The 69,995-nt window shown below is 55.8% G+C and overlaps 1 protein-coding gene across 1 annotated transcript; it reads left to right on the forward strand.

The window, feature by feature from the left end:
- Positions 1-4,337: 4,337 nt before the first annotated feature.
- Positions 4,338-60,124, forward strand: SPSB1 (splA/ryanodine receptor domain and SOCS box containing 1). The gene is made up of 3 exons (XM_075550697.1): positions 4,338-4,497; positions 50,409-51,250; positions 58,232-60,124. The coding sequence occupies exons 2-3, from the start codon at positions 50,557-50,559 to the stop codon at positions 58,357-58,359; spliced, it is 822 nt and encodes a 273-aa protein (XP_075406812.1). The 5' UTR covers positions 4,338-4,497; positions 50,409-50,556; the 3' UTR covers positions 58,360-60,124.
- The last annotated feature ends 9,871 nt before the right edge of the window (positions 60,125-69,995 follow it).

The raw sequence follows: 69,995 nt of genomic DNA on the forward strand, positions 1-69,995 counted from the left end.
AGTTCTTGTTAGGTGCCGTCCTGTCAGTTCCAATTGATAAGGACCCAGTGTGCAACGGGACGAAACATTGCCCTGGCCTGTGTCATTGCAGTAGGGTTGTCTAATCCCCAAACCCTTGCCCAGTCACTCCACTCAGCAGAAAGGACTCAGAAGAGATTGTCCTTCTTCTTTCTCATTGCCTTCAAGTCAATGCCAACTCATAGGGCCCCTCTAGGACAGGGTAGAGCTGCCCCTGTGATGGCAACTCTTCACCGGAGCAGTAAATCCTGTCTTTCTCCCGCAGAGCTGCTGGTGGTTTTGAACTGCTGACCTTGTGGTTCGCAGCCACCAAGGGTGCTCAAGACATCTCTAGACAGGCTCATCAGAAAAAGCTGTGGGTGTGAATTTGCTATCTAGCAATTTCTCGTCACTCTTTTCCTGAGAAAGATAAGAAGTGAACAAGTTGTGCCAACACAAGTGATAAAATGTGTGTGGGAGGAGGGGCTGGAAGATGTCCCCACCAGGACCCCAGAACCACGCCCCTCCTTACTCATTCTGTGGTACACAAGCACTTGGTTAGGGTCTTGACTCCATGCTCAGATTCCTGGACTAGTGTTTATCAGCTGATGTCACAATCTTGCAAGATACTGTAGTTTTTTAAACAAACAATAGTATCAGCGCTGATATGATGTGCATACACCCCTTTTACATACACAGTCTGGCCTCAAGATTGCTCAAGCCACTCCACATAGCCACAGGGGTCCTTGTTGACAAAGCTGTTAGCCTTCTCTATCCCATCAGCCCAGGTCCCCGAGGACGGGGAAGGTTCACTCCCAGGGAATCTAGTAGGAACGTTGGATCGGCAGGATGTGATCACCGTAACTCCCTGGGTTAGAGCTGAGAGGTTCAGATGAACGATACTGGTGGTGGCTAAAGGAGCTTCATTATGAGGCCCTTTTTATTACGCCTGCAAACCAGTACTGTCTCAGAAACTCACAGGAAGTCCTACCCGGTCCTGTAGGGTCGCAATGAGTTGGCATCAACTGATGGCAGTGAGTTTGGCTTGGTTTGGTTTTCCTAGGTCCTCACATCAAAGATAAGGCCAGCCACCCTAATTAAATAGGCCCAGATGCCTGAATGACAGTCAGGCTCACCAGGACTCCCCCAGGAGAAGAGGGGAGGCCTAGGGGAGTTGCTGTCAGGAGAGCAGACAGCCTCGTGGCTCGGTTCTGTGGCTGCCTTGCCAGGCCCACGCAGACGGCAGCACCTGGCCAGGGATGCGCACGTATGCATAACTCATCAATCACTGGAGAAGCAATCCTAACAGAGGCCTAGCCCCTCTGCTGTTCAGCAATTAGACTTCTCTGTAATACACCAGTAAGGAGCCCTGGGGGTGCTGTGGAGTAAGCGGGAGAAAGAGGAGGGTCTTTTCCTGGTAAATATTTACAGTCTCAGAAACCTCTGCATAAAGTTTACTATGAGTCAGAAGGGACACACCAGTCATTCAGAAACCTCTCTGCTGTCCCTGTCGGTCTCCCCAACTCCAGGACATCAGACTACTAATAGTTCTCGAATCGCAAGGGCCTTGGAAATGTGAAAGATCCACGAGGTCCTTGACTAACTAGCTTGGGGCTTGGCAGGTGTAGACAACCGTGCCATAAAAGCCAACCAAGAGGCTAGACCAGTGGTTCTCAACCTTCCTCATGCCACGGCCCTTCCATACAGTCCCTCATGTGGTGGTGACCCCCCCAACCATAAAATTATTCTCATTACTACTTCATCACTGTCATTTTGCTACTGCTATGAATCGGTGAGCGACCCCTGTGAAAGGGTCATTTGATCACCAAAGGGGTTGAGACCGACAGGTTGAGAACTGCTGGGCTAGACTCTCCCCTCGGGCCCACCTAGCCCACGGTGGTCAATTGAGTGGGTTTCTGGATCACAGCAGATTATTGTCACCATAGTACTCAGAAAGGAGATCCTTGGGTTCAAAGACACTTGAAGTGCACAGTGGTCACAGCCATGGACTTGAGCGCACCACAGAACCATGAAGATGTGCAGGGTCCCAGCGCTGCTAGTGTGCATAGGGTGGGGGTGAGGGGGGAGAACGGACGGGTGCTTGTTTTCTTCTCTTTACAATGATCTAACCGTCCCCAGCATCCTCACAGGGTTATGTAGCTGCCGCTGTCGGCTGCTACTGAGTTGGTTCGGAAGCATAGCGACCTAGGAAGAACGGGATGAAACACTGCCTGGTCCTGCACCATCCTCACAATTGCTAGGTTTGAACCCATTGTTGCAGCCACTGTGTCCATCCATCTCGCGGAGGGCCTTCCTCTGTCGCTGCCCCTCCACTTTACCAAGTGTGAAGTCTTGCTCCAGGGTCTGGTCTCTCCTGACAACATGTTCCACATACGCTGAGATGATGTCTCACCATCCTACCTCCTCCTAAGGAGCATTCGAAGTCAGATTTGTTTGTCCGTCTGGCAGCCCACGGCAGTCTTCTGTCAATACCCTTTCGCCGGCAGCACCGTAATTCAATTGCTTTGATTCTGCTTCAGTCTCCCTTAGTCAGTGTCCAACTTTCACACGCATATGAAGCGATGGAAAATGCCACGGGTTGGGCCAGGCACATTCACCCTCAAAGTGACAGCCTGGTTCCTGAACACGTTAAAGAGATCTGGTGCAGCCAAGTTGCCCAGTGACATGTTGTTGTTGTGATTCTTTGACGGCTGCTTCTGTAAACCTCAGTTGTAGACCCATGGGGAGTTTTGTGGTAAAGATTAAAGGATGAAAGACATATTCTTTATAACAGCTTCTCCACTGGTGCTTCCCTTCCCCTTCAATGGCACCGATGGTGTAGTGGGGAAAGTGCTTGTTTGCTAATCAAAAGTCCGTGGTTCCAATCCACCAGTTTCTCCACGAGAGAATGACGTGGCTGTCTGCTTGCACAGAAAGATTTATAGTCTCTGAAGCTCACAGGGCAGTTCTCTTTTGCCCTACAGGGTCACTAGGAGCCAGAATAGACTCTATGATTGTGGGTTTTTGGGGGGAGGAGGGTAGGGGATTGTTCAATGGGCACTAGAGAGTTGTTGGGTGTCTTAGAGCTGATTTCAGTTCACGGTGACTCCGTATGCTCCAGATGGTTTTCTACATGCAATCTCTGTGGGAGCTGAGCACTAGGGAGCTGCTGAGTGGGTTAGAACCACCAACCTTGTGGTTAGCAACTGAGTGCTTAATTGTTGAGCCACCAGGGCTATCTATACACGGTGACTCAAAAACCACACTGCCCTTGAGTCAGTTCTGATCCACGGCGGCCCTGTGGGACAGAGTAGAACTGCCCCATAGCCTTCCGTGGCTGTGCATCTTTATGGAAGTAGACAGTAGAATCTCTGTTTCCTGGTGGAGTGGCTGGGAGAAGAGGGGGCCGGGTAAGGATGGCCTTGCAGTTAGCAAACCCAACTGTAACCAGCACAGGCCACCAAGGGCTCCTTTCCGAAAGTGAGGGTGGGGAATTTAAGAGTTGGCTCTCACAACAATTTCTTTAAAATCTTCTCATCTCCTTAGTGCAGATGACTGCTCTGCTGGGGGCCCCGCCCAGGGCCACCCAGTGGACTCAGGCAGGCTCTTGGGACCCAGTGGTGGTGGTGGTGGTGGTGTGAATTCTTTTGATTAGCTAGATTCACTGGACATTCTGCCAAGAACTGATCATTCAATAAAAATTCAGGATGAATCTATGAGTGCTTGGAGCCTGCTAGGGGTGCCAGGTGCCCTGAGGCCCAGTCCCTGTGGAGACTGACAGGGGAGTGTCTGAAACATTAGCTGACCGAGTACCTCTCCCCAGCGCTCCATAATCCCTGCGATTTAAATTGGGAATTTCAGATGAAGCCCGCATGGCCTTGCTTAGGAGGTGATCAGACCACCTCCTACCCCAATAAACTTTTCTTTTTTTTTTTTTTTAGCAAGACTTCTTTCCAACCCACTCTCCTGGTGGCGCAAACTAGGCCTTTCGTTTGCAGAGGTTGCCGGCCAATTCCCGAAGAGCTATCTGCGGGGACTGGTGGCTTCCTTCGGGCGGTGCCAAGACCGCTGCCCGAAAACTCCCAGGCCCGGGAAGGCCGAGCCGGGCGCTCGCGCTCCACTGCGACTAGGGAAAGGCGGCAAGGTGGCCGAGCGGGCGACGCAAGCCCGGCTCCCTCCAGGCCCCAGGGCGCTGGGCTCCTGGCCACCCAAGCCGCGACGCGCCCGAGCCAGGGGGCGGAGCCGAGAGGGAAGGGCGTGGCGGTCGGAGGGGCGTGGCGGGTGGCCCCGCCCCCAGCCCTGGGCTCCTTTTTTTTTTTTCACTTTAAAGCCGCGGTGGCTTTGGCGTCTCCGCACTGAAGTCGCGCTCGGGCAGCCAGCGCGCTCGCTGCAGGAACCCGGCTCCACGCGCCAGCGCCGGGGCGACCGGAGGTGGGGACTCGGTCGCCGTGGCGGGCGCGGCCGGGCCAAGGAGCGGCGGCGGCGGCGGCCTCGGGCGCGGTAGGCAGGCCGGGCTGGGCGCGGGCAGCGGGGGCGCGGGAGGGCACCGGGCGGGGCGGGAGCGCGCGGGGCGCTTTCCCTCCCGCGGTGGCGCCGGGGCGCCCTTGGTCGCGCGGGCCCTGGGGACCGGGCCGGGGAGCCGCCCAGCGCTGCTGTCGCTGCCACCGCTGCGGGTGGAGGAGGGTCGAGGGTCGCGGTGGGCCCGGATGGCGGGGGTCGCGGGGCCGTCGCGCCAGGGGTCGTGGCTCGGCAGCTGCAGTCGTGGGGATGGGGGCCGCCACGCGCCTCCCTGTGCGCGGGGGGCCTCTCCAGGGCTCCGTTCCCGCTGCTGCCCCCGCGGCCGGGCGAGCCCGGCGACCCGCCCCCTCCCGCCAGGGGCTGCGGCGACCCCGCGCCGTACTTAGTTTCGTTTTTCCCGCCAGTCCCAGCCCTTCTCCGCTGCGCGGCCCCACTGGCCCCTCCGAGTCCCCGCTGCCTGCAGCCGCCTCTCGGGGGCGCCGGCGACTCCCCGGGTGGCGCCGCCTCCCTGCCCGGCTCAGCCGCCGCGGCTTCTCCGGCGGCCCGAGTCGGGACGCCCCATCAGTGCCCAGCTAGGGAAGCGTCAAACAGTCGCTTAGCTGCACCCGAGGTTCAAAACCCCCGCCCCGGGGGTAGGGTGGTCTCTGTGTGTGTGTGTGTTTTGAAGGGGGGGGGGGGACTTGGTGGTTGTCCTACTAAAGTTCAAGTGATGGAGACTCAAGGTTTCTCCGCAGCAGATCTGTGTCCCAGCGTGGTATGCTTGATTTTCGGTTGTGCTTGATTTTTGGGTGAGACTACAGGTCCCCAGGAAGTGTGTGCGTGTGTGTGTGTGTGTCAGTGTGTTTGTTTGAGGGTCTGAATGTGTGTGAGATGTAAGCCTACCTGTGTTTGTGTCCTCCTGAGTTATATGTCTGATGCCCATGGGTGTGTCTGTGTGTCTCTGAGTGCATCTTTGTGCTTGGCTGTGTGTCTCTGAGAGTGCGTCCGAGTGACCGTGTGTGTGTGTGTGTGTGTGTGCGCGCGCGCGCCATCCAAAGATCCTGCTGTGAGCCCCCTGTTAGCCCTGACCCCCTGCCACTGGCTTTTCCAGTGCGAAAACCCAGGTGCAGCCAGTCGCCACTGGTGCCAGTGAAGGGGTGCAGCCCCTCGCCCTCTCTCTCTTTCTCTGAAAATGAACTGTACCGTTTGGGTTGAGTTGGCAGGGACTGCTTCCTGAGTGAGTAATATTTAATTAAACACTCCAGCTGGTAGCATCAGAAATTGGTCATGGGTTGAGTTTTAGCAGGTGTTCATGGTAAGAGCGCCATCTTCGGTGACTAAGGTTTGAGGTTTGGAAGAAAGAATTGGCTCCCAGGCTCGGACGGTGGGCTAGTAGGAGTAACCATGGGGGAAAGCAGGGACTGAGCCTATGATTCCGTCCTTGCTTGGGCAGCTGCAGGGAGGAGGAGAGGGGCAGGCCGGTCTCCCTGTGTTTCTGAGTCCCTTCCTGTACTTTCCTCTCTGGGTGGTGGAAAGATCCAGACTCAGCATTAGCAGGATTCGTCACCTGGAGGAATTCAGAGTCAGAGGCGCTCTGAGCATACCCCTAATCCATCTTCCTTTCCCAGCAGAGGCCCAGAGAGGGTGTCGGGGTTGTCCACTATGCACAGTCAGGCCAAGAGACCAAATCACCACAGTCCTGGCTGTGGCTGCCCGTGGCTGTTTCTCCAGCTCTGAGGTCATGGTCAAGGTTCCTGTCTCCCCAGCTGTAAAGTGATGGCTGGATTAGATCATTTGAACACCCCTTCGGCTTCTCGGTTCTGCAGGGAGCACTTTACCCAGTAGATGGAGAGAGAGAGAGAATGTGTATGTATGTGTGTTGCGTTGCATTGGCTGAATACAATAGCTTGACAAGGTTTGTCTGCCCAAGCCTGGCTAGCACCAGAGAGGCTGAAAAAAATAGTAGCATGTTGACCCCGAGGCTCAACCTCTGAGAGTGGGGACCTTCCGAGCGTGAGGGCCCTGCAGGATATCCATGACTTCAGGATTCTAGGAGGGAGTGGTCCTGCCTGGGCCCTGGTGAGGTCACTTTGGAGTTGGATGAAGTTGCTTGCTCCAGCCTGAACCCACCCTTCAGTGGGCTCTGCTGCCCCCACCCCCTCGTAAAACCTGCCCCCTGTGGAGTCAGCACAGATGTTTCATTTTTCCTTCTGAGCAGAGATGGGAGTGGGGTAAGGGTGGGGAGTGGGTGGGGGCAGAGGGATGTTTCCTAGCTCTTGTGACTGCTCCCTTCTTGCACCTACTCCTTCCTCCTGGGGGAGTGAAGACTTGATGGAAGATACATTTTTGCATTTAGCAAAACTTCTGCTTCTTTCTGACCATACATGGGTTTGGTCTAAGAGCTTCTCACCCGTTCTTCTCCAGAGAGAGGCTGTGGCTGGTGTGTGCGCATTGATTCATCTTTGCATTTTGGTACAGTTGATAATTAGCCTCTCGTGAGGTCAGGGATGGGCGTACATGGTAGGTGCTGCGGTGCCTTGATCTAACGAGGTGTGGACCCTCCTTCCTTTCATCTACTGGCGTGATTGTCAGCCTCCAGACTTAAAGGGACTGGAACTTTAGGTTATGTGTTGGGCTGCTAACATAAGGCCAGCAGTTCGAAACCACCTGCCAGTCCAAGGGAGAAAGATGAGGCTTTGTACTGTGGTAAAGATTTATTGGTTGGAACTAGGCCAGGACAGTTCTACACTGCCCTATAGGGTCTCTGTGAGTTGGAATCGACTCAATGGCAGTGAATGATCTTCCTTAGAGCCCCGGCAATCCAGATTCACCAGCCATCCACGTTCTGCTGAAGCTTAAGGTGGGGAGGTGACTTGGCCAACGTCTCAATGCTACTGCCTCTACCTTTCCTTCAGGAAGCACATGCTCCTTGGTTTATTGTGGTAACAATAGCTATGATGTACATACATACCTCTGATAGTACGTTTACCCATTGGATACTTTCTGCAGGTGCCGCTCAGTGAGGTGATGGTAATGTTCACGTGGTACAAAAATAATTTCCCGATTAGTCTATCACCATCAGTGGAAACTCAGTGCCCATCCCCCCATCCCCACCTGAGACTCTCTGTTTGGCCCCTTTCCTCCACCCTGCTGGCCCTGATAACCACAAACAAGCGTTAATTTTTGAATATTTACTTATTTCATGCAAATCGAGCCATGTATTATTTTTGCCTCAGTGACTGACTGAAGCATAAGTTGTTCACACAGATGTAGGAGTTGATGCATGGTTTAAAATCAGGAAAAGTATGTGTCAGGGCTGTATCTGCTCTCATTCCCTCTGTATCCTGAGCAAGTAATCCGAGAATCTGGACTGCATTTGGAAGAATGTGGCTTCTGGATTGGAGGAAGGTCCCTTCAGGACCTGCAACATCCAGATGATACAACCTCGCTTGCCGATGAGATGGAAGACTACAATGTTCAGGCGGGTTTGCACTTCAACATAAAGAAAAGACTTCTCTCAACGGGACCGCTTATCAACACGATGATCAATGGAGGAAATACTGAAGTTGTCCAGGACTGGATTTTACTTGAATCCTCAACCGACGCCAATGGAAGCAGCAGTTAAGAAATCAAATGTCGGCTTTTTAAACTAGCTTAGGTCCCAGTTGGAGCTCTGGTGGTGGTAGTGGTTGGTTACCTGCTGGGGCTGCTCTCCACAAGGCCAGCCGCTCCGCGAGGGAGCCAGGCGAGGCTGTCCACTCCCATCCACAGTCCAGTCTCAGAAAGTCACGGGGGCAGTTCTCCCCTGTCCTAGAGGGTTCCCTTGAGTCAATATTGACCGACCCAATGGCAGTGAGTTAAGGGACCTTTGGATTTCTTAACCAAACTGTCCCCTTCAGTAAACTCACTCTGTTAAAAAAAAAAAAAAGAAGAAGAAGAAAGAAAGAAACCAAATGATGTATTAGGGAAATCTGCTGATTTCTTTCAAGTGTTAAGAGCAAAGAGATCACTTTGGGGACTAAGATGTGCCTGACCCCAGCCATGGTATCTTCAGCTGCCTCACACGTTTTTGAAAGCTGGATGAAGCAATGAATAAGAAGACCGAAGAATTGATGCAGGTGAACTATGCTGTGAGGGAAGAAGTCGGAATATACAGTGGGTTGCCAGAAGAACCAACCAGTTTATCTGGGAAGAAGTAGAGAGCCAGAATGCTCCTGGAAGGGAGGATGGCATCTTTGGACATGCTACTGGGAGGGGCCAGTCCCTGGAGAGAGCATCATTCTGGGTAATGTGGAGGTCAGAGTAAAAGGACAGCCTTGGTCCAAGGTCGCAACAGCGATTGTCGTGTTGGTGGAGGATTGGGACAGCGTTTCATTCAGTTGGGTGGGAACTGATGCCACAGCCTGGGAGCTCTATGTCTGGCTTTTTTAAGGGACTGCCAACCTGTTCTCCACGATGGCTGCACCCTTTGGCATGCCTGCCAGAAATGGGTGAAGCTTTCAAACTCTGCACAGGCCGCCGGCACTGGTTATTTCCCTTCTTTTTCAAGCATAGTCATTCTAGTGGGGGCTGAGGTGGTTTCTCTTTGTGGTTTTGATTTGCATCCCCCTGCATGCTCATTCGGTTGCATCATTGCATTGACCTAGTGCTTGCAACAGTGGACTCAAACCGGAGATCAACCGTGAGGACGGTCTGCAGGACCAAGCGGTGTTTCGTTCGGTTGCATGTCAGGTCGCTGTGAGTCGGAACAGACTCGACAGCACCTAACAGAAACAACGGTGGCTAATGGGTGGGCGCTCTGGTAGCATAACGGTTATGCATTGGCTTGTGATCCGCAAGGTCATCTGTTCAAAACCACCAGTTGCTCCACAGGAGAAAGATGGGGCTTTCTATTCCTGCAACCAGTTACAGCCCTGGAAACTCATGGGGGGCAGTTCTACCCTGTCCTGGAGGCTTGCTTTGAGTCAGCGATACTCAGGCTGCTCCGAGGGAGAAAGACGAGACTTACTGCTCCTGTAAAGATTGACAGTCTCATCAGCCCTACATGGGGTGTTCAGGAGTCAAAGTCAATTTGATGGTCACTGGTGGTGCTGTGCACCACAGCAGGAGACCCTGCCCGTTCCTGTGCCATCTACACAATTGTTCCCCTGCCCAAGCCTCTTGTTGCAGCCAGGCTGTCACTCTGTCTCCTTGAGGGCCTGTCTTTTCTCTGCCCCTTCACCAAACATGATGCCCTTCTCCAGGGACTGGTCTCTCCAGACATAACCCAAGGATGTAAGATGAATTCTCGCCATCCTTGCTTATATCTAAGGAGCACTCTTGCCGTGTCCTTTAGCTGCCATCCGTGGTACTTTCAAGAGTCTCCAGCACCACAATGCAAATGCACCCATTCTTCTTTATTCAGTGTCCACCTTTCACATGCAAGGTGAAAGTCCCATGGCTTGGGATGGATGCACCTTAGTCTTCAAAGAAACATCCTTGCTTTTCTTGGGCAGCAAATTTACCTAATGCAACATGTCTTTTGACCTCTTGACTACTGCTTCCACGAGCCTTGAGCATGGATCCACGCTAGACGAAATCCTCGGTTTTCTTCACATTGAGTTGTAATTCCTACTGAAGGCTGTCTTGATCTCCATCAGCAAGTGTTTCAAGTCCTCCTCACTTTAGCAAGCAAGATTTGTCACTAACATATCTCAGCTTGTTAAAAAGCCTTCCTCCAATCTTGATGCCACATTCTTCCTCATCTAATCCAGCTTCTCTGATGATTCGCTCCGCATACAGATTCAATAAGTATGGTGAGAGGATACAACCCCGTCACACACCTTTCCCGACTTTAAATCATACATCATTCCTCTGTTGCGCTCCCACAACTGCCTCTTGATCCAAGCACAAGGAAGCATTCTGGAATTCCCATTCTTATCAAGGTTACACATCATTTGTTATGATCCACACAGTCAAATGCCATGGCATTGTCAATAAAACGCAGATAAACATCTTCCTGGTATTCTCTGCTTTAGGTCCAGATGGTGCAGTGACTATGCACGGAGCTGCTGAGAGGTTGGGGGTTCGAACCTAATAGCTGCTCTGCAGGAGTAAGTCAGGGCTGTCTGCTCCCATAAAGATTAAGGTTTAGGAACCCTGGGGGGTGGGGGTGGGGGTGGGGTAGCTTCTGTTCCGTCTTCCAGGCTTTCTATGAGTCGAGTCAACTGCATGGCACGGGATTTTTGGGTTAGAGGACTTTGAGCATCTTTTCAGGTGTGCGTTGACCCTTTGTATGTCCTCTTTGGTGAAAGATCAAGTCCCTAGCTCATTTTTTGGATGGGGTTGTTTGTCATTTTTACAAAACTGAATCACTTCTATGATAAATTCAAAACATCGAAAAGTAGAGAAAGCCACAGCCATTAAGTTGATTCTGATTCAGCAATGTCCTGGAGGGTTCCTGAGACTATAGGTCTTCACAGGAGCACAGTCTCATCTTTCTCCTCTCAAGTGGCTGTTGGGCTTAAACTGCCAACCTTGTGGTTAGCAGCTCAAACCTAGCCCAAGTTCAGCACCTCATTTAAGCACCACCTCTTAGAAAAGTAGAGGGAAGAATTTAATACCTACTGTTTGTATCCCCAGAAACCATCACCAACTGTCATTTTTCTCTCTCTCTCGCTCTCTCTCTCTCTCACTCTCACACACACACACACACACACACACACACACACACACACACACCACCACCACCACCACCACCACCACCACTATCACCCAGCTTAAGAGTACACACACACACACACACACACACACACACACACCATTTTAGGTGTTAGCATGTACACACACACACACACACACACAATGCCAGATTATCTTTACTTCCTAGGAAAAAGGTCCATTCTTAGCCTCTCTTGGGGAGAGGCACTGGGGAGCATTTTTGTCCTACATGCAGTCTATGATTCTTCCCTTCTGCCCTGGGAGGAGGTCAGCGCCCACAGGCACTGCAGGCACTGCGGGAGATGCTCTCTCTGTCTTCTGGCCAGCCTCCCCTCCCCCGACCCTGGTGCCTTTGGGAAGCTTCTTGCTTGTTTTGTGCTTTCAAAGTTCTGTTCGTTGCTCAACATTAAAAATAAATGAGTCCGAGGATCGTAAGACAAACCACATCAGCAACGATTCCGGGCTCTCTGGGCCTCCCTTGGAGACGGCAAGGGCTGAGAGTCCACCGGGCAAACCCAGCCGATGCAGAGGCCAGTGAAGCGAGGTCGGGGGTCTTGTGCAATGCAGGCAAGGGGGCTGGGCACTCAGGGACATGGAAATGGTTTGTCACAATTATCAGCCCCAAGTCCAGCCCCTGTGAATTTGCCACCCGGGCGATGGCATAGGAGGCGAGGGAGTGTCCGCAGATGGGGGTGTCTCGGGAAAGGAGGGAGCCAAGTGAGTGGCCTGGCCTGAGGTGGGCCCAAGATGAGAGGCATGTTGACTGACTCGACTCATGACCTCTGTGTCCAACAGCACGAAAGAGCCTGGTCCTGCACCATCTTCATGATTGTATTTGAGATATGGTGTCAGTCCATCTTGTTGAAGGTCTCCTTTTTCATAGACTCTCCTCTTTACCAAGCATGCTATCCTTCTCCGGGGACTGGCCACTCCTGACAGCACAGCCAGAGTCCAGGAGATGAAGTCTTGCGCCCTCACTCCTTCGGAGCATTCTGGCTGTCCTTCTGGATCACTCTTCTGGTAGGCCACGGTACTTCAGTAGCCATGGCCAACACCGTCGCTCAAAGGGTTCCGTGCATCTCCAGACTTCCCTGTGTCTTGTCCAGCTTTCTAGTACATGTGAGGTGATTGAGGCGACCATGGCTTGAGTCAGCCCCTCCATGGTCCTCAGTGTGACCACATGCCGCAGCCAGGTGAGATTGTTGTGCTCAGTAAGACTAGCCAGTTGTCACCCCTTTAAGCTGAATGTCTTCCCTGAAGCCAGCATTGAGATACATTCGTTCCCACAAACCAAAAGGTTGGTGGTTGGCGCCATGGGAGAAATGCCTGCCGATCCCACTCCCATCAAGATTTCAGCACAGCAAACCCCACTGGGGCAGTGCCGGCCTGTTCACAGGGGTCACGATGAGTCAAAGTGGATCGGCTGTAGCTAACAACAGTCTCAGAGATGACTTTGCTTTCACTGTACTGTAACTGTTGCCCTTGCTTGTGTCTTCCTGAATTTTTCATAAGACAAATGAGGCAGTAAGAAAGAAGCTTCCTGACTGTCGTGGGCAGAGGTGCGCTGCTCGGCAAGCCTTGGGGTGCTCATGGTAGGAGCTCATGCAGACTCCCTGGTGGAGAGGTTTGTGTGTAGACAATGGCTGAGTTTTCATAGCTGTATGTAGTTGGGTAACTGACCATTCTCAAGTTCATGCTCCTTTCGCTGTTCCCGCATGCTCTCTCTGCCAATGCGATGGGGCAGTGCTGTGGGTTTCCCCCTAGCTCTGTTGTGGTGCCCTGGGGAGGGCCAGGGGTTGATACGTCCAGCTGCCAACCTGAAGGACGGAGATTTGAGCCCACTCAGAAGTGGCTTGGAAGAGAGGCCCGGTGATTTGCATGGGTCCAAAGAACCAGCCACTTAACCCTCTCTGGAGCACAAGGCACGAGTCAGAGTTGACGCCTCCCCACAACTGGTTGACATTGATCATGCCAATAGCAGTGCAGGAAAGTGCTGTCGCGGAGGTTTCTGGAGCGGGCAGCTCGGGTTGGGAAAGTACCTGTTAAAGCTTGGGGTATGGAGGGCAGTGGGGAGTCCTCTAGTGAAGCAGCACCTGCTGAGCCCGGGCCACCTCTTCTGGTGTTAGAGCGGAGACGAGTGCACTCTGTCCTGGAAGTGAGGACACTCACACTCCAGTGTGACTGAGGGAGAGCCAGGGACAAGGCCATCCCTTTCTGAAACTCCTCAAGGGATTGAACGGACCAAGATCAGAGGCTGGTATCCCAGTTCCTGCCCACCACTTCCCCCGCCTCCCTCCCTCCGCTCCTTGACCCTCCCCTTCATGATGCCCACCTATTTGGGACCTGGCTGCTCTGGGCAGCCAATTTCAGTTATAACACCCTGGGCAGTGGGGGTTACACTCAACTATCCAGGTAGGAAAACCAAAGCACAGAAAGGTGAAATAAACTCCGGGGTCACCCAGCGAGGAAGTGGACAGCCACCGTCACTGTAGACCTAGGCCGTCTAAAAAAAAAGGAAAAAGTTTTGTTTTTAACATGGTATTGTGATTTGGGTGAAAGTTCACAGGGCTCATGGGTTTCACATTCGGCAGTCGGTACATATTTCGTTCTACGACATTGGTCCCAGTCCCTCCCCACCCCCCGGGGGTGTCACAGCATAATTCCCGCTTCCTCCCCGGGCTTCCCGTTTTCATTCGTCCTGCTCGGCTGCAGTCCCTGCGCTCCACCCCTGCCCACGCTGCATGTGCCACCAGGGATTGGCTCAGGAGCTGGGGCACCGAGGGGGCAGTGCTGCATACTGCAAGTTCTCCGATAGGCAGGTGCTGGGGGTGCCAGGGTGCTGGGGCACCAGTGTGGTTGAGGGTGTGGGAAGTGTCCCCAGATGGGGAAGTGAAAGAGCAGAGCAGCGAGGTGGGACTGGGAGCCCAGAGGCGTGGCCAGCTTGCTCACTGTCCGCTCAGGGATGGAGAACGGATGAGGGGTGTGTCTGTGAGAGAAAGCCACCCAAACACCTGAGCACTGTGCCGCCTGCTGACGAGGCAGCTTGCAAAGGCCCCGTGCCCCTTTGCAGCATCTGGACTGGACTGAGTCCCAGCCGGTCCTCCCGAATCCTTCCTCCCTCCCTCCTGGAAAATAAAGCAGTCGCTGGCTGGTTGGCAAGCTGGAGGGCTCTCTGGCCGGCCTGCAGACTGGGTACCAGGATCTTCCCGACATCGGATCGGCCCTGGGCTGCTGGCTCCTCCACTCTCTGTGCGCCCAGCGGAAGCCTCTTTGGGGTCCTAATGAGAAGGGGAGGGGGAGAGGCAGGAGCTGGGAAGACGGTCTCTGATCTTTATCTGGTCAGTTACTTGGAGTGTTCAGGACAGATGGCAGGGCGGCCTCGTCCTTGGCTCTCCCTCCACCCCTGGTGTGTAGGGTTTGACCTTATTTTTCTCCAAGAGGAATCCGTCTCGAGTGTCAGATGGTTAAATGTCCTTCCCCAGGGACCTTTCCTGTGGATATTTCTAGTGGCAAGTGGCTGAGGTCGTGCTCCTAAATAAAATGAGGATTTTAAACTGGGCCATAGGCCTGCGTGCCCAGGAGCCTGGGAAGGAGGTGAGGGCAAGGGCAGCAGCCAGTGAAAGGTTATAGGGAGCAGGAGGACTGGGGCTGCCGGAAGCGGCCCCTCTGTGGGGAAACCTCTTGTCTGATGGAGCTTGGTGTGACTATACCATCTTTTCGGTCCCCAGAAGTCCAACATTTTAAAACATTGGCAAATAAGTTACTGTTTGCCTTTTAAAAAAAAGGCAAGAGAAGACATTGGCAAATAAGTTACTGTTTGCCTTTAAAAAAAAAAAAAAAGCGTGTCTGTGGAGTGAGCCCGCCCTTTAGCGGCGAGGCGTGGCTGAGGCAAGGAGTCTTGGGCTCAGTGATCTGAGCCTGCCCCCCATCCCACCTCACCCCCCAGCCCCATAGAGTTGTGGGTTAAGTAGCAAGCCAACTCAGCAAATTCCACTGTGACAAGAGACCCCATGCTGGATCTGAGGGACTGAAGCTCAAGCTGAACACATCTGCCTGGCCTGTCTCGGCACCGACCAGGAGCTGACGTGTGTGTGTGTGTGTGTGTGTGTGTGTGTGTGTGTCTGCTCCCATAAACATTCAGGCTCAGAAACCCAATGGGACAGTTCTACCCTTTAGGGCCAACATGAGTTGGAAGCTGCTCTGGCAGTGGGTTTGGTTAGGGCATTAGGGGGAGTGCCCTTCACACCCATCGTCTCTTGTGATCCCAACGCCATTCCTGGTGGGTTCTCTGCTCCCCTTGTACAGATGAGGAAACTGAGATTCCGATTCCATGAACTCCTCGGTGAGGATGGGATTAGAACCCGAGTCTAGTTCCCCAGCCAGGGCTGTGACAACCCATGTCACACTCCCACCCTGAGTAAGCAAGTGTGGCAGTGGGTGCCATCTGACCCTCTCGCGGGGTGTCCCTGGCTGCCCCTGCTTCCCAGGGCGGGGGAATCTGGGGCCCTTGAACCACCCGCGAGGAGCCTCGGGCTCTGGCGGCAGAGCTGTTTGCTCCCGGGGACCGCTCTCGGCTCTCGAGGTTGCTGACTAACCCCCTCTGCAAACGGTTCAGTTTCACATGTTTGAGTTTCCAGTAAGTGCGTGGGCGGATCTGTCTCACTGAAGGGAAAACAGAATACAACACAGCACGGAGGGAGTTTCTCTCAAGAGGAGGACACAGCCAATTACACGGGCTTAATGCGAGCGGCTGCGGGCATCCCGAGGCTCCCTGGCACCGGGCTCAGCAGAAACCACTTAGTCACTGACAGGCACGGGAGGTGAGGGGGTGTGGACTGCAGGGGTCTCCCGGGGACTCTGTCTGGTGGGGGCCACTTGCTTTGGTGAGTTGGAGATGGGAGCGTGTCGGATTTTTCTAGGCAAGGGGGTGAGAGGCAGTTCTTGGAGACAAGGGAGGGTGTGTGTGTGTGTACTGAGGACAGACTTCAGTATTGGCACTGGAGTGGGGTCTTAGAGACCTCCCCCAACCCTTTTCATTGAAGGGTGGGAGGGGGTGGAATGCAGGGCCAGATTGGTGGGGGTGGCACCCAAAGGCACCGGGCAGGAGCTATGGGGCTGCAACAGTGGAAGCTCCTGGCTTGTTCTCTGAAAGTTGGTGGCTCACTCACACCCAGGGGCGATGCGGAAGGCAGGCCCGGCAGTTCACTCTGCGGTGCTCGGCCCTGCTCTGCACACAGTGGGGGACTGGTCCTGGTATAGGATGAGGATGCAAGTACATCAGAGGCTCAGAGCCCGGCGGCCTCCTGGGGATATCGCCACTGAACCACACCGCCCCAGAAAACTGGGCTTGGGCCGGGGGCGGGGGGGGGGGGCACAGCTGCGAATAACCTGGCTTTAGGGGAAGGGGGACAGGACTGGAGTCGTCTGCCTCTGATATTTCTGCCAACATGTTTTAAAAAGAGAATGTTTCCTCCTGAGCCTGTCCTGAGCCTGAGCCCAAGCCCAAGCTTGAGCAGGAAGAGGACCCATTCAGATGCTACCCACCACGACTCGATCCGTAGCCATCTCGCCACGAGCCAGTGTTCGAGACTTGGGCCTCTACATATTTGCCCGTTGGATCTTTTTAAAGATGGATATTTATAAAAGAAGATTTTAAAGACATTCTTAGAAAATGGAGCAAAAGGATGTAAATGAATTTGTAAGTAAGGTCTCACCAACTCACTGCCAGCAATTTGAAGCCAGTGCGTACCTATCCTGCAGGACCAGCAGAACTGCCCCTCTGGGTTTCTAAGACTAACGCTTTGTGGGAGTAGGAAGCCTTAACTTTCTCCCGAGGAGCAGCTGGTGGCTTTGAACTGCTGACCTTGCTGTTGGTAGCCCAACTTGTAACCCCTTATTCTACCAGGGCTCCTGAAACTAAGGTTGACAAGGCAATTGGATCCATGTGAGAAACTAATGTCTTCATCCTAAACAGACTCTTATTGTTAAAATGGAAAGCAATTGGTGACTCTGGCCTGCCATTTGACGCCTCTGGGCACAGCAGCTGGTCCACTGGGCCCCAGCCTGTCACTCTGCCAGCACCAGCTCCTCGTCGATCGTGTCCACTCTGTCCCTGCAGCAGCTGACCATGCCACCTGTGCCCTCCTGGCCTGGGGCCCTGTGGTGACATTGACACATGGGCAGTAGTTCCCTGCAGTCAACATGTGCTCATTATCACCGTATGTTGAAGGTGTTGGAGCCTTGGTGGCTCAGTGGTTTCCCATTGGGCTGCTGAACTCCAAGGTCAGTAGTTTGAAACCACTCATCACTCCTCAAGAGAAAGACAAGGCTTTCTACTCCTGTACAGAGTCAGTCTTGGAAATTCACAGGGACAGTTCTACCCTATAGGGTCGCTGTAAGTCGTACAACTCGATGGCAGTGAGTTGGGTTTTGCAGTGATATCTGGAAGTGTGTCTTGGGTGCTTTTAAGGGTGCGCAAGGTGCTCTACGGGAGAAAGACTGGCCTTTCTGTGCCTGTAAAGAGTTCGTCTTGGAAACACACAGGGGCAGGTCTACTCTGTCCTGTAGGGTTGCCGCGAGTCAGAATCGACTCTGGTAGTGCGCTTGGGTCACACATCTGACTCATTGACCCAGTGGCCCAGATGCACGTACAGATTCAATGTGGAGGGAAGTACAGATTAGCTGTCCAGACTGATTTAGACAAGGGACTTGTATGTAACCCAGGGACCACCTATGTAGCTAGGGTGGTGCAGGCGGCTAAGGGGCTCAGCTGCCCGTGGGACGTTTGGAGGTTTGAGTCACCAGGAGGTGCCCTAGAAGAAATGCGTGGTGATTTCCTTCCCCCAAACATGAGCCCTTGAGAACACGCTGTGGAGCCCAGCCCGCTCTGACACACATTCAGAGCCGCTAGGAGTCTGAATTGGCTTGGCAGCCATCCAACCCCCAACGGACCCAGATCTAGCCCCCCATAGGCATCAGCTTCCATAGAGCAAGCTCTGCTCTTCACAGACAGACAAACATCCTCAGACAACCCTGGGTCATAAGCTAGTAAGATCAACGTGACTGCCATCAGTGGAGCGGTTGACTAGCTGGATTGTTCATTCATTCAACAAATTGAATTCCATCTGAGCGGGGCAGTCCTTTGAGTGGGTGGCTTCTGCTCTCTTTCGACTCATCTTGCCCCTAGAACTAGGCTCTGTCGTGGGGGCACACAGTAGGAATGGAGGGCACAGGCGCAGGCCATCTAAAATGCCCAGCCCAGGGATTGAAGCCCGTTTGATTCTGGAAGCTCCATAGGCCTGGCCTGCCCGGCAGTGGCTAGGCCGGCTGCAGGGAGCGCCTGCCTGAAGCAGGTGGACATCTCAGAGGCTGCTGACCCCCGGCTCACTCACTTCCTCTCCTCGGCCAGGGTGGGAAAGTGCAGTGTTGTTATGGGAAGGAAGTTCAGCTCCGGGCGGGAGGTGTTTCCAGGGCCAGGGAGGGAAAGATGCCTTCCAGGGCACCTCCCCAGGCCCATACACAACTTGCTTTTCCCACCTCCTTCAGGCCTCTCCCTGCTTAGTACTTTTTGCTGTTTATTCTCTTGCCTGCTGCCTCTTTTCTTGCGCTACCTCCGTTGCAGGGGGAGCTCTGGGGTCCAGCATCCCTTGACTGCCCTGGGGACAGTGCCCCAGGCCGGCAGCCCACCAGGTCTGCACCAGGTCACGGGGGCGTGGAGGGCAAGACAGGCTGAAACATCCCAGGGGACAAACCCTGGGCTGGATGCTGTTGTGTTCCTGGCGCCTGCCCAGCACGGTGGCGAGGAGGCATGGCTGCTGGGGTAAATTTAATTTGTTGAATGAATGAATGATCCAGCTAGCTCTACTGACGGCAGCCACGTTGATCTTACTAGTTTATAACCCAGGGTTGTCTGAGGATGTTTGTCTGTCCGTGGAGAGCAGAGCTGGTTCTGTGGAGGCTGATTGATGCCTACGGTGGGGCTAGATCAGAACCATTTAGGGGTTGGCTGGCTGCCTCAACTGGTGCTTAGATTTTAGCCCAGGCTGTGTGTCTGCCTTAGGAATCGGCACTGACTCGATGGCAGTGAGTTTGGTCTTTTGGTTGTGTACTGCCTTGAGTTCATGGCCCCGGTCCCACACCTAGTGACCATGACTTCTTTCAGGAAGGTGCCAGCGTCGTGGGATGGAGTGCTAGTTAGCTCTGTTCTTCAAGGGTTGGTGTGAGAGAGAGAGAGAGGCCGGCCCACCCATGTCTGTCTCCTCTGCTCCATCATCGCCTCCTTCCCCGAAGCCCAGGCTGTGGGGAGGAGCCCTGCTTGGGACTCTGGCTTGAAAAGGCAGCAGGGTAATGACAGGTATTGAAAATAGCCTTATTTCCCCTTCTCCTCCCTCCCTGCTCCAAAACAAAACAAAAAGCCCCTATGCTGGAGAAGAGAAGGGGAAAAAAAAGCTCCGCAAACCCCTTAGTTTAGTCTGCAGAAGCGTCTGCTCGGGTGGGGGCCTTTGGGGCTAGATTCTTTGGGTTCACACAGTGGCTTCGAGTGTCAAGTTTCTGGGTGAGTGGTCCATTTAGGGTGAAGCAAGAAACGCTTTATAAAGAAAGCATGTGTGTTTTGTGGAATTCCAAATATCCCCCCTGGCACCAGACTGCCGCTGCGCTCCAGGGCCTCTCTGGGGCAGAGCGACCCCCTATGACTTTCATCTCAACGCTCGCTCTGACCTTGGTGCCTGCCCCAGAGCCATTTCAGCCTGTTGCTTCTTCCTCAGACCTTTCTGGGGAACCTACTATGTGCCAGTGCCCCAGAGGGGTCCCAGGGTGTCCAGTGGCGAGCACCCGTATGGTTGTGAGGAAGCCTGCCCCAGGTGGGGCTTATAGGATGGACCCTCACCCCCTCACAGGTCAAGAAGCTGAAAGTCTAAATCCAGATCTGGCCATGTCGGTTCCTGCCCTGGACCTCTTGCCCTGTTCTGGGGTCTGCTGAGACCCTTGGTGTTTTGTTGCTTGGCTGTTCCTCCCAAGAGCTTGCCTTCCCCTGGGTGTGTGTCTCTGCATCTGCGCTGCTCTTTGTGTACAATGGCACTCAGAAGTGATTGGATTTAGGACCCACCCTTGTGGACTTCACCAATGAGACCTTAATTGGAAACACAGTCATAGTACAGGGGTTAGAACTTCCACGTTGCTTTCAGTGAGAGAGAGAGAGAGAGAGAGAGAGAGAGAGAGAGAGAGAGAGAATAATTCAAGCCATAAGGAGCCCAGTGGGCACAAGGGTTGTGTATTTGGCTGCCAACTGCAAGAGTAGTGGCTCGAACCTGCCCAGGAACTCTGCAGGAGAGAGATCGAAAGATGGGGCGATAACAGGTAGGGAACCCGAGGGACCACTTCTGCTCTGCCATGCGGGGTTGCCATGAGATGAAGGGACCCAGTGGTACAGCAGTAACAGCTGCCCAGTCCCTAATGAGGACCGTTTGAGAGGCCGATGAACCGTGAGGCTGGGAGACCCGCTGAAGACCCCACTGAGGGTGCAAGCCCATTGCCGGTGTGACCGAGTGTGATCGACTAGCCCCCTTACCCAGTTTTCTTGTCGGTAATCTTTACAGAAGCAGATCACCAGACTTTGCTTCGGTGGCACCACTGAGTGAGTTGGCACCAACACCAACGGTTGGGGTACCACCCAGGTGCTGGATCAGAGGGAAAGTGAGCCAGGGTTTCGTCTGACTGGTGGTGACTGGGACACGTCCCCGACCATGGGACCAGCCGTTTTCAGAGACGTAGAAATGTGAAGCACTTGAAGGAACAAGTGAGACTGAAGAAGGTGGACTGGTAGAGGAGGGGTTCCTCCAGCTTCGTGGGGGCCTTGGTGACCTTTGAACCAAGCCATGGAGTCTCTGACAGATGGGGGTCCATGGACAGAAGGAGGCCTGGCAGCACAGCAGCAAGATCAGTACTAATGGTCAGTGGCTGTATGGATCACTGGAAGAGCCGTAAGAGTCCCCAATAAAATGATCTCTAAAAAAGTAAAATACTAATCGGTGTCAGTGAGGATGGCGTCCTAGGGCCCCATTCTGGGTCCCCCACAGGGAGCTGTCACCTGTGTCTGCATTACAGGGAGACATCCGGCAGGTGATGTAAATGTCTGTCCTCCTAGAGCCCCCATCCGCTAAGGACTTAAGGCCCAGGTCCTCGGGACTTAGTTCCTGGTGCTCACATCGTGCCTCTGTCTAGCACTCAACTCTGGGGTTTCCTGGGGTGAGCATTTGGTATGCACCCCTAGTTGCTAGTTGTCATTGAGTCAGTCCTGGCTCACAGCACCCCACACCCAACATCACAACATCCTGCCTGGTCCTGAGCCCCTCGCTTGCAGATTTGAGCATTGTGACCCCCAGGGTATTTTCTGTCCCACTGGCTCATTCGTAGATCGCTAGGCATTGCTTCTCGGTCTAACTTAGTCTGGAAAATCTGCTGAAATGTGTTCAGTAGACAGGTGGTGGCAGTGCATGAAGTGAGTGGGCTGGGATTCGAACCTGGGTCGTTTACATGAACGATAAGTATTTGACCACTGAACCACCACTGGGCCACAGCGTGTACCAGCACTGAGCTAAAATGTGCACCAAGGTCATCTTGCTTCATCCTCAAAGGCAGATCCTGATGCGCTCCTTGATTTGCAGATGGGGAAACTGAGGCTCTGAACATCTCAGGTCCCAGAAGGGCAAAGGGTGGAGCTGGGACATGGACAAGGGCGTTTGAATTCCAAAGCCTGTCTGGCTCTCAGGTTTACAAGTTTTAAGCAGCTCCTCCCCATCACTCCTGTCTAGAAAGGCCCCCATTCACTGCATCGGTTTACAGTATGCAACATGCCTCATGACTAGTTGGTAAAAGGGATTTCAGAATCCTAACTTTTAGTGGTGTTGGCTACGCAGCGAGTGTAGTTAATGTCACTGAGCTGTACGCATAAGAAATGTTGAAAGGACACATGTGTTATATGCATGTTTACCACCACCCCACCCACATACAAAACTACTCATAACCGAACCCATCAGCAACGCATCACGGTGACCCGAGCAAAGGTAGGGAATTTCGTTCTCCTTGGCTCGACAGCCAACGCTCATGGAAGCAGCAGGCAGGAGATCAAGTGGTCTCTTTCACTGGGAAATTCCACTGCCCAAACTCCTTTCACCATGTTGGTCAGCCAAGAAGCAAACTGAGGTGTGCCTGACCCGGGCCTGGCATTGCCACCTCCCACCTCCGCATGGGGAAGCTGGGCCACGAATGAGGAAGAGCAAAGCAGAACGGAGGCCCTTGAGCCATGGGGCCGGCCGAGCACTGTCTGCCGGAGGAGAGCCTGAGTCTGTCTTGGAAGAGGCTCGGCCGGCCACGGGCTCTCTTCTTGGGGGTGAGGATGACGAGACTTTGCTTCACCTGCTTCGGGTTCTGTCTTCGGGAGGGACTGGTCCCTGGAGAAGGACGCCATGCTGGATCCAGTGCCGGGGTCGGTGAAGAAGACGACGCTCAATGAGCAGGATTGACACAGGGGCTGCAGCCATTGGCTCAACAATGGCAACTCTTGTGAAGGTGACATGGGACCAGGCGGTATTCAGCTCTCTTGTCTGTGAGGTCATTGTGAGGAAGGACCAACCCAACGGCACTGCACGTTACCATCCCCGCCCCAGAGTCCTCACCTATGCTTGGTGGGGAGGTTAATGGAGCAAGCCTAGGGGTCCTGTCGGAGGCGTTGATGAGTTTCCCCAAAGGATTCTGAGAAACAGAGTACTTGCCAGGTGGAGGATGGAGAGAAGGAACATCATGTCTAAGGGATCTTGGGCCTCCAAGACCGCTGGGGGTGTCCCCCCAAGACTGCACAGTGGCAGAACCTTCCAGAGAAGCCGGCAGAAAGCAGCCCAGAGAGGCAGGAGCATGTCATTTGGCCTCGCTTTGGCTACACTGATGGTCAGTACGTGGTGGAGGCTGAGATTCAAGGTGGGATCCCTGTGGGTGGAGGGGAGCTGCCTGCCCGCCCGCAGTGTTAGCTCATCAGACACCTCCAGCACCCCCACCCGGCGTTCTTCCTGATACTCCTCTCCCGCCCGCCACCCCAACAGTCTCCCCTTCCTTTGTTGTCTGGCTGCGTCAGCTGTCTGGGCTTGCAGGAGGTTCCTGAATGGGGCTTGGAAGTAGGTCACTCCCTTCCCGTGCCGCCAGTCCTGACCCAGGGGTGACCTTCCCCATGGCAGCGGTGTCTGGCCATCACCACTTTGATTCTGGCTGAAGCGGGACAGCGCTGTCTCAGGCGCAGGTGGCCGTCCCTTCTCGGACCTGGTCTCCGGAACGTTGCTGCCCAAGCACTGCCAGCCAGGGACCCTCCGGCAACACCTCCTCCCATCTGCCATGGAGCTGGGGAAATCCAACCCGGAGACCTCCTGGCTGTGTCTTTGACCTTGCCTCCAACCCCACCCCCACCCCCACCCACACCCCCCGCCTTGAGGAGTGGCCTAGCCTGACCAGCAGCTTTGAGGGTCTGGGTGCAGCAGCCCAGTTTCCGCCCATGGGAGCCAAGGAGAGAGGGGCAGCTTGGCCCATCTGGCCCCATCCCCTGTGTGGGCACTCAGCCAGACTGTTCATTCCAAGGAATTGCTGGGGGTTTCCATCCCTCACCCCCACCACTTTGATGAGCTGTCCCTGGGGCCTGTTGGATGTCAGGAGATGGTTGCTGTGTGTGTAGTGGATGTGCCGGGGATGGAGTGACAGCCTGACCCCAGAGGTCTGCTCTATAGCATGGTTGGGGGCTTTGAAGTCCATGGTGGGCTTCGTTGTCCCTCCCTGGGCCCAGAGCCCCGTCTGCAGTAAGTGGTGTCATAGGGACTTGAGTCTGAGACTGCCCCACATGTAGAGATGAACAGCATGTGGCTGCCCTAGTGTCTTACAGCCCTGGAAGTCCAGGGGCGGCCAGCTCAGGAACATGGCCTCTTCACGGCCTCACAGGGGTGCCCAGGCCTCACCATCAAGTGGACACCCCATGCCAGGGCTTCAGGTTGGTGAGGAGTGAATGTCCTTGTCTTCGTTGATGGGCAGCCCTAGATGGGAGCCCTAGAGTCCCTCAGAGCGCCCCCCAGCTGTGTGGGGCTGGGAAGTTTGGGTGGTGGTGGAGGGGAGGGGGTGCTTTGTCTGTAGGAAGGAGGCAAAGCACAGGATACAGACCACAAAGACGTGGGTGGCACACAGAGGAGGCCTGCCAACTGCCACAGGCCACTAGAGAGCCAGCCCCGAAGCCCCTCCTCGGGGCCTCGCCTGTCTTGGTCCCAGCTCCTTTGGGCCATGTTTCTTGTGTGTCCAGAGGCCTGGCTGCGCAGTGGTTAGGGCAGACTGGCCATTCCGAGTCACCAGCCTCTCCGAAGCACAAAGATGGTACCGTCTGCTCCTGTAGAGATTGAGCTTCTGAGACCCACTCTGTCCTTAGGGTCACTGGGAGTCAGGATTGACAGCATGGGCCAGGGAAGGAGTGGTGTTGGGGATGGTTGTGTGTGTGTGTTGTGCCAAAGCAGCGAACCATGCTCCTGGTTGGTAACCCTGTGCTCCTGGCAACCCCAGGCATGTCAGGAGTCAAAGTGGGATCCCTTGTGTTGTTGGGGCTGATTTTTAAAGTAGAATATACCTGGCTTGTCTTCCAAGTGCCTGTGGCTGGTCTTGAACCTGCAAGTTTTCAGCTTGCAGTGGAGTGTGGTAACTGTTAGCACCCTCGGGGGGAGTCGATGTCATGGCAACAAAGGATATGGCTTGGTTCATACCCTAATCCCGCCCATTGACATAGCAGAGAAGCCAGAACCAAACTCCTAGCCATCTGTGCTGACTGACAGCAACCCTGTAGGACAGGGTGGAACTGCCTGCCCCTGTGAGTGTCTGAAACTGTCACTCTTCACAGGAGGAGAACGGCCTGGCTTTCTCCCTTGGAGCTGCTAGTGGTTTTGAACTGCTGACTTGCGGATCTCAGCCCAACACGTAACCACTGCACCACCAGGGCTCACTATGGTAACTAGAACTGGAAAATTCCATGCTCACACTTGGCTTACCCAGAAGGCTGTGGGGCCGTGCAGCTGGAAGGCTTGCCTGGAGGGTAGGGTCTTGGCGTCTCCGGGGACCGGTCCCCAGGCTCAGGATTGCTGGCTGCATCAGGGAAACAGATCTTAAGTAGCCCCAGGGGTTTCTGAGACCTGTGCTCAGCACAGAGTGAGGACGTGGGCGCACTGAGTGGCCCGGCACATGCCCCTCCTGTTCTCTGTGCCCAGACCAAAGCTGGCTGGGGAGGGCATTGGCCCTTGACTATGTGCCCAAGGAGCGGGCAGCCTGCCTGGGACAGGGCAGCGTGGAGACAGAGGCCCAGTTGTGCCTCGGAGAAAGTCTACACCTGGGTTTCCCTGCGGCCGCACGGCCAGCGCCGGCCTGTCTTCTGCCCATCAAGGGAACTTTGTGTGTGGCTCTGGCGGGAGGAGATGACCGGCAGCAGCCCCAACACCTCCTTGAAGCCACATGTACTGCCATCTGTCACTGGTGGACAGCCCAGTTTGGGAAAACCAGTCCAGTCACCGGGTCATGGGGCCATGCTGTCCAGACGAAACACATTCTTTCTTGGAAGACGAGTCTGTGGGGCAGCAGGGACAGTCTGGTCTGGGCAACTGGCTGACTAGTGGCACTGGAGTGACCTGGGCTGTGTGGGCCGGGACCCCAGCAGCCACCCCCACCTGCGTGCAGGGCTTGGCTGGATGTGGTTGGGCAGCAGCCTGCTCGGAGCTCGGGGTTGGGGAGGCAATGGCTGGGACCCATCTCTGCTCACTGCTGACTTGAATGGCCTGGTGGGGTCGAAGGGTGCCCCAAAGGGCCTGGGTCCGTTAGGTGGTGTCTCCTGCTCTGGGAAAAAGTCCCAGGACAAGCAGAGGACCCCGGCCACAGCTGCTCCCCACTTTGTGGGTCCTGGCTGACCTGGGGTGACTTAAGGCCTGCAGAGTCGCCCTGTGCCGTGACCTGCTACTGTGAGGATGGCAGACAGGACGGGCGGCACGTCCTCCTGTTGTCGACGGGCCAGGACTCACTAGACAGAGTCAGACAGCGCAAAGCTCCCGTCTGTCTCCCAGGGAGCCGCAGGGGAGCTCTGAACCACCCACCTTTCCACCAGCAGCTGAGCACCCTTAGGCTACCAGGCCCCTCCCCCTCCCCTGGGAATCAAAAGCCCCCCTTGGGGTTCACAGTCGAGGGGTGGGGTGCCCAGGGCTGCTGGGTTTCTCGGCTGCACTCTCTCCTCAGCTGTAGTGACCCCACAGAGCCTCATACCCAGCAGGGGCCAGGTAAGTGTCCTCCTCCCAGTGAGTGCTCAGGAATTCACCTGTACTTGGGGAGGGCAGGGGTGCAGTGCTGGGACAGAAATTCAAGCCAGCCCAGGGACCAATCTTGTCAGCTCCATGTTGGACCTCACCCAGCCGGGTCAGTGCTCCACCCATCCCTTCTACCCAGGTTTTCCAGGGGTCCCATCCATGGCTTTGCTTTTAAAAAGAAAAAAAAATTGTTGGAAATATGTGTACATTGTTGAATGAAAAACTGATGATCTCTATAAACCTTCCCCTAAATCACAACGGAGTTTTTTTTAAAGTAGGCACACCATTTCAGCCATTTTCAACATGTACACTTGAAGCATGGAACGGGGTGTGAAGACACCAGCCTGCTGGCTCCCCCCGCAGCAGGCTCCCAGTGACGGCCTTGGGGATGAATCATTCCCTGTACGCCCAGCATCCTCTTGCCCTTATCTGACAGAGAGGAGCTGTTTTCGCTCCCAGGGAAAACTGGTGGACACGCAGGGCAGCTGCCGGGGGAGGTTACCCTGCACATGGGTGGCCCTGCTGGCCGGGCAGGCTCAGGGCGGTCTGTGGGCCTGTGGTTTCTCCAGAGGGAAGATGGGCATCCAGGTTCCCTTGTCCACCTTGCCTCCTCCGAAGCAGAGAAGGTACCTGTTCCTTCCACCCTGGGGGACGCAGCCCTGCGTCTGAACCCCAATTTCATATCCCACCAGGATCCCGGTTCATCTGTGCTCTGAGGCGGGGAGAGCTCTCCTGGGCCTTTCCATGAAGATCCAGCTCTCCTCAGCCAACAGGGAGCGCGTCATGAGTACACAGAAGAAGAGCATGTCTAAGATAGATTGTAGCGATGACCGCACAAGTCTTTTTAATATGCCTAAACTGTTGACGGGTAAGATATGCAAATTATGTCAATGAAACTGTTAAAAGGGTTTGTTTTTTCACCCCAACCCCTTGTTTTCAATGGCTGGATTTTGAAGGTAGATGGCCAGGCCTTTCTTCCTCATCTCTTTGTCAGAAGGCACGATAGGCAGATGGGCAGTGGCTGTGCTTGAGGTGGTTAGAGCCCACCAGCCTCTCTGTGGGTGACAGAGGAGGCAGTCTTGGGAACCCTGTGGGACAGTTCTGCTCCGTCTTACAGGGTGCTGTGAGTCAGACCCGACTTGATGGCTATGGGTTTGGTATTTGGCTGTGCTTTGCCTCTGGCTGGTGGGGCCTTTGGAGGAGACTTCTTGGGAAGTGGAGGGTTCCCCAGTGAATTGTTGGAGAAGATGTGTTAGTCCTAGCACTGCCCCACGAGCTAGTTCTACCACCTTTCTGAGCCTCAGTCTACCTGCTGTGGCATGGGGGCAGGGATCCTAAGGCTGCATGGACCAGACCCCATGGAGGTACATGGACCCACCTGATGTATCCACAGAAAGCCCCTGGGTGGTCTCCGAGCAGTCATCCCACCATGGCTGTAAAGCGAAACCCGAGTGAAAGTGAAGATGGGCGCCTAGGCCCCGGCTCTCGGGGCCCCCTGAGCACTTGATCAGCTGTCTTCCCTGGTGGGTGGGTGGGCTGGCTGGCTGGGCAGCCACCAGTGTAGGAGCTGGAGAACTCGGCATGGACACTGGGGCTGGTGAGGGTCTGGGCCCCCAGGTGGAGCTGCTGCACCTGTAGGCTAGGCTGTTGCCCCCACCCCCATGCTCACTTCTAGAAAGCCCCCCATCTCTGCCCTTACCCCCCAGATTCCCCTGCTTTCCCAGAACCAGCTCGACCCTGGAGCCGCGTCGGAGCTGGCAGAGCTGGAGTCAGTAAGCCGAGCAGGCTGTGTGCACAAGGGGCTTTCCTCATGACTGGGTTTAGTCTGTGTCGGTTCAGTTCAAAAGACTCACTGCGTCTGAGTCAAAGCAGAAATCCCCCTGGATCCGGGGTTTTGCTGCCACGGGAACAGCTGGCGCCACCTCTGGGGTGAGGGGGGTCCCTAATCCTCCTTTCCCACCTGCCGCTTAGGCCCAGCTCTCCAGGTGGGGGGCACCTGGGTCCCAAGGTCCTGGACTCTCCCTCCCCTTTGGAGCTTCTACTCCAGCGCCTCAGGGCATTAGGACGAGTCCTTTGATAAACTTCAGGGCCACAAGGACGTGCCCATGCCCACACCCTGCGTCCCTGCGGGTGCCGGGGAGTCCTGTTCGCCACAGCTCATCGAGGGTCCATCCAGGGACAGGCAGCTGTTAGCAGCATAGTTTTTATCCCACACATTTTGATCTCAGCTTTTGTTGAGCTTATTGTAATGTAGTCCGTTGACACAGAGGCCTGAGTATAATTTATAAATCAAGGACACGTGTTCTGGAGTCCCTGGGCATAGTGTAAAGGGGCCCTGGTGGCGCAGTGGTCACACACTGGGTTGTAACCAGCAAGGTCGGCAGTTCGAAACCACCAGTACTCCAAGGCCAAATGATGGGCTTCTTACTTCGTAAAGAGTTACTGTCCTGGGGGGTAGGGATGGGGAGCCAACAAACTCAGGGATGAGGGAACAAGAGATCTGAAAAATGTTGGCGAGGAGGCCTGGTGGGGTTTGATCAAGTGCAATGTATCCAAGAGGAATTATTGAGAGTTGAGTTGAGGGTGAGCATGATAGTGGGAGGACAGGAGGAAGGTGAAAGGAAATAGAGGAAAGAAGTAGGAGGCAAAAGCTATGTATAGAGGCATAGCTATAGGCATGTATATATGTAAATATATTAATTTATAGTGAAAGGCATAGAGGCCAATGTGTACATATATGTATATGTTAAGTATTAAGGTAGTAAACGGACTTTGGGCCTCTACTCAAGGCCTCCCTGAACACAAAAATGCATTGTTCTAATAACCCTGGCACTCTTTGATACTCCCCTTCCTGACACTATCACTGAAGACAAATGTGTGCATAAGCAAATGTGGTAAAGGAAGTGAATGGTGTCCGGCTACCAAAAGGTATAGCATCTGGGTCTTAAAGGCTTGAAGTTTAACAAGCAGCCATCTAGCAGGGAAGCAACAAAGCCCACATGGAAGAAGCACACACCAGCTTGTGTGATCATGAGGAGTCGATGGGATCAGGGATCAAAAGATCTAAAACAAACAATTACATCGGTGCGAATGATGGGTTGGAGTGGAAACCCAAAGCCCGTCTGTAGACAATTGGACATTGCACACAGAAGGGTTACAAGGAAGGGACGATTCAACCAGGGTGCAGTATAGCATCGTCAAAACACAAATCAATTCCTCTAGTTCCTGAATGCTTCTTCCCAACTACCACCATGACCCAGTTCTACCTTACAAATCCAGCTCGACCAGAGTACACACATTGCTACAGATAAGAGCTCTTGACACATGAAATTCAGGACAGATAAACCCCTCAGGAACAGTAGTGTGAATAACAATATCATGAGGGTAGGGGAATGGTGGGGGAAGGGGGAGCCCATCATAGGGTTGGATATATAGCCCACCCCCAGGGGGACAAATAACAGAAATGTGGGTGAAGGGAGACAATGGACGGTGTTAAGATGTGAAATAACAATATATAATTGATCAAGGATTCACGAGGGTGGGAGGGAGGGTATAAAAGAGCTGATACTAAGGGCTCAAGTTGAAAGAGAAAGTTTTGGGAATGTTGATGGCAACATATGTACAAGTGTGCTTAATACTATTGAATGATGGATGGTTATAAGATTTGTAAGAGCCCCCTAATAAAATGGTTAATTTAAAAAAAAAGAGTTACGGTCCTGGAAACTCACAGGAGCAGTTCTATCCTGTTTTACGAGTGGGCTTTGACTCAATGGCAGTGAATTTGGTTTGGTTTGGGTGTTGGCAACTGTTACCAGAAGATTGTCCGTTGTCTGAAAGGTTGGCAGTTCGTCTACTCAGGTGCCTTGGAAGAAAGGCCTGGTGATCTCCGGACAAGCCAGCCAGTAAACACCTTCTGGAGCCCAGTTCTCCCCCGAGCCAGCAGTTAGTGCTGTAGGAGCAATGGCAGGATGGACGCTGCTGCCAGGGGGCTTCTGAAGGGAAGGCTATGCAGGGCCCCAGCAAGCCTGTGCAGAAGTGTCCCCAGAGGACATGGGGTTGACAGCCTGCAGGACCCACCCTCCTGTCTTGATCCAATGCAGCTGCTGATCATCCCAGTGGGCTCAGACGAGGGCTTCCCAGACCTCTTGGCCAGCCCCCTTTCTGTGGAATAAGAACCCAGCTGGACTTAAATATTCCCCCAGCCGCTGCCTGGTCAAGTCTGCGTTGATTGAGAACATCCCATGCCGCAGGCAAGGTGTCGTGTTTGCAGGTGCTTCACACACTTGACGTGCAAACAGAATCGGCAGGAAACAGTACAACTTGAACTTGAAAAGGGCCCAGTGGTAACGTCCTACCGCTTCTTTGGTGGAGGTTCTCCGTTATAGTCACGGGACATGCAGGGGGATCGCGGACTACCTAGGCTGCTGGGCCGTCTTACATGCCCTGGAAGATGGCCCGGGGTGCTCATCAGTCACGTGTCTTAGCCATTTCCACTGGTTCCCGTGGCACTGGACTCGTGGACCGCCTCTTTCAGCCCTTAACTTCCCTAGGCCTCAGGGTTTCCCTTGCCTTTTGGTTTTCCACATCAAATGTTTCCGATGAGAAGCTCTTTAAGGCACCTTTGTGTGTAAGAGAACGTGGTAGTTCTCTGGTTTCTTGCTCAGGGGCTGGAAGGTGATCTTTGATGTCTTGAAGGGACCTCCCCAAGTACCGTGGGAACGCTGGTCATTATAGCCCACACGAAACTGCAGGCAGGTGTGTTTAATGCTAAGAGCTCACCAGTGCCCTGCACGTAGTGGGAGTCGTACCAGCATGTTATGGCTTGAGGACCTACTGTGTGCCGGGACTCATTCACCTCTTTGTGCATATTCTTTGCCGTCTTTGATCTGCTCAGCCGCCTTCTGAAGTTGGGAATTTGGCGGGGGTGGCGGGGAGAGACTGGGAGGGCGGAAAACCAGCAGTGCTTGAGGTCTTTCTCTGAGGTGGTCAGCACACATCAAGTCTCCTATTTACCTGAAAGGACCTTTCTTGTTCTTCCTCCCTGGAAACCTCCAAGGAGAGGTGGATTATCAGCCAGGTCTGCTGACAGTGTGTTGAGGAAGTGGTTCCCACATCCCAGGTGGCCGCTTGCGTGCTGTCGCGCCTCGGCCACAGCTGGGTTTGGCAGGTCACTCACCTTAAGGGCAGTAACCTTGAGTCAGGTGCTGTGTGGAGGGAAGCAGTGTCCTTTCAGTGAAGCTGGGACAGTTCGGTGGAAGGAGCGGCCCATTAGCTCTCCATTTATAGTTCTTTCTGCTTCCTAGCCGGAAACCCTGGGTGGGATGAGCGTGCAGAGGAGCCTCTGAGCTGTCGCCGGCCCATCTGATTCCTGCGGTTCCAGTGAGAGCGCAGGGGGGAGGCGGCGGGAGATGCTAGCCTCCCCAGAGCCTGGGCCCTGCTCCCCGGCTTGGCGTGGAAGGTCCTTGCCGCTGTTTCTCACCCCCTCTCTCGAATCACTGCCCTAAGTGTCCCTGGCATTTCAATGGAATCAAGCTTGACCAAAGTCACCTCCTCGTCTGTCAGCGGTTTCCGGGGCTGATTCCTCCCAAGTGCACAGCATCCCCCTCCTCATAGTCTGGAAGCTCTGCTGACACCTGTTCACCTTGGGTGACCTTGCTGGTATTTGAAATACCCATGACACAGCCTCCAGCATCACAGCCACCCACAAGCCAGCACAGGACGACAAACTCGCAGACACATGGGCTCAGAGAGTAATTGTGAGCATGACCTAGGCCCGGGTGGCGTTTCGTTCTGTTGTGCATACCGTCGCTGTGAGTTGGAACTAACTCGACAGCACCTAACAGCAATAACTACAAGGTCACTGCTAGGGAGCCCAGGGTGGGACAGTTAACATGGGGATCTACTTCAGAGGGCCCTCTGGGCCAACTCAAACCTCCAGCCTCCGGTCAGCGGCTGAGCCCAGTACCCGTTTGCACCTCCCAGGAACCCCGTGTCACTGTGAGTTAGGCGCTGGGCTAAACACAAGGTCTGAAGTTCAAACCCACCACCCACTTCTCAGCAGAAAGATGAGGCTGTCTGCTGTGAAGAGTCCTAACGTCTTGGAAACCCTGAAACAGGGCCACTATGAGTCATAATCGTCATGATGGTAGTGGGTTTGGGACTCAAGAGCGTTTATTTTACCCTAATGGTTCAAATTGGTTCGTCACCTGTGGGAGGTTATACCTGGTGCCAAAACAGGTGTAAAGATTTTTAAACAGAGAAAGCATTGCTAAATGATGTCTCTCCTCTCTGGGCACCTGCTGCAGAAGCACAGCCTTCTGGGAAAGTCAGAGATGATTGCCTTGACCAGGTGGAAGACCTCAAGGTGGAGAAAGGATTGGGGGCTCCTAGGAGGCCAAGGTGTGGTGTGGATCTGGGGGCTTGGTCTTGTGATGCTTGACTCCTCTCCTTGACTTTTGCCCCCCAAATCAAAGACTAAAACCTGAGAGTGTGGAGGAAACTTCTTCATCAACTCGCCTGGCTCCCCACCCTGGGAAGAGGCGGGAGGAGGATGCGACAGAAATGGGGAAAGGGTTTTCTGGAAGAGTTGGGGTCCGAGGCTCTCATGCCCTGCCATTGCAACTCCACCCTCGCAGTGCTGCCTAAGAAACTGTGACCCCGGACAGAGTACGGGACAGGAATTGGACCCTGGCCCCTCTCACACAAGCACAGCCTCAGCTCGGCCCAACAAGGACTGGAAAGTTGTGTTCAGACACTCAGGTGGGGCCGGGCTTTCTCCTGAGGAGCCGCTGAGCAAGGTTGGGGGATTAGAACCCCCAGTCTTTGGTTAGCAGCTGTAGGTGTGTTGTGCAGCCCCTCCTGTTTGTAGGGAGCTGCCGATGGATCCCCCCTTCAAGTTTAGGAGCCAGACCCCACAAAAGGCAGGGGGAGAGCGACACTTTGAACTCACACCATCCCAAAAGGACCCCGTGAAGTCATCTTTCAGCCCCCCAGCAGTATAGCTCCGCTCAGAGAATGTCGGCCATGACTACTTATAGGTGCGATCAAATTGACAATGAAAACCCAAGGTCACTGGGTCCTTTCAGCTTTAGAGTGACCCTCAGCTGGGTTTCTAAGACTCACTCTTCACGTGAACAGTCAGCCAGCCCCATCTTTCTCCCTCAAAGCGGTTCGAACCTCCAACATTGAGGGTAGCAGCCCAACACTTTACCCAAAGTCACTCCAAACTCATGGCCATTGAGTCGATGTCAACTCCCAGTGATCCTATAGGACCGGGTAGAACTGCCCCGGTGGGTGTCTGAGACTCACCCTCCACAAGAGTAGAAAGCCTCATCTTTCTCCTGTGGTGCGCCTGGTGGTTTCGAACTGCTGACATCTGCATAACCATTACGCCACCAGGGCTCCCAAGAGTCACCGGGTCCCTCAGATAGACAATGTTAAGTCGAAGGACGTGAAAAAGCGGGGCAGACAGAGTGAGAGTTGGTGATGCTGCATGATGAACGGGGCCAGTGGTGCTAAGTCAGGATGCAGCCGGCGGGAGGACATCGAGCCTCCTGTGCCAATCCACGGCTGGGACCAGAAAAGGGGAGGTCACCACCCATTTTCATTCAGCCTCACCCCAGCCCCTTCCCATGGGGAGCTGGCATGCTGAGACCTTGGCCCTGGGCTCCCCAGGGGCCTTTTGTGTGTGTGTCCCTGCCGGGGGAGGGGGAGGGGAGAGACCCAGCTTCTGAGGAGGAACTGTGTGACTCTCTGAGTTCCAAGTCTGCTGTGATGGAAAATAGTTGGGAACCAGTTTCCAGGGCCTGCCCCAGCCCAAGAGCCCCCGTCAGGATGGCAGGTGGCACCAGCGAGGGAGGAGCAGGGCTGGACCCACAACTCTCATAGCGGCTCACTCACCACCCACCTCCGATGGTGTCTGGTCACGTGTCCGTGTCTCAGGGTCAAGGTAATGCATGAGTTTCTGCTCATTTCACGACAGCCTTCTTAGGGACAAAAGAGTGCGTGCAGTGCTCGGGGTGGTCTGGGCGAAGACTGAGCAAGCCTCGCCACTGTCATTGAGACTGCCTGCCGGCTAGCTTTGAAGAAGGCCTGAGGCCTACTGTTGGGGGTGGGTCTGGATGGGGGGCATCCCCTCCTCGCCTGCCAAGCTGGGCCCACTTGGGGTTTTGGAAAGCTGATCCAGTGGCCGGGCAAATGTGCCCAGAATCAGCTGAGGATTCTGCCCCGTTCTGGCTGTGCTGTCCCCAGCGGGGCAGGGAAGGTCCCCGAGGCGCGGGCAGAAGTGGCAGCTGGAGAACGGGTTATAAACTGGCTTCCCCTTGGGCCTGTGGCCTCCGTGCTGGAGGCCTGGAAAAGAAAGCTAGGACCGAGTACCTTGTAATTGTTCCCAGCCGTGAGGAGCGCGTCCAGCGCGCCGGCCTCTAGTGTTTGTTTTGCCTTCTGTGTTCTGGGGCCAGTGGTAACCAAGGGCCGCTTCCCCTTGGTGACGGAGGAGCTCGCTCCGGCCAGGGCTGAGCCAGCCCAGGAAGGGAGGCCTTCGGGGATCCGCAGGCCAGGCTCTGGGGTGCTGCTCCCCTTCTTCCCCGCCACCCCCGTGCCACTTGCGAGGCACCCAGCGGCTTTGTCTCCGGGCACTTGCCTGCGACATTCCAGAACTCCGGATCGTCCGGTAGGTGTCCGGGGAGACGGCCAGGACGGCTCGGTGGTCGCGGGCGTAAGTGTGTTTCTGGCAGGGCTGTGGGGCTCCACGAGGATGTGGGAGTGGCCTGTGGGTGGCCTTCGCCCCGGGTTCTGGCAGGACCCTTGGAGCTGCGCAGGTCCGGAAGTCTTTCCGGGGAAAGTTGGGAGGCGATTCGAGATGGGCTGTGAGTCTGTGGGGGTGGAGGGCCGACCTGGGAGGGCTCCCCGAGGAGGGGGCCAGGATTCCGGCCGTGTCTGTGGTTGGAAAGACAGGACCTGCACGCTGGCAGGGGTGACCTCGGGAAAGCGCGGGGCTGCCTGGCACAGCCAGGTCAGCTAGGGTAGCTAGTGTGGGGTGTGGATAGGGGTGGGGTGGGGTGGCAGGCAGAAGAGGCACGGGAGAGTGAGTGGCAGGTGGGGTCTCCCAGGGGCGTTGCCATCACCTTGATCTGCCCCGCCTCTGACTGATGGCGGCAGAAGCGTCTTTTCCGCGTGCCCGTCCGGCGCCGCAGGTGTGTGAAGTTGGCCAGTCTCGAGCTTCCGTTCGCTCGAGGTCGCAGCAGCTCAGGCCCGGCTGCCTGGCCGAAGATGGACATGGGATCTGCTCCGTCTCTTTTCTGATGCCTGACTGACATGACAGCCTCCAGCCAGCCGCCCACTCACCCACCCACCCAGTGGGCCCAGGGGTCTGGTGAAAGTGCAGCCTGTAGGCCGCCCGACCGGGTGGAGCCCGAGACTGCACCCCTGATGCCCTCCCACGGGGTGCGCCTGTGCTGCCGGTGACCCAGGGCTGCTGAACCAAGGCGAGGATGCTGCCTCCGGAGGAAGTTGAGCGACCCAGGGGCTGATGCTGTCTGGTTTTCTGTTGGAGGGTGGGGAGGCGGCTTGGCGAGAGGGGCTGCCCAACGGGGAGGTAGGAAGTGTGGGGAGGGGGGTGCAGTGGTAGCGAGTGAGGCTCCCACCGCCCGCTAGCTTTCACATGAGCCTGTCCAGCGACCAGCTGCTGATCCGATTAGGCAGCAGTGATTCACTGCGGCAGAGCGTTTCAGGGAGAAAGCATGCGCTACAGAAACTTGGGTCCCACTGCCTTGTTTTGTTGGCAGGTCTTGCTGCCTCAGCAGAAAGGAGGCACTTTTGATATGGGAACGGAAATTTGGGGTGGTGTTAGGAACATTCAGTCTGCTGGGGGTGGGGGTGGGAGGCAGGGAGAATCTGGGATCCTTCTCCAGCCAGGGGAATGTGCTGCCTGGGGGGTGGGGGCAGGGTGGGGAGGGGTCCCACACCTGACCTCAGCCTGGCCTCCCTGATCATTGAAGGGTGTGCACGCACTCCATTGCCCTGTCCTCCTCTCCTGGCAAAGGAGCACGCTGCTGGTTTTGTGAGCTGCAAAGTCCAGCTTGCAGGGGAAATGCATTTCTGACCGTGGCGGTCTGTGGTCGCCAGAGCAGATCTGCAGAGGTGCATCTGTCCTCTCGATCGATCGTGGGTCCCGCACCAAAGGGGGTGGCCGTAATGACTCCTGCTTTATTATTGCTGAGGCTCAGACTGTCTCACCCCTGCTAACGGCAACCTTTGAGGTCCATCCATCCTCTCCCCCCCCCCCCCGCCCCCTCCTCCTCTTAACGGACTCCATGCTTTGGAGAAGGAACCCTGAGGGTTGGTTAAGTGTCCTGCTGCTAAGTGAGGGCTCAGCAGTGTGAACCTGGCAACCACTCAGCAGGGGGGCAGGGGGAGTGGGGGTGCACAAAAGTGGCCACCAGCTCTGGTGACTCGCTGTTGGTGCTGTCGGGTGGGCCCAACTCATTGGCCTGTCCTGTGCCCCTCAAGACCTTTGTGTGAGCGCCTTGTTGCAGAGACCATGGGTCTGCTTCTGTGGAGATACTCAGCCTTGGGAACCCCGACAGGCAGCTCTCCTGTGTCCTCTAGGGTCCCAATGGGTCCCAAGGGACTAGTCAGCAAAGGACTGCTTTGGTTGTTGTTTCCTCCAGTGGGGGCTGGGGGGACAACTGTAGAAGGATCATTCGCTCTGAATTGTCCCCCTGATGGCCATACGGCACTAGCCCTCTAAATGGATAGCAGGCTGGCCACCCTTTTCCATGGCCTCTCTGCTGCCCCTTTTGTGTTTTCTAAATGGGGCCAGTGGATCAGACCTACCCAGATCCAAGTGGCTTTCCTGAGAGACGTCTTGGGACCCGATGTGTTAGTCTGGGTACTTTAGAGAAACAAATCCACAGAAACTCATGTATAAGAGAGAGTTTTATATAAAGGTTAAGTGCGCATCAAGAAAACATCCCAACCCAGTGCTGCCCAAGCCCACAAGTCCAACATTAACCCATATGTCCAACACCAATCCACAAGTCCTCCTCCATCTCACAAAACACACACTATGACACTGACTGCAGGAGGAAAGCCGAGTCAGTGAATGTGTAAACATCTCAGCGCTGGCAGGGGTCTCCACACAGCTGCTCCAGCACCCAGGGCTGCATCGGAGTAGGTCCATGCGGCTTCTCCTCAGGGATGTCTTGCAGGAAGTGAGCCTTGACAGCTGAAGCTGGGAACTAAGGCAGCTGAACCCTGGTCTGACCCTCAGAAAGCAAGAGACCTGAAAACTAGAAAGGTGAAGCTCACTGAGCCATTTATCCCTCCGCCCTTCAATTAATCCCACATGTGTTTATTGGCCAGGTTGGCACAATACACTACCTCACTAGTCATTCTGACCTTCAGCTTCAGAGAAGCCCATAGCATGGGTAGACTCCACACCTCACCACCCAGGACCACCCCAGACCTGCCACGACAGCTGCCACCCGCTTTGTGCGGCCACACTTCAGGAGGAGGGGAGGAGGCACCCAGGGAGGGGATCCGCAGGCAGTAGACAAAGCGATGGGTCTTGTATGAGCAGCACCCAAGGGTGTCCCCTGGAGGCCTCTCTCTTCTCACTGATGGAGATTGCGGAATTTGAGGCAGGGAATGAGTTTGAGGATTTGTACGGCTATATTCGACTCTCAGGGAATGACCAGACACCCCAGTCCTCCCTCCCCCGGTCTCAGGAGACCCTCCTGTTTGCACTCTGTGTTTTTCATCCCTCCCCCTCAAACCCGGAGTAACAAATGTGTTGCTAGTGCTAGGCTAGCCCCTTATAATGTGCTCAGCCTCCCATCAACACACAAAGCTCAGTGCCATCAAGTGGATTCTGACTCAGAATGACCATGCCAGGGCAGGGTAGAACTGCCCCTCTGGGTTTCCAAGACTTTAACTCTTTACTGGAAGAGAGAGAGACCCGTCTTTTCCCTGTGGAGCAGCTGGTGTATTGAAACTGCCGACCTTACGCTTAGCAGCCCAATGCATAACCACTTCCCCACCAGGGCTGGTCAGCTCTCCATGGGATACCTCATTAAATCCTTCAGGGAAACCGGTGAGGTCAGAACTGCCTTCATCCCCGTTTCAAGGGATCAGGACCCCGAAGCCCTGAGAGGTGAGAGAACTTGCCCAAGGCCATTGAGCTTGGTGGCTGCTGGTTTCAATCCAGGGACCTCGTTCCTCTTCCCCTTGCACATTCCCGCACTCTGCTCCACCCATCATCTGTGGCTGTGTCTCTATAGCCTCAGTCAGAAAGGCTTGGCTCACCACCCCCTCTGCTTCCTCCTTCTTCTCACTACTTCACAGCCTACCCAGGATTAGGTATCTGTTAGCTACCATTGATCCAGCACTTGCGCTAAGAGCACCTGCTACGAACCAGGCGCTGGTGTAGGCACCGGGGCTGCCGCAGTGAACACGAGACTAAAACAGCCCTGCCCGGGTGGCACTGAGTGTTTAATTTCTTTCTCCGCCTCTAGCCTGTAAGCTCCATGAAGGCAGTGATTTTGACCTGTTTGGTGTATACGGTAGGCGCCTAATCAATGATTCTGTGTTGAATACCAGCCCTGAGAAGGTGCCTTATTTGAGCACGGGGTCTTTCCAAAGGTTCACATGTGAAATAGCCAAGTGGAGCCATGTCTACAGGGGGCCATCTTGTCCCTGTTGTTGGCTTCTGACCGGCTCCCACCTGGGGAAGATGTTTTTTGGAGGATGGAGAATTTCCCAAACGCTGACTGTGTGTAACCCGCGCTTTGGTCACCCAACTTGCCGAGATAACCAGGGACTAAAGAAGGCCAGGCTGGCCCATCAGGGGCCTCATAGCTCGTGGTGGGCGGATGGATAAGCAAGACAGAAGCCCGAGTCTTGGGCAGGGTCCCTTGTGACCACTTCCCCATTTGGACGAACGGGTGTGGGCAGAATCTGTGGAGAACGGCATGACTGCTTGGGACAGCCGCGTCCACCAGAGCGAAGCCATGTACGAGCCAGACGTGGGCTCCATCAGAATGGGTTTTCGTGTGGTGACAGGTCTAGGTAAACTGTGCATTAACCTGGGGCCGCCCTGTGGCATCATGCCCAGCAGGTTCTTGATGGGGAGCTAATCGGACAGAGGAGCTGGCCATTTTCTGACATCAGAAAGTGCCAATCGGGAGTGGCTGCAGGGTGCTGACCTGCTCTGTGAAAAACGAGGGGCTGGGGCTGTCAGCCTGTGTCCTCTTCCTGCCTGGTTCCCCCCTTGACCCGGCTCCTGTACGTCCTCAGCCCCGGTCAGCGGTGTTTGTGTGTGCGCAGGCTGCACCTCCCCTGATGGACCGCATTGCAGGCAGAGCCTCAGAGCCGCAGGCACACTCTGAATTCCTGGGGAGAAACTCGATCCACAGGTGCTGCGCAGAGGCAGCAGGGGCTGCCAAACCACAGCTCTGTGCTTTTTCTTCTGGGCCAAGGGAAAGGCAGGGGCCGGGAGGGAGAGCTGGATTGCAGCCGCGCACCTCTCGAAAGTTCCTAATTGCCCCCATATGAGCATCCTTGGCCATGACCCCTGCGTAACCCCGGTGTGGAGCGAGCCAGCCCACCGCCAGGTCCCTGGCAAGTTCTTCTCCAACTTCTCCTCCCATTCCCTCCCAGGCGGGTGTAGGGATTTGGGCATTTTTCATCGATTGTCTGTTTTTGCAACAGTATTATAACAGCAATTTTAAAGGACTCATGGCAGGACAGTGGCAGGTGTTCTGCTCCTAACAGAAGGTTGGTGGTTCGAACCCACCATCAGGTCTTCAAGAGAAAAGGCCTGGTCATCTGCATCCGTTCAGGTGACAGCCTTTTGTTGCTGCCAGGTGCTGGCAGGCCTGGTTCTAACTCCCAGGGACCCGATGCACAACAGAAGGAGACCCTGCCCAGCCCCCCATCATCCTCACGTCCGTCTCGGGTCAGGCCATCGCCTTGAGGACCTGTCTCCTCTACTTTATCAGCAGGGCCTGGTCCCTTCGGACCACATGCCCAATCATCTTTGAGGAAGCTCATCTTGGCTTCCAAGGGGCTGCACTGCCTCCAGGACGGATTTGTTTCTTCTGGCCGTCCGTACTGGGCCAAACTCACTGCCAGCGAGTTGATGCCGACTCAAAGGACCCTATAGGGCAGTCTAGCACTGCCCTTGTGAGTCTGAGACTGTAACTCCTGATCGGAGTAGAAGGTCCCGTCTTTCTCCTGAGAAGTGGCTCTCCCAAGTAGCAGATGGCGGTTGCCAACTGCTGACCCCCTGCAGTAGCAGCCAACTAAGGAACCACGACACCACCGGAGTTCCTTCGGGCACCCCCTGCACTTCCAGGTTTCCTCACCAACACCATAGTGCAAAGCCAGCAATTCTCCGCTTTCCCGTTTCTTGTTCAGCGTTCACATGTGTATGAGATAACTGAAAATGCCATGGCTTGGGGCAGCCACACCTTAGTCCCCAACGTGACATTCTTACTCTGTGACGCACTCAGACGGTTTGGGCAGCAGAGTTACCCAGTGCAATACACAGTGCTGCTCGCCCACGCGGAGCCCTCTCCTTCGGAATCACCTCAGTGGCACTCCGCCAGACAAGGCACCTCAAAGGGAAGACAAATTCAGAAACTCATCGCTTTAAATCCACGCGAGTGTTGGGGTTTGCTTCCACCTGCCCCCCTCCAGGCAGTATTTTCATTGCCTGTGCAGTGTTTGATAAAACATGAGTGCTTTGCTTGATCTATCAACTTTGGTTATATTTCAGAAAAATCATCGTTTTATTTTCTAACCTTGGAGAAATAGAAATGTTTTATTTCCCATTACATCTTATTTAAAAGTTGCTTTTTGCAACGAAATCTTTATTAAATTTACATGTATGGTGTTGCTTCTATGTTGTGTTGATATGTATATCAATGAAAACTGGCTTCTAGGTTTTTAGAACGTTATCACGTGATCTTTTAGTCATTGTGTTTCATAGGTGTGCATGGGGGAGCTCAGCTCCCACCTTTCTGGTGAGTCTTGCCACTAGACCTCTCTGCCCCACTCTGGGGCTCAGGATCCTGGCTTTGCTGGGTCCTCCCCTGTGGGGCACCGGCCCAGGGTTCAGGATTTTCCAGATTGGCAGGGTTGGATGAGGAAGTCCAGCTCTGAGGCCTAAGAGGAAGTCCCTGAGGGTCATTGTGGCTTCCAGAGTCCTCTCTACATTTAGGTTTGTGAGGCCCAGGGGGCTCCTTCTCCCTCACTTCCTGTCCAGCCACATGAAACCCCATGGGGAGTGGCCGTTACGTTGCCCTTGACGACCCAATTCCTTCTAGAATCCTTTCCAAGTGCCAGGGTGCAGTCCAACGGAGAAACCTTCAGTTCCAGCTAACTCACTCGGCAGGGACTCCCGAGCACCTTCGGTCTGTCATGGGTCACTGGCCAGTCACAGTGATCAGAAAGCCAGGGGTGGGTCACCTTGACATTCGATTTGCCTCTATGAAACGCGGGAGGGGCGCTCTGCCGCCCCAAATCTCCAGGGTGGTGGTAGGAGAGGAGGAGGAGGAACTAAGGCCATCTGGTGTGGTCAGATTTTTGACTCCCCACATGTGACCTTTGGCACAGCCCAGAGCCACCCAAGGTGGACCTCTGAGGGAGGCTCACCACAACTGGCCAGTCTGTAGCCCTCACACATAACACTGACGTGAAACAAAACAAACCCACAGCCACCCCAGGTCGGTCAGAGTAGAGAGGTCGCGCCCCAGGGGTTTTAGTGGCTGATGTTTCCAGAAGTTGATCCCCAGACTCTTCTTCCGAGGCTCCTCGGGGAGGACTTGAACCACCGACCTGTTGGTGATGAGCAGCCGAGTGTGCTGACCACTTAGACTTTCCAGGGACTTGGTATGTGGTGAGTTGGGAAAAACAGACGCTGGGGTGGTCTGTGTGGCGGGACAGTCCCCCTATTGCACTTGCCCCCTAGCTGCGCATGTACCAGCGACGTGTGGATGGACATATAGCCCAGTGTTTCCCTCTGGAGAAGAGACGGAGGATTTTCATTTTATACTTCATGCATTTAACTTCCTGCATTGAGCTTTCTCATCCTGTAACATTTAAGATTCTTAGGATCAAAATAGAACAAGAAGAAAAAAAGATGGCATATAAATCTAAGCCTGATTTCACTCACAATTCACTGCCATTGGATTCCGGTTCATAGTGGGTCCATAGCCAGGGTGGAACCATCCCTGTGTGTTGCTGAGACTGACTCTTTACAAGAGTAGAAGGGCCTCGTCTTTCTCCAGAGGAACAGCAGGTGATCTTGAACTGCTGACCTTGCCTTTAGCAGCCCGACGGTAACCTCTACGCTGCCAGGCTTCCTCCAAGCTGGCTAGTCCTGGTTTAATACGGATTGAAGACTCCAGCACATTGAGACACACCCCTTTTAATGCGGTCTGGTTTTGTGGTCAGCTGCCTTGCAGCTACACTGCCCCTCCCACTGTCCCCCAGAGGGCGTAAGGTGATCCAGGGTCTGCACGCCAAGGTGAACTTTCCCCTCAACGCCACCCCCTGGAGGACGACAGCGCCTCCCCAGCTCCTGTTTGGGTCCCAGCGCCATGCAGAAGGCTGCTTTGGAGCAGGGGCAAGTGGCAAGCAGAGTCTTAGGATGACGCCTCTTCAGATCCCTCTCCACCTGAGGCCCCTCTCTGCCACACCTCAGAGAAGGCAAGCTTCGGCGTCCTCAGGACCTGCGGGACCTGGCTGGGGCACCCCGGCCATCTAGGGGCTTTGCAGGTAGCTACCGTGAGCCCCCGTTCTGTCTCCCCTGGGGTGAGGTGGGGAAGAGGAAAGGACGGGGAGAGCCTGAGCCTCTCTGCAGGCTCCCTGGACCAGAGGGTATGCGGTTCTGCCCCATGGCACCGCCTTTCTGCCCCTGTGGCCCAGGGAGGTCCTGTGTGAATAGGACAGGCCCCGTGTGGACTGGGCAGGCCATTTGAAGGACCCCCAGCCTCTGTGTCAGGTGGCACTTGGGGTCTTGGTCTGCACTGAATTTCCTCTCACTCTGACATTTCAACTGCTGTCCACTTCTGGAAGGTCCCTGAGAGCAGGCCCCCTCCTCTGAATGGGGACCGTTGCGCTCACAGCCTTGGCCTGGTCACAGCCGTCACTGTTCATTTCAACCCTCAGTCTCTGTATGAGTGGCGCGCTGGCTTCCCAGAGGCCGGCCCAGCTGCTCCCAGCACGTCTGACGGCGCCCTGAGTCATCTGGGGCCTGCCGTAGGTGTTGACGGCAGGTGTGGTTTCAGTCTGTTGAGGTCAGAGGCTAGAGCTCTGGACCGCGTGGGGTTTTCTTTTCAGGATCGTTCGTTAGAATTTTCCAGAAGGGTTCAATCCGTTGTGTTCATTCTAGGCCCCGAGGCTTATTTTCCTATCTCTGCTTAACTAAGAACTTAGGGTGCCCTGGGCTGTCCCCAGCATCCTCCCTCCAGTGGGCAGCTGGGGTGGGGAGTTGGACCCACACGGTGGCCCTTGTCTAACCATTGGTGGCCCCTGTAGGTTCCTGCTCCTTGTGTTGGGCAGCTGCAGGCCGTCTGGCTCCCGGGAGCAGGCAGCACTAATTAGCAGGCAGAGCCGGGGCCGCTGGGCCAGCCGGCGGCAGACGGTGCATTCTGATCTAATAACCGAGCACCCTGGACATGCTTCTCTTGCAAAACCCTAGGCTGCAACCACAGCTGTGTGGGGCGGGGAGGCCAAGGGGAGCTTATTTGATCTTCAGGTGAAAGGAGGCTTTATAAATAGGTCACCTTGTTCCACATCCTGAATTTCGTTCTCTCCCCGTCTCGGGTCAAAACAATGGTTTGACTGTTTTGGGGTCAGCCAGAGGCACTGAGGGGAAACTGAGCTTAGAGGACACGGGGGTGGGGGGGGCGGTGTGTGTGTGTGTGTGTGTGTGTGTGTCACTCTGGTGGTCTCTGAGATGTGCGCCCCCTACTTCCCACCTTGTCTGTCTGCCAGGCCGCTGTGGACATGCCCCCAATGAAAGGCGCCAAGTCTGTTCTTAATGCACACAGGGATAGTTGTCAGGAGAGGTGGGGCCCAGAGCCAGCTGACCCAAAGGCCTTTTTTTGGGTGACTGCATGTGCAGGGTTTCAGCTTTAATGACAGGGGAGGCAGGTGGGAGCATTGTCCAAGCCCGGGGTTGAAAGCCACGTGCCTCCTTTTCTCTGGAGTTGGCCCCTTGGGGCCAGACCTCAAGGGAGCAGCTGCTAGGTTCCGGGACCCGTCAGCCGATCTGGTCATGTGCATTCAGCCCTCGGCAGCAGGTGGCAGCCCACTTGTACTGGGTAACAAAAATGTGCGACTTAGGAACAGTGTTATTGGAAATCTTAGGTGAATTCTGCATCCAAGTTGTGTCTCCAGAGGGGCAGCTGGGAGTTCTTGGCCTTTATCCTGCACACCCGCCACATCCTGACAGATGGAGGAGTCAGGTTGGTAGCAACACTGGCTTTGTGAGAAAGGACAGTGAACAGGGTATGCTTCTCTGCAAAGCCCTGGGCTTTGACCATAGCTGTGTGGGCCATGGAGAGCTTTTAAACATTGGTTGGGGTGGGGAGATGGGGGCTGTGTGTTATTGTGAATGGTGGTGTGTTGAATTGGCGTCTGTCTGTCTGCCTTTTAGTCTTTCCTGGGTTCTAACAGTTCGTTTTAAAGAAATACTCGTATAGCAAATGTTGACAGTGAACTTGTCTTTGCTCCCGCTCCTCTCTCCTGGGTGCTGCTGCAAGAGCAGGTGTGGTGGCAGCGATTCTGGCCCTGGGACGGCGCAGAGCTGCCCCGCAGCGCTTTCAGGTCATCTTTATGGAGGCAAATCGCCAAGCCTTTCTCCAGCTGAGATCCTGGGGTGGGGAGTGAACTACCAACCTCTCGGCTTGCAGCCGAACACATAACGGTGTCACACTGTGAGAGCCTGGTGTTTGTTCTTCTAACCCTTTCTCTGTGCCCACAAAACCCATCAACGTGCCCAGAGAGTCCTTTTTTCAGAAACGGGATGGCATTCTGCACGGGTTTCCTTTCTATCATCCAACGGCCTCACAGCACCGTCTGGCATCCGCGCACCAGGGGCTGCCTGGTGTTCTCCGAGGGTGATGCGCCGTGAAGCTGCGTGGCACGGACATGAGGGTTATGGGGCCTGGCTCTGATGCCACCTCTAGTGCCCGTGTGCGCAGGGCCTTGTGCTCGGCTCAGGTTCGGGGCTCGAGACCCCTGAGGAGTGATTGCTCTCTTCGTGTTTTACCTCTGCATGGGGTTGGGAGGGGAGGGGAGGGGAGTCAGGGGGTGGAAGTGGACTCTGCCATCACCACTTATATGCAAGGAGGATGTCCGTCTGGGATCACCTCTTCCAACATCCCCATGCCGTCCAGCTCCCCTGAACCCTTTTTAGCCCCGTGTGTCCCGTGGTGCTGCTGTCGAGTAAGCATGGGACTACTAGCTGCAAGGTCGGAGGTTCAAGCCCACCAGCTGCTCTGTCTGTTCCTGTTCAGATCGACGGGTGCTGTGTAGGATCACTGCCAGAATGAACTCCATGGCCGTGGGTTTCATTCGGTCTGGGCCTCAGAAGGGTCTCTCATCCCCTAACATCACTTTTCCCTGTGACCTCTACATCCCAGGGAACATGTATCAAGCAGGCCATCTCTGGCCACGTGCTTGGGTTGGGGGCCGTCCCTGATGCTATGTTGTCTCTTTCACCCCCTCCCCCAAAGGGAACTGCTGCAGATGACTGAAGTCCAGGACTCAGACAGGAGTGTAAAATGTGAGAATGAGCGTGTCTGTGAGTGTGCGCCGCTCTCCGTGTGCCTCTTTAGGGTCCACTGAGTCCGTGGGCACGGGGTCACTGTGCTTCAGGTGCAATTATTCTTCCCCGTGCGTGGCTCTGAGCACCTGTGACTCTTGCTTCCTTCTGCTGTTGTCCCTCTCTGCTCCCCCAGCCCCACCCTCCCAGGGTGTGAGAAGGGGCTCTCCAGTGTGTGTCCTAAGGGACAGTCCTATCTTCCAATGCCATGTGCAGGCCAGACCAGTGCCCCATGGGCATCCTCAGCTATAGAACCAGTGTCCCATGGCCCATTCAGTGCCCCCTACCTGACAAAAGGCAGGTACGTCAGCCTTCATCTACCTGGAGCCGCTGTCCGAGTATCTCTTCCTGCCCATGGGCCTACCTCTGGCTCTACCTTTAGGACTAAGGCCAAATAGGATGTGCACTCTGGAGGCCGACTCTTACTCTCAGCCCCATACGCCTCCACCACTTACACGCATGCGTGCGCACACACACACCTGGGGGACTGGCTGTGTCGCCTGACCCGATTTTAACCTTCACCAGTCAAAATCTGCTACTAGGCTCTCCTACCCCTAGTCATCTCCCTCTAACCACTAAGCATAACAGTCCTATGTGTGCCTAGGAGCTGTGGTGACACAGTGGGTTAAGCAATGGGCTGCTAACTGAAAGGCCATCAGTTCAAAGCCAGCAGCTGCTCCAAGAGAGAAGATATGGTAGCCTGCTTCTGGAAAGAAGCTTCCAAACCCTGTGGTAGCGTCCCCTGCTCTCTTGTGGGCTCGCTAGCTGGGCCCCCTGCCCTGGGATGCCCACCTTGGACTGGTGGGGAACAGGAACAACTGTTCCCAGGTGAGAATCAATGTTGCTGGGTACCTGTGAGGGATTTAGCCCCTCCCCAAGGTCCATGTCCACGGTCCCAACACACCGCCACCTGGTTGAGTCCAACCACCCATGGCAACCCTCTGGTGCCGAGGACTGCTGCTCCTTAGCGTTTCCGAGACTCGGACAGCTTCATCTTTCCCCTCTAGAATGAGGGGTGGATTTGAACCTCCGCCCTTGTGCTGAATTAGCTTAACCCTCTACACCACCAAGCAGGGGGGAGGGGTCCACCAAAGCAGCCCACTGCCTGCTTGGACAGTTTTATTAGAATCCAGCCATGCCCATCTGTTTCCGTATTTCCGCAAAGTAACAGAGTCACTGTGAGGTCCTGTAGAGAATCAGTTTGCCCACCCCAATTCAGTTGGCGCTTTGACTGGATAGGCTCTGGCCTGGTATGACTTGCACTTGACTGGCTGGGGCCGGGGAGGGCCCCTTGGTTTGTTGTACAGAGCGCAGCCCCAGGAGCCAAGGAAGAGGGAAGCATGCCAGCCCCCTCTGAAACGTTGTCTCAATGGGTTCTCAGGTGATTGTGACACACAGATGACATCGCCATCTTAGAGATGAGCTCAGGAAAGCCAAGGTTGCATCCTAGCCAGTGGGTTGGTTTGTGGGTGCCCCAAGGACCAGGAGCTCAGGAAAGCAGGGCAGGAGGGGGCATGGGTGAGGAGGGGCCTGTGGGGACAGCACCCAGCTGGGCTGGAGCTCCCGGGGGACCCACAGGAAGGGAGGGCCTCTGCAGACACATTTAAAAATAGCTGGAAGGAGGCGGTCAGCCGGCAGCCTCGGTGCTGGCGTACGGTGAGGAGGTGGCCAAGGGTGGATGGCAGGAAGTGGAGAGGGAAGGAAGCGTCGCCTTTAACCATAGGCGGGACACGGGTGGGACAGGCAGGTGACAAGATGAGTCAAGAGTGGTACTGGGGTTGCCAAGGCAGTTGACCACCTAGAGGTGACTCAGATGGCAGCACGACCCAGAAGTGGTAAGTGGGTGGTCCGCAGCCCCTGCTTGGGACCTGGGATGCCCTATGTGAGGTGACAGGCACCTGTTCCACCACTCTCCCCAGCCCCCTCCTAGGTTCTCAAAGCCATACGGTGCCAGGCCCAGAGGGGCTCTCCCTCTGACCGTTCCGCCGTGGGACCCAAGGGAGCCAGAAACTTATCAAAGGGTGCTTGCAACCAGAGGTGGTCCAGTCTCACTGCTGGAACTGGATTGGGTGATGTGGGAGCCCTTCCGCTGCGTCACAGTAAGGTCACTGTCCCCGAACCAGGCGGCTCCCAGCTGCAGAGTGGACACTTGGACATAGCTGTCCTCACCAGGGTCTGAATGCCTGGGTTCCTGCCTGTTACATTCTTCGGAAACAACTCTCCCTGCGACCTTGCTCATCCAGGTCTGAGTGAGGAAGCTCTGGGCTGGCTTCCAGCCCCACTGCAGAGCCTGCTCCTCCTCCTGGGCCCTGCTGATCCTGGGAGCCGGAGGTTCCCAGCATTCTCTGTGCCAGGCAGCTGATGGTAGTGCCACCGGTCATGGCGTCCTCACCTACCAGGAGGCACCCTGTCTTTGCTACTGCGGGGCAGCCAAGAGTCCCATCCGAGACCCAGGAGGTGCTAGACGGCAGGAAGTACCTTGGCTCTAGAGTGCAGCTCGGAAACCCGGGCAGCAGCAAGCCAACTTATCCAAGACTGTGGCCTTCTGTGGGCCAGCAGGGGATACCCGCCCTGTCAGTCTCCAAGCCTCACCTCCAGCTCCTCAAGGAGCCCTGGTGGAACCGTGATGATGCCCTTGGTTACTAACTAGAGTCAGCAGTTAGAACCCACCCGAGCATCCCCAGGGGAGCGATGTGGCCGTGAGCCTCTGCAAAGATGCAACCCAAACCATCGTCATCGAGCCGATTCCAACCCAGAGCGACCAGGCGGGACAGAGAAGAACTGTACCATATGGTTCCCATGGCTGCAATTACAGACACTAATGGCCTCCTCGTTCTCTAGTGCGTTCAAACGGCAGGCCAAGCCCTTACCCACGGTGCTACCACGGCTCCTTCCAGAACGATCACAGCCTTAGAAACCCAAGCGGACAATTCTCCTCGTCTTTAGGGTCGCCGTAGGGTTGCTGCGAGTCAGAACCGGCTCCACAGTAATGGGTCTTTTCATGATGTCCATCTTGGGCTAGAACTCTCCTGAGGATCCCACAGGGAGAGGGCAGGAAATTGACAGTGAGGTCTCTCCCCCAGCCTCCTTTAGGGAGCCCTGGGACATGGAAGCCAGAGCAGAGGGGGACGGGCCCGAGTCCAACTTCCTCCCCAGATGAAAGGTGCCCCAGGACAAAGTCTGGGGGGGGGGAGTCAGGGTAAGGGTGGGGGTGGGGACCGAGAGTATCTGGTGCTCACTTGACCTGGGCAGCATGGGGGGTCTGCAGAAGTGCCCATGTGAGCCTAGTTCAGCGGGGACGGGATTTGTGCTCAGGGGCTGCTGCAACCCCTGAGCTGGGAGGCTCCTGGCCCTCCCTCGCCAAGGGCACATGCAGACCCCCCCAAGCCGAGCGGTACCGGTTTCCTTCCCCAGCCTGAGCCAGGGAGTGTGTCTGCGGAAGGGGTGCTGCTGCTGGAATAGAGAGGAGCTGCGATTAGAGTCCCTACCCTGCTACTGGGGGGCAGCTCACCACTAAGTGTCTGAGGGGTGCAACAGTTACATGCTCGGCTGCTGACTGAAAGGTTCGAGGTTTGAATCACCCAGGGTACCTTGGAAGAAAGGCCTGGTGAACTGATTCCAAAAACCCGATGGAGCGCCAGCTACTCTGACACACATGGGGCGAGGGGTGCCACACCTTCCTTCCCCGAACCCCTCAGCAGCAAGTCGGGGGAAACCCACTTCTTCCTGTTTGGACCAAGGACGAGGTTCCTCTCGGGGTTTGTACCCATCTGGGCTCTACCCTGACCCCAGGAGCTCTGGCCTCAGACCGGTCACCTCCATGGAGGAGGGCTGAGCCTGGCTTCGCACAGACCTGGCAGGTGGCGGAGCCTCGGGGGCAGAGGGAGAATGTCGCCCCAGCTGAGGTCAGGGGTCTTGGGGAGCCCCGCACCCCTGCGGCTGTAGCTTGTGCTCACAGTTCCCTTTCGCCTTCCTGCTGTGCCCCTGCTCACCCGCCTCCTGTTTTTCTTTCCGTCCATTAGGCAGCGCCGGGTGCTCCACAACTCAAGCCGTCTCCTAGCAACCTTCCGGGGAATCGGGCCCCAGCCTGATCGGAAAGCTGGACGGCAGACCCTGGGATTGATGAGCTGGCCCGGGCCGCCTGCGGGAAGGTGAAAGCGGGAGGCAAGCATGGGTCAGAAGGTCACCGGGGGCATCAAGACGGTGGACATGCGGGACCCCACCTACCGGCCGCTGAAGCAGGAGCTGCAGGGCCTGGACTACTGCCAGCCCACCCGCCTGGAGCTGCTGCTGGACATGCCCCCCGCGCCCTACGACGTGCAGCTGCAGCACTCCTGGAACAACGACGACCGCTCGCTCAACGTCTTCGTCAAGGAGGACGACAAGCTCCTCTTCCACCGCCACCCGGTGGCCCAGAGCACGGACGCCATCCGGGGCAAGGTGGGCTACACGCGGGGGCTGCACGTGTGGCAGATCACGTGGGCCATGCGGCAGCGGGGCACGCACGCCGTGGTGGGCGTGGCCACGGCCGACGCCCCGCTGCACTCCGTGGGGTACACCACGCTCGTGGGGAACAACCACGAGTCCTGGGGCTGGGACTTGGGGCGCAACCGGCTCTACCACGACGGCAAGAACCAGCCGAGCAAGACGTACCCCGCCTTCCTCGAGCCCGACGAGACCTTCATTGTGCCCGACTCCTTCCTCGTGGCCCTGGACATGGACGACGGCACTCTGAGCTTCATTGTGGATGGACAGTACATGGGCGTGGCCTTCCGGGGACTCAAGGGCAAAAAACTCTATCCTGTAGTGAGTGCCGTCTGGGGCCACTGTGAGATCCGCATGCGCTACTTGAACGGGCTGGATCGTAAGTGTCTCCTGTACGGCTGCGGGTGGGGGAGGGTGGGGGTGGCCCTCCTGTGTCCCTCTCCTCTCAGCCAGGCCCACGTGCACACAGGCACCGAAATGGAAATGGCTTTAAGCCGAGAGAGCCCGCTGTGCCCAGACCCTCAAGGCGACTCTTGCCTGCTTCCAGGTTCAAGAAGGAAGTCAAGGCAGCCAGAATCTGCCCATTACCTGGCAGTACTGCCAAAGGAGGGAGGGGGGGAGTGAGGAGTGAGGGAGGGAGCCAACATGTGAAGGAAGGGTCCTTGATAGACCTTGTTGACTTCTGTGTGACCTGCCTGCAGGTGTGGTCTGCAGCTGACTGATTGCTTGCACGGTCACCTATGCCTTTGTGGGCCTGGGCCCTGGGGCGCTCTTCCTTCACAGAATCAAAGCGAATGATTTTCTGGCTCACCTGCCAGGGTGAGGGACTTCCTCCTGGTGCTGGAGGCTCCCAGGGGACTCCTGGGACTGGGGAGGAGCACGTGTCAGGAACAGGTGGCATCTCTCAGCAGCCTCCAAGTGTTCTGGGGGAAGGGGTGTGGCTGCCCCGGCTGGGGCGCTGGACTGCCCCATCCCTCCCCCAGCTCTGGTAGGAGGTCCTAGTGTTCTGTAACTATCTGCTCCGGCTCACTCTCACCAGGAGCCAGAGCCTGCCTGGGTCCCTTCCCCAGCACAGACACCCACCACTGCCCTGAAGGTTAGTGAGCAGGAGGGGAGCGCTTCCCCCACACAGACACTCCCTGTGGCTTGGGGTTTCAGAACCTGCTCTTCTATCCCCTCCTTTCACCCTAACTAGCTCCCTCTCTCCCTCCCTCCCTTTCCATCTCGAGAACCTACTGGAGGAGCAAGCCTCCAGGGCTGTCAGGCAGGTGCCAGCTCTTACCTGGATTTCTTTGGAAATCCCACCGCCCCGCCCAGCTGCTCGCATCAGTTGCAAGAACCAGGTCAGGACCATCCTCCACTGCCACTCACCGAGAGCCTGATTTTTGTGTGTGTGCAGTGGGTCTGCTGAAACGGCCTTGGCTTCCCCATGTCACTAGCTCCCTTTCTCTCTCTCTCTCTCTCTCTGTGTCTCTGTCCCTCTCTCTCTCTTTCTCGTGGTGGCAGGGATGGAGGCGTGGAGATGGCATTGGATTGGAGAGTGAGCAGGCAGGCCAGCAGCTTGGCCCTGGCCGCCATGCTCCCTGGAGCTTCAGACAGGAAAGGCCTGCTGGGAAGCAGTGCAGCCCTGGTGGCACAATAGTTAAGTGCTTCCCTGCGAACCAAGAGGTTGGCAGTTTGAACCCATCAGCAGGAGAAAGACCTGGTGAACTGCTTCCCCAGAGGTGACAGCCGTGGAAGCCCTGTGGGGCCACTCTGCCCTGCAGGACTGCTCTGAGTCAGCTCGGTGCCACCCAACACCCACTCACCAAGGAAGCCCTCTGGCCCTGTGGCTCTGCCCTCCCCACCAAGCATCGCCATTCTGAAGCCCCCCCCCACCCCTGTGGAGTTCCTAGTGGCGGCAGGGTTGGGGTGGCTCTGCTCTTCCCATCGAGCTTTCCAACCTCGTGGCTCCTACTGGCATCCCAAGATGTCCTCCTGGGGGCCTCGCCCTGACAGTGGCTCCTGCTTGCTCTCCCGTTGCAGCTGGGCTAATGGGGCACTCCAGAGGGCAGACTGATGGCCCCACCGCACCAGGTCTTCCTTCGGGCCCGGAGACCATGGGGAGAAGAGGATTGTTCCAGATGCTGCCACAGAAAGCCTGGTCATGTGAGGCCAGCTGGCACTCTGATTGGGGGATGGCCCAGAAGGGATGCATTACCTAGGCAGGTGCCAGGCGTCTTCTCTAGTTGGCAAGGATGAGGGGGTGCTGCTAAGTTTTGTTCTTCATTTGTGCCAATACCCGTTGACATCAAGTCGACCCCAATACATGGCGACCCCGTGTGTGTCACAGTAGAGCTGTGCTCTGCAGGGTTGTCAGTGGCCGGTTCTGCAGAAGGGGGTGGCCAGGCCTTTCTTCCAGAGTGCCTCAAGGTGGTCTCGAACTTTCCACCTTCTGGTTGTTAGCAATCGAGTTTATCACAACTTGCACCAACCCAGGACTCTTCTTTCTAAGAACTGCACAAGGTCAAGGATACACGCATGCATGTCCAGAAAGGCTGCCAATTCATGCGTAGGAGATAGGCTCCCTCTCAGGGAGTGTGTGGTGAGGCACTGAATCCGGGTCATTTCCCGACCGGAGAGTTGGGTCCTTAGTTTGTACTGAGCCAGTCCCCAGGCTCTCTCCAGGTTTGCATTGGGCTGAAATCCCAATGGGAGGGCTGTGCCCCTGCACCTTAAGTCCTTCAGCTTCTCCCAATGTCCAAGCATCCCCCCCATCTCATTCATAGAAATTATGTGAATGATCCAGCACCTGGGCTACCTGCTTAGTGGCTGTCAAGTTGAGGAGGGCTGTCGGCTCACACCTCTGCCGGAAAGGCACCGTTGGGTAAACCCCTGCCCTCACTGCCAAGAGACTTTCTAGAGGTGAGATTTCCTGGATTTGTGGATAGAACTGGTACAAAGCCAGCTGTTCCCTGACAAAGCACTGGGTGCTGTTGGCCCCCAGCAGTGGGGGTGGGTGTACATAGCCGCTGGGTGTACATAGCTGCTGCCTTCAGCCAGTTAGAGCACTGTCTGGGCCCCGCCTCTGAAAAGCAGTCAGCGGTCTTCGCTTCCTCGGGTCGCTGTAACTCAAGCACCACAAGTGGGCGAACCTGCAGGACAGAGAGTGATCTCAGTTCTGGAGGCTGGAGTCCAGACCTGTGTATGGGCCTTGCTGGTTCCTTCCGGTCAGAAGCAGTGGGCCTTCCTCGTGTGGCATCTGTCTGCCTTCCGTGTGTGTGTGTGTGTGTGTGTGTAACTGCCCTTGTTACAACCCTGGAGTGATTACATTCGGAGCTTATCCTCAGGGCCATAGCAGAGAAAACCCCTATTTTCAAGCAGGCTCTCTCAGCCACAGGCAGAGCTCAGGGTGAGGATTCTAACAAGTGTTTTGAGGAATACATTTTAATCTGCACACAAATCCTGGCCCTCTTCTCCATCGCTAGGGGTGTGGGCCGCTCTGTGTGTGTACACGAGGCCTTTGAGGATAGACCTATCCAAGGGGTACGTGGCTGGGTGGCTCTGGCCTCGGGTTTAGATCCTCAGACATTACTGCAGCGGCCAGCTGCCAAAGTCTTAGAAGACATGGTGTGTGTGGGGACATCCCTGCTGGTGTCAGGATGCATCCTGTACGTAAGCTTTGCATTTGTGGGGGGATAGTCAGGCCCTGGAAGCTCCCCAACCTGACAAGTCACTTTCACCTGCTGGGAGGAGCCAACAGCAGGTGATTTCCCCCTTGAGTAAACTTTGTGGGACTCTTGGGTACTCCCTCTTCATGTGGAATAGAGGGAGCTCCTAGACCTGGCTGTGTCCAGGTACCCACCCGTGCCTCCCTGACCCTGGGAAAACGGCTGCCAAGTTCATTTCTCCAGGGTGGGCACCACAGATCCCACTGGACCCCAGTAGGCACTCAGAGTAGCTGGTGCTGTGATGTTGGAAATATGTACAGTTGCAGTGGAGGTGGCTTGAAATCATGTGCACCCAAGTTTTTCAGAGTAGAATTGTACGCCATGAGGCTTCAATGGCAGGTGTTCTTCAGAGTTAGATCACGTTTTTCCTGGAGGTGCCTCTGGGTGGACTCGAACCGACAACCTTTTGATGGCCAGTCAAGCACATTAACTGTTGGCACCACCCCTGGGACTGCTGTGATGGCCTCACTGCCACAGTGACCGTAGAGACCTAAGTAGAACTGTCCCGCAGGGTTTCCAAGGCTGTCATTTTTACAGCGGAAGCCCTGGTGGCTCAGCGATGAAGCACTCAACCACTTCCTGGGAGCTTGGCTGTTTGAAGCAGCTGCCAATCCAAGAGGGAAAGATACCGCAGCTGCTCTCCTAAAGCTGTACTGCCCGGGAGACCGGATGCCCTCCAGGGTGGCACCGAGTCAGGATGAACCTAGAGACAGAGGATGGGGCTTTTAATCGTCACCACAGCAGACGACCACCTCTTACGCCCTAGAAGCACCGGTGGGTTCGAACCGCAGACTTCTCTAGTTAACCACCAGGTGCCATGGAGTCAGGCGGGCTTCTGGGATGTTCGCCACCTGTTAGAAGCGCCCTGGAGCTGGGGACCCCCCGGGCCTCTGCTGTTGAGAAAGATTTCATGCTCATGACTTGACCTGAAACCCATGAAGCCAAGAGGGTGGTGATGGGAACTCCTGGCGGAGCCCTTGAGATGGCTCAAGTGCTACTCAGCCACCTGGGGAAGCCCTTCACTCCAGGCGGGGCTGGGGCAGCTCAGGCCCTGGGAGAGCACCTGAGTGGACCGGAGGAGGTGGGGCCCCATCCCCCACTTGTTCAGTGACCCAGGGCTCCGCCCTGGAATCAGCAGCCCAGGCTAAGGGGCTTTTACCAGGGGTTCCCAGCACGCAAGATCTCAGCTGGGTGGATTTGGGGAGAGTGTTGGGGGCACAAAGAGTTAAGTGCTCAACTGCTGACTGGAAAGTTGATTTCAACGTAGCCAGGGGCCCTGAAGGGTCCCCAGTGGGATGTGTCGGGCTGCTCTCCCGACATGTCCGCAGTTCGACCCCACCAGCTGCTCTTCTGCCACGGTCAGACTGACAGCCCTGGACAGCCGCAGGGGCAGTTCTACCCTGTCCCGTAGGCTCACTGGAGTCGGAATCGACTTGATGACCATGGGTTCGGTGTGGCTTGAGGCGGGCTGGCAAGGTCACAGGCTTGGAAAGCCTCTGGGGCACAGCTGCGTCTGCTCACGCCCCTGCCCCTGCTCACACCCCCGCCCCCGCCCCGGGTCAGTGCCGCGACCGCCTGGTGCACGCATTCCTTTCCCCTCGCTGCTGCCACGCATGACCACACACTGGACAGCTTGCGACCATTCCAGCCCATTGGTTTGGGACGACAGTGCCCTGAGAGAACGGCGTTCTCTCACGGGTCAGGAGACCGGGAGTGGGCAGGCCGCCCTCGCTCCGCAGGCGCTGGGACAGGCTTCTTCCTGGGCTCTTCCGGCTCCTGGTGGCCTGACTTCTCAGCTGCAGCTCTCCGGTCTTGGCATCCATCATCATGTGGCTGCATTCTCTGTCTCTGTTCTCCCCCCCTTCTTAGAAGGACACTGGTCCCTGAATTTAGCACAGCCCCCCCCACCCCGACAGCGGTGTCACAGGCCTGGTGACTCCGCTGGGGTGCAGAGCCTCTCGGGGGAGCCATGGAGCAGGACGGGCTTCATGGAGGGAGGCTCAAGGCGCTCTCTGTAGGGAGGGGTTGTAGAGGGAGGCTTTATGGGATCCTTGACCCTAAAGCTTTGACGCGGTCATTCGGGTCCATCACCCTAAGTAGTCCAGGAAACTCCCGTTTCACATCTTTCCATTGAAAGCATCTGCCCTTCCGAGGCCTGCTCGAGGCTGGCTGTGGCCACAGCTGCTCACGGGGGACGACGCGCACTTGTGTACTTTTAAAACCTGGACTTGCATCAGTGCCTCACCAGGCCAGCCTGACTCTCATGCCGTACAATCCACCTGTTGACGGTACACTGGTCAGCAGGTTCCAGTATATTCCCAGAACCGTACAGGCAGCCCCACGGTCAATTCCAGAATCTTGTGGCCGCTCCCCAAAGAAGCTCTCTTATTGTGAGCAGTTACTCTGCATGACCCCCTTCAGTCCCCCACCCCAACCCCAGACTAGGAGTTGACCTTGGGGGAGTTATTTTTAGTCTTCTGAGCTTTGGTGAGCAGTAGGTTTGTCTCCGTACTTCACTGGTGACATGGGATACCAAGGAGAATGCTGGGGCTTCCCTCGCTCACAAAGGCATCTCAAAGTCAGGGAGACACACTGGGTACAGCCACACGCCCCTCCATCTAAGCTCACTTTATCCAGAGAACTATAAAGTGGCCAGGCCCTGGGAATGTTCCCCTAGGCTGGTGGGGAGAGCAGCTGAGGGGTAGGCTTGGAAGCAATGCGGAACAACCCCTGGGGGGAGCCCCGAGGGCCCCAGTGATCAGGAGGAAGCAGGCCCCAGATTTCTGTGCCCAGGCTGAGTCTGCAGGCTAGTCGGAAGCCATTGAATGCCATGAGTCCCAGGTCCCTGGACAGCTGAGGACGTGGCCTGAGATATGACCAGGCTGGCATTTCCAGTTCCCATGGGCCTTGGTCCTCAAGGTAGCTCTGTCGGGCAGAAAAGCTCAGGGGCCCGGTTCTTCCAGCTCAGCCTGCACCATAGCCCCTAAGGCCGTGGGATCTAACCAGCCTGGGCTCTCCCCTCAGCCCTGCCACCTGTCACAGGGACACTGGGTGAGGGTTCCTGACTTCTCAATTCTCAGCACGGTGATGGTGGCTCAGAGCTCGGGTGCTGGGGCCAGACCTCCAAACTCAGGGTGCAAAGCTGAGGGCGAGGGAGCACTAAATGATGCCCTTTCTGAAAGACTGCGTGTGGCTGGGGGACTGGCTCCAGGTGCCCCAGCTCTTGGAGATGGAGGGAGAGCTAGGGGTCTTCCAGCAGCAGGCTCCCCTGGAAAAGGCTGGAGCGTCTCTAGCCTGGTAGCGCAGACCTAAAGGCGAGTGCTGAGACCACCCAGAGGCGCACCTTGGAAGAAAGGCCTGACACCCAGCCCTGAGATAGCAGCCACCAAGAAACGTGGAGCACGCCTCTATGCTGACACAGGGCCACTGTGAAGCATGAGCCAACTCGCAGTGGCAGCTGGTTTTGCCCGTCAGTTGCCCAGCTATAAAATGGGAACAGTGGTAAAGGGCCCTTGGGATGGGTCCAGTGAGCACTGCCTGGCCTAGAGTGGATTCCCACCTTGTTGCTGCTCCTGCCGTGACGGGCCCTGTCTGTTCAGAGCACTCCACTGACCTAGCATTCTCTCTGTCTCTCACCTCCGTTTCCCCAGCTGAGCCCCTGCCGCTCATGGATCTCTGCCGCCGCTCGGTGCGCCTGGCCCTGGGGAAGCAGCGCCTCGGGGAGATCCACGCACTGCCGCTGCCCGCTGCGCTCAGGGCCTACCTCCTGTACCAGTGACGTGCCCGCAACCTATGCTCCAGACACCTGGTGCCTCCTCACTGGGCTGCCCACCACACCGGGTCCTGGAATCGGTGTCCACAGCCACTGGCAGAGGACCGGCTCCTCCCATCCAACCCTTCCCGGCTCCCTCTGCCAGACACGGACAGATCCCGGCAGTCTCCACGGTACCCTTCTGGATGGTGGCCCGAGGCAGCCACCCTGCATGTCATACACCCCTCCCCCTAAAACACAAGACAGAATAAACTTCTAAAGTCCTACATGGGGCTCCAATCTGCACACGGGATGAGTTGGGGTGGACTCCCCACCCATCCCACCTTCTGGGAGAAAGCTGCCGCCATTTGGGGATGTCGGGGCTGTGGGGCCAGTGGGAGGAGCCCAGGCAGATCCCCGGAGAGCTGAAGAGGTGCTTCAGAAAAGGTTAGCAGTGCCCAGCCGGACTGAGGCCAGTGACACTCAGGATGGCAGAAACCCACCATGACCCATGCCGAGGCAGGAACCCGAGTTGTAACTCATGCAGACAACTAAGCGCCCAACATCAGTCCGGGTGACGGTGCCCCCAGCCCTGTATTTATTCTTGTACCAATAACAAAAGCCATTTATTTCTTCCACTGAGAAAGGAAGCCTGTCTCGGTCCCTTCTGGAGTATTGGGTTGCCTCTGCCACCTCCCCCCTCCCTGGGCTGTGGCTGCCTCACCTGTCCTCCCAGGGCTGTGTCTGGGCCAAGCGTGCATGTGGGTGCAGAGTGTATTTGCCTGGGTTCTCAAACCTGCAACTTCCGGGAGGCTCCGCCTGGGGCTCCCAAGGGGGCCCCACAGGGACGCCGGCCCGAGTGCAATATGAGTGTGTTAGGGAACCTGTGGGGCTCAGAGCTCTTCGCCCAGGGCTGTACCTATCCCCCCTCCTGTGGGAGCTTGGGTTTGGGTTGTGCTGGTCTAGCTGGAATTCCCCAGGTTCATTCTCAGGGCCTCTTGCCTCCTCAGAGGGCCACCAAGGAGGGACAGTAGCTCTCTGTGCCCGAGAGTCTGGGACACAACAAATTTGACCTGGAGCAGAGTCAAGCCATGCATCCTGTCCTGCTTTCACAGCTTGACTTGGAGACTCCGTGGGAAAGGGACAGGGGGGCAGGGTCCAGCCAACAGCGGGGGGCAAGGGGGTGGGTGATGCCCTCCTCCACAGGCCCCCTCCCCCAGTGTAGCAGACCACCTCCCTTCCTGGGCCCTGGCTTCCGTTCACCTCTGTCCAGCTACAATAGATGGCTTTACTTGTTTCAGAGGTTTAATACACACGTATTTGTCCGTAAGAGTTCTTGTTCAACAGCTGCTGTTGCGTACCTTTTATAAAGAAGAAAAAGCTCTTCCCGTGGAATATATTTTTTAAAAGCACAAAATTGGTGCCAAGATGGGGTGAGATGTAAACCAGCCCCTTATTATTTTGAGGCCCCCCTCCGTCCTCCTCTTTCCCTTCATGAGGCGGGAGACCTTACCTGTTGGACTTGTCAAGATTGTCCTGGCCTGACCCAGGCTGCCTGCCAGGGATTTAACAAGTACATGGCCCAAGCTATGACCCTGACCCAGGCTCCTCCTGGCAGCGGGGAATGATAGTTCTTTGTCATCTCCCCAGCCTACCGCTCCCCAGCTCCCCCGAACCCCCTCCCCTTTCCTGTCAACCCCAAGCCTTGTGGCTTATACAGTTTTTAAACTGTCTATTTTATGACCATGATAATACTCGGTAACCTAATAAAAGAACATTGATTAAAACAAAACCACTTTGGGGTTCCTTCTTTGTGCCTTGGAGGGGAAAGGGGCTTGACTAACCCCTTGTGGGTGGAATTGTGCCCATCCCACCATACCGTGCCACCTCCCACCCCTCAGAAAAAATGTGTTGCAATCCTTACCCCTGTACCATGGATGGAGCCCTAGTTGGGAATAGGGTTTTCTTTGTTATGTTAACGAGGTCAGCTCTTAGTATCAGGTGTGAAATCAAAATTTTTTTTTAAGATCTAAGCAGGGTTAATAAGGCCCAGAAGGGGTGGCAGGTGGGGAAAGGTAGAGGCCAGGTGGGGAACTCCAAGGAACTTTGGGTCAGAAGCTAGAGAGAGACCAGAACCTTCCCCCAGATCTCAGCGAGAGAAGCCTGCCCTTAGAACTGGCAGCCGGACTTGGACTTCTTGCTGCTCACCTACCCCACAAGAAGAGAAAGCCCTGTTTATCGGAGCCACCCGCTGGGGTGATCCTCCAGAGGAGCACTGATGGGTTAAGGAGCCCTGGTGGCACAATGGTTAAGCAATCGGCTGCTAGCCCAAAGGTTGACGGTTCAAATCCACTCAATGGCCTGCAATCTGCTCCTATAAAGAGTACCCCAGAGACCAAACCCACTGCCACTGAGTTGGTTCTGACGCAGACCAGCCCTGGATATGATTTCCAAGGTCGCAAGTCTTGATGGGAGCAGATGGCCTATCTTTCTCCACCCAGCAGCACGTGGGCTTGAAGTCCTGGGGGACAATTCTACCCTGTCACATGGGGCAGCTGAGCCAGAATGGACTTATCACAAGAAACTAAGAGACCCTGGCTGGGTCCACGGCTTTCAATTGGTGAAGTGACCTCAATACCCCTTGCAAAGGGTGGGGCCCCGGCCAGAGGAGGAGATTCCTACAACAAGGACTCTAGCATGTCTCCTCCCTTTTCATTGGCTGAGATCCCAGGCAGCCCGGTCAAAGGGAGCCTGCGTGACGGCACCCACAGAGGATGAGCCCAGTGTGGGTGCCCTCAGTGTCCAGGCTCCGGGACTTGCCAGGAGCCCCAGTGCAGAGAGCACACAGGCTCCCTAAGCCTCCGCCGGAGTGAGCCCCCTGCAGCCTCTGAGGAGGGCGCCCCCCCCCCCCCCCCGCCAGCAGCGAGGACAGGAAGTGCTGGGTTAGCTGGAGGTTTGGTGCGTGAAGCCCAGATAAAGTAAACAGGGTAGGAATTTACCAGATGCGATCGCGTGTCAGTGGCTGGCTCCTGAAAAACTGGCCAGAGTGTATTCGCTTGAGGGGAGTTGTTAATTCTAAAGACGGTCCTTGGATGCACCATCGATGCCCATGGACGCCATTGTCGAGAAATCAAACAAGGTGTTGCATTGAGCCAACCTACTGGGAAAGGCCTCCTTAACATGTCCAAACCCAAAGATGGCACCTTTGGAAGACTGAGGTGCCCCTGGACTAAACCGTGATATTTTCCCTGGCTTCATCTGCCTGGGGAACGCTGGGTCATGAATAAAGGGGACTGAAGAAGAATTGGTGCGTTGGGCTTATGTTGTTCAGAAGAATACTGAATATACCACAGACCGCCAGAAGAAGAAGCAATTTGTCCGACGGAAATGCTCCTGGAAGACAGGATGGTGAGACCTTATGCCAGTCTCTGGAGAACGGCATCGTGCTTGGTAGCAGGTCGCTGAGGAAAGATCGACACCGTTTCTACAACAACGGGTTCACTATAAATACCCCTTGTGACGATGGGACAGGACCGACTGGGTAGTGCTTCCTTCTGTCACTGTCACAGACAGCTCACGAGCAGACATCTCTGCAGAAAATGCCCTGATCTGAGGGTCCAAGGCCATTAGGATCAAGGTCCTGCGTCCCCAGTTCGAGAGCCCTCTGTCACCATTCCTGTAGGCTCGCCACCTCAACATCAACATAACATGCAGCTCACAGGGCTTCGCTCAAGATGGCCTGAATCAACATGTCTAGGGTCGGGCCCAGGAATCTGCGTTTTCCCCAAACCTCCTGGGTGACCATGGCTAAGAGTTTTAAAAGGTCCTGGCTTCTTGCCTGTCAACTCTTCCTCAACCCCCTGCAGATGAGGCTTCTAGAAAGAACAAGGCCCTCCGCATATTGTTGAACCCACACTCAGTCACAAAGGCACACACTTGTCCTGGAAAATGGCAAATTCCCTGGATCGGAAGGTTGCGTTTGAAGGTGGACTCGACGCTCCGAAGGGGATGCTCATTCTTCCCGATGGAAGGCCTCCTCCCGTAAGTCAAAGTGGGCACGGAGAGGAAGGACCCTCAGGTGCCCTCCCAGACGCACCCAAGCTGGCAGTGTGGGGAAGAGGCGGTCTAAAATTAGCCGTCGCTGCGAGTTCATGTCTGGGTTGCAGTTGGTTTCCTTTGAACGGGGTGGCAGAGAGAGGAGTGGGGTCAGGCGGTGGGGGAGGGGCGCACGGGGGGAAAATAAGGGTCTTTGTGCTGGCAGGAGACTTCTGGGGAGCGGGGCTTGGTGGGGAGTGGGAGCGGCATGAATCACAGCAGCTGTACAGACTGCGCCCATGTGCTTGCAATTACCATCCTGTCTGCAAGCAGGTAGCCGCTCTTGGGCCTTGGCTGTGGCTGGGGAGCGGCCTCCCGCCTCCGTCCATCCCCTGCACATGTCCTCCCGCCCGCTCCTCCGTGAGATGAGGAATGCGAACTTTACTGAACCATAAACTATGCCGGGGGGCGGGGGGAGCGGGGAGGGGGCCGAAGACAGAGCAATTAGTTCATGCTCCAGTCCAGACACCCAAACATGGTTGGGTTCCAGCTGCAGAGGAATATTTGAAATAAATGAGCTGCCTGGGGCCAGGAGTTTGCTGTGTTTTCGGTACGGGGCCATGGTAACCAGGGAGGAAACCATGAGCTAGGGACTGGCCTCAAGAGTCAACAAATGATGTTCTGCCCTCGCCAGGCCTGCTGCAGCGGCTCACGGCTCTCTGAGGGCTTCTCGGGGCTTGGCCCCTGGCAAGCAGGACTCAGCCGCCCAAGCCGGCCTTCTGGGGCGCTCGGCCACCACCCCCGGCCAGCCCAGCACCTCCTGTGGCCTCTTTTGGACTTGGATTTTTTTATTTTTTCCCCTTTTTAAAAGAAAGCGAACTCTTGGCTGGAGAACAGCTGCTTCTGTCGCTGCTGGTTTGATGATGGATCTCCTGGGCAGAGGGAAAGTTCTCAGTGGAAAAGTCCAGGTGGAAGGCAGCTGGCTGGACACAAGATGACACTTGACCTTGCCCTGCCCGCTCTTCTCATCAGGCCTCCTCTGCGCTGAGTCCACTCGGTAGGCAGGAAAGGCGAAGGCCCCTTCCACTCCTGGCCCCTGGCCTCTCGGAGCATAGACCTGGCAGCTGTCCCTGAGTATGTGACCACTTATAGGTGACTGAGTCATGGGACCTAGTTTAGGAGCCACAGCCTGAAGCTTGCAAGTGCCTCCTGTATTCAGTTCACCAGGGGGGACGTGGAGGAGGTGGAGTGGGGACCTCATCCCAGACCTCCTGAGGCAGGCGGTGGGGTCTGGGTGACTCCAGAGTGGGGGCAGGGCTGGTTCCGTGGCAGCATTCTTGTCTTCTGTGAGGGAGACCTGCGTTTGCTTCCCAGCCACCTCCCCACTCCCACCCACACCCATGCACAGCTACTGCCTGTCTGTTGGGGGAGGCTTGCCCGCAATGCACACAGGTTTCAGTGGAACTTCGAGACTAGGAAGGAAAGCCTGGTGATCTACTTCAATGAAACCCCCATGGGCCGGGCCCACAATTGATCATGGGGGTGATGCAGGACCAGGCAAAGTGTCCTTTGGTTGTGTGGGGGGGTCTCCATGAGCTGACCGGGAGGCTGAGTCAACTGCAGCTCATGGACCCGCATAGGATTCTGAGGCAGCAGGCCTGGGGACCGGAGTTTGGAAGCCGTTGAGCTGGGTCTCCCAGAGCTGATATGCAGGCTTGCATCCTGTGTGCTTCCCCAGAGACCTTCAGGGACCTACAGGGTGCCAAGATTCAGGGAAGCTTGGGGAAGTCGGGCATAGAAGGGTCTGGGCACAGTAGCAGGATGGGGAGAAGGGGCTCTCTCTTTCAGGGGACTAACCACAAAAGGGCTCCCGCCTCACCCTTCTCTAATGGGCCTTTCTCTTACATTCACCGTTTCTAAGTATACAGTTGAACGGGGAGCATTTGGTACAGTCTTTTTTTTTTTGGTTTGTTTTTAGACTTTCTTTGGATATTTTGCTTTTTTAAATAAACATTTTATTAGGGACTCATACAACTCTTATCGCAATCCATACATACATCAATTGTGTAAAGCACATCTGTCCATTCATTGCCCTCATCATTCTCAAAGCATTTGCTCTCCCCTTAAGCCCTTTGCATCAGGTCCTCTTTTTTTCCCTTCCCTCCCCGCTCCCCCCTTCCTCATGAGCCCTTGATAATTTATATATTTGGTACAGTCTTGATGCTGGGCAACGACACCCCTATCTGATCCACAAACCTTCCCTCACCCAAAAAGGAGATTCCTCAACACGCCCCCACCCCCAAGAAGTGGTCATTCTCCATCTCCCCCACCCCAGCTGCTGGCAGCCACGTTAGTTGCTCTCTGGTTCTATGGACTTACCTCCCCTGGATCGTCGAGGTAAGCAGAACCAGACAACGCTTGGCCCTCTGTGCGTGGCAGCTTTCACTTCCCATTGACTTCCTAAGGGGTGCGTGCCCATGGACATACACATGCACACATACACGCGCCCACTGTGACTTCTCTGCATCTTCGTTTCCTCATTTGTAAATTGGAGGAATAGGATGTCCTACTTAGTAGGTAGCGTGGGAGGCCGTGAGGTAGCCTGCACACCCACCACATGGCAGACCAGGTTGGGAGACTGGGGGGCTCACCTGGAGACTCTCAGATGGTCCCCTGTGGAGATGCCCTCACTGGATTGCATCAGCAGTGATGCTTTTTCCAAACAAGGTCACATGCACAGTCGGGGGCATCTGCTTTTGAGGACGTCTCTTTGTGTCCCGCTACATTCAACGCATGACACACCTCTTCAGAACAGGGTTCCCAAGAGCGCCTCCCCCGCCCCCCGCCCCAGGATGGTGACGAGAGTGGATAAAACAAGATGCATGCAGGCTCAATAGCCCTCTCTGATCGTGCTGGGACACTGCAGTTTTGTCCGGTGGCAGTGAGGCCATAGTGATCCCATGGGACACTGTAGATCTGCCCCTGGGAGTTTCCTAGGCTGGACTCTGTGACAGCAGACAGCCCGGCCTTCTCCTGAGCCGTGGCTCAGCCGGCTGGACACTGAGCACTTCACTGCTGTACCACGGCAGTTCCTCAGACCCGTGGGATTGTTCTGGCCACTGGCCACGGTGCCATCCCCCTTGGCCTCTGTGACCAGTCCAAGGGAATTAAGTCTGCAGTAGTACAGAGTTCGTTGGACAGGGAGGGCGCCCAGCGTTGGCTTGGAAGTCATGGGGCTGGGCTCAGATTAGGGAGTCAAAGAGGCCTGGGAACCCCGTTTGGAATTCCTGCCTGGATACCGGTGGGCTCGGGGCTCTCTCTCTCTCTCTCTCTCTCTCTGTCTCCTCTCAGAGCCACTTCAGGGGTCACTCCTAGAGTCTGGAGAGGGCATGTGAGGCAGCATGCCCCCAGTACCAAACCCTATAGAGTCTCGATACCCATCTTAGCGTCTTAGAGCTGCCACACCATCGTGTCTCAGGACGAATGGAAGTTGTGGCTTTAACCAACAGGAACATTTCCCATAGTTGCCGTTGCTAGGGGTCCTCAGGTCACCTCGTTGAGACCCCACGTGACCTAGTAGAACTGGCTCCCAGGGTCCCCAAGGCTGTGATCTTCATGGGAGCAGATCACCAGGGCTTTTTCGGGAGGAGCAGCTGAGCTCAAACCCTAACCTTTCCATCAGCAGCCAACTTCGTAACCATTAAGAACCCTGGTGGCATAGTGGTTAACGCACTGGGCTGCAATCCCCACGGTCGGCAGTTCGAAACTGGGACGGGACTTTCTACTCCTGTGAAGGGTTACAATCTCAGGAACTCACGGGGCAGTTCTACCCTGGCCAACAGGTGGCTGTGAGTCAGCATCGGCTCGATGGCAGTGGGACTAGACTAGACTAGAGACTAGGTCATTGTGCTACCGAAACCCCAACCGACCCACCACCTTCAAGTCCGCCCGGACTCAGAAGGACCCAGTAGGGCAGAGCAGGCCGGCTCCGCAGAGTGCCGACGCTGTAAATCTTTAGGGGAACAGACTGTCTTGCCTTTCTCCCGGGAGCTGCCTGTGGGTTTGAACCACTGCCTCCCAGTTACAAACCCCCTGCTCAGCCACGGCTCAGGCAAGGGGGCAGGATGGGTAGCCCGTATCTTGGGGGTGGGGGACACAGTTTGATCCATCGCAGCCTGATTCCTAGTCTGTCTCTGGGCACAGGGATGGAGGCCCATGTGCCTGTGGCTCCTGTAGCCAGGCCCTCGCTGAACGGATCTTACAAGGAGACGGAATGTGAACCGGCTATTTAAGGAGCAGGGAGGCGGGGAGGCAAGGCCAGACGGACCAGGGGCTGTGGCCCGAGCCGGGCTCCTCGCTGACTCTGTTTGATTCACTGCAGGGCTGTGAGCAGCTCCAACCTCAGACACACAACTATTTGAAGCGGCTGCCAGATGTTGTGTCTGAGTTGGGTTTTTACAACTTGCTTACTGGTTAAACAGCCTGCCTCCCGCTGGAGTTCCGCTCACCCCAGAGGATTCAGGGTCCTGGCACTGGATCATGGCCTCTTCCCAACGGCCTCACTCACCCTTCCACTTAGGGTGTTTTTGCCAGCCAACAGACACCCTGTCTTGCCAGGGGTGGCTGTGTGGCCCTGAATTCAAGGGGTCTTCCAGGCACCCTAAGCTTATGAAACCTTCTGCCTGAGTTCACTGTCAGGCTCCCGGGATCTGAAACAGCAGCTCTGGGAGCAGGTCTCTTCTGAGGACTTGGGCCCGGCCAGCAGGCCAGGCCAGGGCACGAATCAGCCTGGCCTTGCTGCCTTGCTTTCTTCGCCAAATTCTCCCTGTGGCCATCAGATGCCAGCCTCTTTAAAAGACTCGCACAGACCAGGGCTGAGGGCCCAGCTCTGACCTGGGCTCTGGAAGGCTCTCAGACCTCTGGAAACCCCGGTGAACCAGGTCAGCCCCAGGGCAGCCCCATTAGGACCAGTCTTTGGATCAAGGCCACCATGTCAGGCAGCTGGGGTTTCCCCACAGGAGAGACTGGTATGGTTCACAGGCCACTGGGTGGGGGTATCTCTCCACCCATCCCCTTCAGAGGAGGCTACCGGGGGTGAGAGGCACCCCCCCTCAAGTGCTTGCTTCCTGGGCCACTTGGAAAGGCCTCTCAGAACTTTGGCTTGGGAGGATGGCGGGTGACCGTGGCTGGTGGGAGGGGGGGCGAGGGGTGGGGAGCAACCCAGAGGCAGGTTGTGTAATCAGCTTGTTGCATGTGAAAGTACACTTGTCCATCCAGGAATCCCAAGCTGACCAGAGTGGACAGAGCGTCCACTCCCCTCCAGCGATGTTTTGTCTGTGAAAAGGAAAACATCCTCCTCTTCCAATAGAACGTGGTCCGCCCTCCAGGAAAGACACCTCAGGGGCTCTCGGCTGGCTGGGGGGCTGGCCTGACCCAGGAGGACCCCAGGGACCCTGCCTCCCTGAGGTGGCAGCCCTGAGGACTTCCCTGTGCCACCGGTCTCTTTCTTCCCCCAGAGAATTAGGAAGACAAGCATCCTGGAGCAGGCTCTTCTATGTCCTGGCCCAGCAGTGGTGGTGGAATTTTGGAAGTCCCCAGGCCTGCCCACGGCTGCTGGCCGAAGTGCCCACACCTAGACTAGGGGTGAGGAGGGTTCGTCTTTGGACTCAAAACATAGTCGCCTGTCTCGTGACTCTGCCCAGCCTTGAGGAGCCTCAATTTCTTCTTTTGTAATGTGGGAAAAATGATACCTCTCAGCCTAGCTCTGGGCGGGCGTGGCAAAGATCAAATGGGCTAGTACTTTGAAAAGTTGTCAAACCCATACAAGCCTAAATAAAGCCTTATGATTATACAATTGATTTATGGGGAAGGAAGCAGCCTCATGCCACCCACCCATCTCAGAGTCACCTCCTGTGGCCCTGCGGCTTCTCCTCAGGGCCTCCCACAGGCGTCCCTGGAAGCCCAGTCCCTCTCTGCTGGTCCCTCACCCCCTCCAGGGCCCTGGTAAAGGTGAGCTGGGGAGGTGGGTCGTCTGAGAAGCAGCACAGCCAGACTCCCTTGCAGGGCAGACCCTTGAGGCAGCCTTGGTCACCTGCAAGGTGAACCAAGCAGCTTTTCCTGCCAGAATGGCACAGCCAAGTGGGGAGGCCACTTGGGAGCCAGGGTAGGGGCACTGCTGTACATCCACAGCCTTGATCCTTCTCTGCCTTGAGCCCCTGGTCTGTGCCATACACATCCTCAATTCCAGGGGATTCCAGCTCAGGAAACCAGGCTCTGGAGCAAGGAGCTAAGTGGGCTGGGTATACAGCAGTAGTTCTCAACCTTCCTCGTGCCACGACCCTTTCATACAGTTCCTCGTGTTGTGGTGACCCCCAACCATAACATTATTTTCGTTGCTACTTCATCACTGTCATTTTGCTACTGTGATGAATTGGGTGACCCCTGTGAAAGGGTCGTGTGACCCCCAAAGGGCTTGGGATGCACAGGTTGAGAACCGCAGGTATAGACCAACAGATAGGGGTGATAGGGCACCAGGGAAGGGATGTCCACAGGGCTTTAAGGGATGCATAGGAGTTTGCCAGTGGAGGACGGTGAGCTCATTTGCGTAGCTCCCTCTGTACAACAGGGTAGTGGCAGGATGAGTGGGTGACTCTGTAAGGTACTGGAACAGTGCCCAGTACACGGGGAGTGCTCACTCTGGGTGGCTTATTGTGAGCTGCCAGGGTGTTGACCTTCCACTCCTGGTCACACCACAGATACAGGAAGAAATGTCACCCAGCCCCGTACTATCCCCAAGATAGGTCGCAGATCAGACTTGCAATCCAAGGTTTACATTGGCTGCTCTTCTGAGGAGGATAGAGGGGCCTTTCTTCCTAGTCCATCTCAGTCTGGAAGCTCTGCTGAGACCCACTCAACTGCTGAGACCCACTCAACTCAATGCCCACACAGAAGCACCCACCTCCATTCACAGACGGGTGGTGGCACACTGGAGATTCATGGGCCATGAAGCAAGGCCCGGGCTCCCTTCTTCCCCTCACCCATTGTGCTGAGAAGTCAGTACTCTGGGCTCACAGCTGCTAGGCCTCCCCAGGCAGCCCCTTGAAGAAGACATACAAAGGGGTACTCCCCCCCTGAAAAAAAAAAAGAAAAAAGTTCTGCTGATGTGAGGGGGATGGTGCATTTGGAGTTCATTCCACCAGGTCAGACTGTTATCAAGCTTTGGGGGACAGACCAAACCTAAGGATGTACACGTCATGCCAATATGAAGAAGGGGAAGGGGGCAGGCAAAAAAAGAGGGAGATAATGTCACTGGGAGATCAGGGCACTAACCCACCCCAGGGGAGGATATTGTTTATGTCTCACAGAAATGGAAGTGTGAGTGCAGACCCCACCACGGCCCGCCAAACCTTGAGGGCAATGTAACCGTATGGAGCAACTCATAGACAGAGAGGTCTACAGGGCCAGCCCCAATCAGAGCCAAACTGACCCTCCCCCACAACACACACGCACACACACACACACACACACACACACTCTAGAAGTATGCACTACAGAGGACAACTCTAAACCTACAAGTTGGGGAGAGGGGCTGGCCTGCCATGCCCACACAGAAGCAAGCAAAGCAGGAA

This window comes from Tenrec ecaudatus, chromosome 1 (assembly GCF_050624435.1).
Source record: "Tenrec ecaudatus isolate mTenEca1 chromosome 1, mTenEca1.hap1, whole genome shotgun sequence".
Lineage (NCBI taxonomy): Eukaryota > Metazoa > Chordata > Mammalia > Afrosoricida > Tenrecidae > Tenrec > Tenrec ecaudatus.

What these genes read in the sequence shown, in the direction of transcription:
- SPSB1 (XM_075550697.1), top strand. Translation starts at nt 50,557, where the DNA reads ATGGGTCAGAAGGTCACCGGGGGCATCAAGACGGTGGACATGCGGGAC. An exon ending in CTACTTGAACGGGCTGGATC is followed by an intron (nt 51,251 to 58,231) that starts GTAAGTGTCTCC and finishes CCGTTTCCCCAG; the next exon opens with CTGAGCCCCTGCCGCTCATG.